Genomic DNA, 71,861 nt, shown 5'->3' on the forward strand with positions numbered 1-71,861 from the left:
GTGAATGAAGAGGAAGCTGGTAGTGACGCGGGGAGCACTACGCAAGTGACTGGTGGTGAGACAGAGGACGGAAGAATGGGTCGAGGAGCAAGGCAAAAGTTCGAACCATCTTGGAAAAAAGATTATTACTGTAAGTCGACAAGAATAGACACACCAATGTCAAATGCTCATCGCGAAAAATCAGCTTCTTCGTCGTCAGGTACGCGCTATCCTTTATCCAATTACGTTAGTACTAATTGTTTTTCCACTTACCATAAAGCTTTCCTAGCCAAGATTGATGCAAAAAAAGAACCCACAAATTATCACGATGTTGCGCGAAGTGAACAATGGCGGGAGGCAATGCGAAAAGAAATAGAAGCCTTGGAAAACAACAATACTTGGAGAATTGTTGATTTACCAGAAGGAAAGAAAGCGATTGGGTGCCGATGGGTGTATAAGATCAAGTACTTAGCTAATGGTGAGGTTGAAAGATACAAAGCGAGACTTGTAGCCCAAGGTTTCACTCAAGTGGAAGGAGTCGATTTTCACGAGACATATGCGCCTGTAGCCAAAATGACAAGTGTGCGTTGCATGCTCGCTATAGCCGTAATGAAGGGTTGGACAATTGAATAGCTCGACGTCAATAATGCCTTCTTACATGGTGAGCTTGATGAAGATGTATACATGAAAATACCGCAAGGATTTGAAAGAGAAAAGAAGAATAAGGTTTGCAAATTAATGAAATCTATTTATGGTTTGAAGCAAGCTTCCCGGAATTGGTTTGCAGAACTGACTGAGTCGATGAAGAGGTATGGTTTCATTCAATCCTTAGCGGACTATTCTTTGTTTACCTTTAATCAAGATGGAGTCTTTATTGGGGTACTCGTCTATGTAGACGATATGATTGTGGTTAGTAACAATAATCGAGCTTGTATGCAATTTAAAACGTTCCTTGATACGAAATTTGGTGTTAAAGACTTGGGACGTTTGAAGTTTTTCTTGGGAATCGAGGTTGCTCATGGGGCAAATGGTTTGTTTCTGAATCAACGAAAGTACGCAGTAAATATTATAGAAGAAAGTGGACAGGCCGGAGCTAGGACCGTGTACACACCCATTCAACCTCGTCATAACTTGGCACTTGCGAAAGGGAATGTTTTGAAGGACATAATGAAATATCGTAGGCTCGTGGGCAGGCTTGTGTATCTCACCATCACGAGACCGGACCTAGTTTATGCGGTACACATTTTATCTCAATTTGTTAATGAACCGAAACAGGAGCATTGGGAAGCGGCTCTTCGTGTGGTTCGTTACATCAAGAGGAATCCGAGCAAAGGTATTTTTATTCGGAAAGATGGTGACTTTTGGTTGAGAGGCTATTGTGACTCGGATTATGCAAGTTGTCCTATCACGAGGAGGTCCTTAAGTGGCTATTTTGTTTCATTGGGAAAATCACCTATCTCGTGGAGGACAAAGAAGCAGGTGACGGTGGCAAAATCCACTGCAGAGGCCGAGTATAGGGCCATGGGAGCAGCCACGAGTGAGCTGATTTGGCTCAAGTCCTTCTTAGCTTCATTCGGTATTTTCCATACAACACCTATGTCTTTATATTGCGACAATCAAGCTGCTCTTCACATTGCCAAAAACCCGGTCATTCATGATCGGACGAAGCATATAGAAATTGATTGTCATTTTGTTCGTCAACATTTAGTCACCAACACGATCAATATTTCTCATGTCAGGAGCAAAGAACAGATAGTGGATTTATTTACGAAAGCCCTTGAAGGGGAGTCTTTTGATCATTTGCAGTTCAAGTTGGGACTCGGTTTACCTCGCCTTCTAACTTGAGGGGAGTGTTAGAATGTAAATATCTTATGCCCTTATTTTAGGAGATATGATTGTATATTTTGTTATACATATCTTGTAGGTTTAGTTAAGTTGTTATTTGTTACCTAATATTTAGGATAGCAAAATATATGATTAGGGCAAGTTATGAGTATATATGTAAACCTATGTACGTTGCTTTTTTCATCAATGAGAATTCTGTTCTTCTCAATTCCAAACTTTCACAGTTTATGTGGGTCCAGAGATGATGCCATCTTCGCGATAAAGCGCTGGTTATAATGGCAGATTTGAAAGGAAGGAGGGAGATGATTTCGAGAAGAAGAGCGTCGGGGAGGGAACTCAGTCTGTCTTCTCTTGGTTCTCTGTTGTTTCTCATTGTGATCATCGAATTTTGTTTCCTCTTTCTCATAATTCGTATTGGATTCACACCTTAATTTGATATACTGCCTCCGCCAAATTATGATTGAGACAATGAGACCAAGGAAGTAACATACAAAGTAATACGGTAACTTTCATTAGTTGGGTTATTTATAATGATCTAAGGTAGGCTCCTACGTAGGATCAATATTAATTTAAGTTTCCTAATATCATATATAAATATATTTTATTATTACTTTCCTAAAATAATAATCACATAATTATATTTTTTTTTGAGTAAAAGATCAATTTCATTAATAATAATAATAATAATAATAATAATAATATGTCATACAAGAATTGCAACAAAAATTAAAATTAACTGAATACAAATTTGTAAAATACAAGAAAGACAAACTCTTCGTAAAACTAAGATCGTTATTAGATAAAAGCGCTTCTGCACACCACCCTCTAAAATACCGATGTTTCCTCATACAGCCAACTGTGGGGGATCCATAGATCTGATAATAAAGTTTTGAAAGAGAAGAATCTTGTCCGATCTCACAAATCGTAAGCAATAATCTAATATCCATTGCGGCACCATATGAGTACAGATAAGACCATTGATCTTCCACATAATTCTTGAACCTCTCAAATAGAGGGATGAATCTCACCCAGGATGAGGACAAAACTCACACAAAAGTGAGGACAAATCTACAATAAAGGAGAGGCAAGAGTTATTTGCATATAATTAATAACTATTTAGTAAGAAAAATCGAAAAAATTGGGCTTACCTCCACCAAAATTGGTAGACGGTAGCCCCTAATTGATGAACTTGAAGGTTAGGATTAGGATTTTTAAAGGATTTTAGAGAGAGATTTTTTTAGAATAGAAAACCTCACAAAATACGTATCACATAATTATATTATTATTACTACTATATGAGTATATGGTATTATTACTACTAAAACCCTTACTAATATATAGTGATACAATCTCCAACAACAGTTAGTCTTGCTGAAGACGGGTCGGAGCAAGTGACGGATAATGCCACTCACAAAACGGATAGGGGGGACAAGGTGGGGGCACCCCCATGTGCTTCCCTCTCTCCTCTATTTGGGTCATTTGTGAGAGGAAATGGTATCCGTTACTCCAAAGTGACGGATACGTGCCGTCTTCAATGAGATTTTGTGCTCCAACAATCATGTCTCCCACAATCCCATCAGTATTTTAATGTTTGGTTTGACCAATCAAAACTTGATCCGACCGAACTTGGCCCAATTTATTCAGGTGAAAACTCACTAATCTTAGACCAATCAAAACTTAAGGCAAATACATACATGTATACATCCTCTCTCTAGTTTTCTCTCCCCCTTCTCTCTAAAAAAACAAAATCCTAAATCCTCCTCCTTTGCTGCCGCCGTTCTCCTCCTTCCTCCCACCACCACCCATCAACCCCCTACCTTGTCGCCGGGGATGGGGTCTCTCAAGACCTTTCTCCGGCGACCCGTCTCCTCTCTTCCGATTAACTCTCCTCCCCTTTCTTACCCACACCCGGTTCTGGATCGTACGGGTCTGCCTGTTCCTTCGGTTTGCGTGGTGTATGTGGGTTGTTCGGGTCTTATCGGACGAGTTTGTTGAGGTGGTGTGGCAGGGTGGTGCTTGGATCTGGCGGTGTTGTGGGTTGGTAGGGAGGCGGTGGCTTCCGTTTTTTTTCCTGTGTTCCGCTTTGTTTCCTTTATGTTTTTGTTTAATTTCCGCTTTCGTTTTTGTTTCGTCTCTCTTTCTGAGGGTTCTGTCCTCGTCTATCGGTGGTGTCCTTCTCTCAGTTTGAGAGCTTTCGTTTTCTGGTTCGTTTGCAGTTTTCTAATAAGTCAGCAGAAGATCAGCGTTGTTATAGATCGTTATATGGTTTTACATATTATGTCCGATTCATGGCTACAATCAATCACGTCAGAAGAAATGGATACTCGTCAAGGAAGATTCGGAGACCCTCTTATAGATGAAAGCCTTTTGCAGCGAATCGATGATAGAGACTTTGTTGCAGTGTTTCATTCTTTGAACAAGAATTTATTTCCTATGGTTGTAATCGATTTGTCTCCGATTGAGCTTGGCATATATTGTAGATGTCGTATGGCTTTTTATTAATGATAATGATCTTTTCTCAAAAAACTTAAGGCAAATACTTAATGGACTGTTCAAAACTGAACAAGTCAATACTATATATTAAATCCAGAAACCAAGGGACTTCAATGTAATTAAAGAAAGTTATACAAATTAATTATACTATATAGTTTTAAATCACTAGCATCGTGTGATGGACCCGATTAAGGGATCTCAATGCAAATATTATATAATTTGGGTTAAAATTAAATTATATAGAAACTTGATAATTTTCCTAAACATTTGTAAGAGACTAAAACATGGCTAATTTCCTTAAAATAAATTAATTAATTAAGATGGTCAATTTCCTTAAAATAAAATAATTAATTAAGATGGTCAATTTCAAGGAGACTGGAAGAAAGAAAATGATTGGTAATTTTCCTAAATATTTATAGAAGACTGAGAGATGGTCAATTTCCTCCAAATAAAATAATTAATTATTAGTATAAACATGCACACTTATGATATTAATTATTATCATCATAAAATTATATATTAAATTTCAAATCTATGCAATTTTATTAAACTTTATAGTTTATTAGATGTATAGAGATGTTAATTATTTAACATACAAAAATATAATATAAGTAGGTTATAAATAATTCAAGTTAGATTCCATAATATATAATATTGCATAATTCTTTCGATTTGATTTAATGCATATATGTAATATATTTATATAAATATATAATCCTCTTAAAATTGCATGCCTAAGTAGTAAAATTAATTTCGTCTGTAAAGAAAAGAATTGTAGTAACATTGGATATAGTTATATGATAGTAATCACTCATTTGAATAGTAAATGTAACAATATTATTAGCGAGATTAGTGGAAGTGGTAGAAACAACAACGGGAGTAGTGAAATAATCAATATTAATGCGGCAATAGTGAAAGTAACAATAATTACGGTGGGAGTAGTGAAATTATCAATATTAATGCGGCAGTAGTGACAGTAACAATAATTACGGGGGGAGGAGTGAAAGTAACAATAATTACGGGCAAGTAGTGAAATGTTATTACTATTGTTTCATTAATAAAAGTAAAATATTAACAACGAGAGTATTGAATTTGTCTCAAAATTTATTTCATCGTAATTTTAGGATATGTCATTAAAAAATATATTAATGATAAATTTATGGGTTATGCAACTTTAACTAATTTTATTTAATGAAAAAAAAAATTAATGGTAAGTAGAGGTAGCCCCGAAAGACAGGCACCAATACTAGTAATTTGTTAATTTATGAACATAAAAAAATTAATGATTTATTTAGTCTTAGTAACTATCTGAACTAATTTTATATCTAAAATAATTAAAAAATTTATAAATTTTATTAGTACTATAAATTACAAACATGAGTTAAAATTTATTTAGTACTAAAAATTACAAACATAACTTACGCCTTTTTACCAACAACTTTCTTAGAAGTATATATTACTCGTAATACTTGGTTTACAAGGTATTCCGGACCCTTAAGTTTTACTTCGGTTTTCAAAATCGTTTTAAACTTATTCTCGATTTAAAGTCTAAGTTTTAATAAAAGAAATCCGGACTCCGATGTATAACACCCGCAAGAGTCAAGACCTTTTACGTTGTTATATGACCCAGTAGACTATTACTCCCTCCGTTCCGGTCAATTGTTGTCCTTTGTTTTTGGCACAAAGACCAAGAAAATGGGAGATGACCGATAAATAAATGACAAGTAGAATAAATTGAATGGGAATAATCAAATTACTCATCAAATTCATTCTTAAAATAGAAAGGACAACAAATAAATGAGACACCCAAAACTGAAAAAAGACAACAAATAACTGGGACACAGGAATTAGTTATTACTACCCTGAATACCAAAGAAGGCCGGCTAACCATGACGTATAAAGGCACGCCTGGCACCGGCCTTTCGAGACTTTGCGAGATATTTCCCTGTAAATAGAACCTCGCACTTTTTTGAAGCCATCCGACATTTATAGATCAAATCACATAGCATATATTCCATTTTAGCAACTCCGCTATTGAATTCCTTTCTTTGCTCCCTTCCACCATTTATAGTAAAATGTAAATGCTCCAAACTCGAGGCGGCTCCTAACATGTACTCTACCAGTTCTGAAAAATACTTGTAGTTTTGATAATCATCTTTAATATGAATTAGGGAGCAGCTTGTGTCTATCTCGATCCTCTTGACTCGTCCCAACGTGGTGTCGGAAACACGCATTCGAAGGACCCGCCTCTCATCATTTATAATATCCATATCCCCAAAGTTTAAAATCAGAACATCTAAAACAGGACAGAATGCCAAGAATTTCAAAAGGCTATTACAATTGTCATACGGTTTCATCTTTAATGTAAGATGAGTCAAATATGGAAAGGCGATGTATGTGTTGAGCACATTAAAATCTCGGGTGAGCTCCGTGAGAATCCTAACATTGGATATTTCTTCGTACCATTTTGAGCCTAACTCGTCTTCGTCACCCTGAAATTCAATATTCGCTTCTTGTAAACTAACCGGTTTACCACAAAAGGAAAATGTGGATGACTCTTGAGCGCGAGCAAACACGTACTCTAATTTCGGGGCATTAATAACCACTTCACTAGAATTATATGAAGTTAAATCCATCGACAATCGTTTTAAATTAGGGCCCGAACAATTAACAAAAACGGTCTTATAATCCGTAGTAAACTTAACCATGAAAGACAAGCCATGGAGCAACGGACAACCCTCGATAATTCTACTCAACCATGCGCATTGCCAAGGAACGATATATATGTCCAACTTCTTCAAACGAGGTAACGTAATGGAAGAACAAAACGCCGACCCCAACAATTTTAGGGGTTTGGTACAAAACTCGGGCCTCAATTTGATCGACACCAACGAAGTCGTTTGAAAAATACAAGCCACCGCCCGGTATGAGTGGGGACTAAAACTATTGGGAAATGCTAAATTAAGGTGATGAACCTTTCGTTGACAAATTTGGCTAATCCAGCTATCGATCAGGTAAACAGTGCTATAATTATCATTTGAGGAATCAGGATCGTCTTCCGGAAGTTGGAGAGTGAAAGTATTAATGAATGGTGAGTCAAGTTTGTCCATAATTTCATCAAAACTAGTTAACGAACCAATGCTAAGATTGTCGGCGCAGATGGAGTTTAACTGTGTCCAGAGATAACGCCATCTTTGCGATAAAGTGTCGGTTATAATGGCGGATTTGAGAGGAAGGAGGGAGAGGATTTCGAGAAGAAGGGCGTCCGAGAGGGAACTCAGTCTGTCTTCTCTTCGTAATCTAGTGTTTCTCATTGTGATCATCGAACTTTGTTTCCTCTTTCTCATAATTCGTATTGGATTCATAATTTGATATACTACCTCCGCGAAATTATCATTGAGACAAAGGAAGTAGTGTACAAATTAATACCGTAACTTTCATTAGTTGCGTTATTTATAATGATCTAAGGTAGACTCCAAAAATGCACAGTATAAACTAGGCCATGTAGAGATAGAAAGAGAAAAAGAGAGAAAACAAAAAAAAAAAGGAAAAGTACGAAGATTTAGGGTTTATCATCTGCAGAAATTATGGTAACTGCACACAATTCTCGTTCAAATTCATCCTCAAAACATAATCAAAAAACAAATAGCAATAAGTTTGATCTTCTGTCGTCTACATCTCAGGAAGAATTTCCCGTTCTCTCCCGGAATGAAGGTCCGTCGAGTGCGGATGTGCGTAAAGAGAAAACTATGGGTTCAATTGTTGGAATTCCCCCATTGCAATTAGAACCTCTAGTTGAAGATGTATCTGAGGAGGAGTTGGAAGTTGATGGTCATCTTCAACCCCCTATTCTGGAAGTTATCGAAGAGGAACCTGATTTGTTACAATTTACTGAAGCTGAAGTCCAGGCGGAATTGAATTACTGGCGCAATTCAGTTTATTGTTTCATATTGGGTGCGAATCCACCCTGGGAGATTGTGGAAGGCTTCATTCGTCGTCTATGGGTTAATCATCAGGTAGACAAGTTGTCGTTTCTTCCTAATGGTGTTTTTATTGTTCGGTTTAAATCTAAAGCTGCTATGGATGCTGTTCTGAAACAAGGGCATTTCTTATTTGATAACAAGCCATTAATTGTTAAACCATGGTCAGCTGATGTCGATTTAGTTAAGCACGATGTTTCATCTGTTCCTGTCTGGGTCAGATTTCATAGGCTCCCTTTGAAATTCTGGGGAAAAGGGATTCCTCGTATTTCTGGAATTCTAGGTGAGTTTGTTAAATGTGACCAAGCTACTGAGGAAAAGACCAGAATTGGGTATGCTCGTGTCATGATTGAGCTGTTGTTTGGGAAAACCTTGCCTGATAAAGTTAAATTTTTAGATGAACATGGTGATGTGGTTGAGATTGATGTTGAGTATGAGTGGAAACCTGTGGCCTGTAATGTCTGTAAGGGGGTTGGCCATAGTGATGCAGATTGTAGGAAGCAGAAAAAGAAGCCTGCTCCCAAGCCTGCACCTAAGCCTGTCACCCAAATTTGGAGGCCTAAGCCTAGTGTGCAAGGTCCAATACTGCAGAGTAAAGGGAAAGGGAAGTCCCCTTCTACTCCAGTAATTGTGACTCATGCTGGGACTCAGATGGAAGTTCAGTTGAAAACCCCGGTTGTGTGGCAAAGGAATGGACAGTATACCTCAGGTCCCACACCCATCAGGCCTATTGTCAGGATGAGTAGGCAGGAGGTAACTGAGGGAGCTTGCAGTGTTCATACTTTTGGTCAACAATCCTTTTTGGAAGCTCTAAACAAATCCAAAGCACCCAAGGTAGGAGTTGGGACAAGTGGTAGTGAAATCCCCTCCCTGGTGGGGGATGTATAACCTGGGGTTTTGGAATGTAAGGGGGCTGAATAATCCTACTAAGCAAAGGCACGTGAAATGGTTTATGTATACTAATAAAGTAGGTTTGTTTGGTCTCCTGGAGACTAAGGTTAAATCTTTGTCTCTAAAGTGTCTTAATAGTATTCTCATGGATGGTTGGAGTGTTTCAACAAACAATGGATGGCATAAAGGAGGGAGGATTTGGGTTTTGTGGAATCCTTCTATTTATCAGGTTGATTTTTTGGATTATTCTGCACAATGTATAAACATGAGGGTACTGGAAATTGCTACTGGTAAGAAGTTTAACCTGTCTATGGTTTATGGTTTTAATGATATTCAAGGCAGGAATGAGTTATGGGAGCAGTTAATGAGTTTTGCATCTAATAATCAAGGACCTTGGCTGGTTTGTGGGGACTTCAATACAGTCTTGGCACATTCTGAGAGGCTAGGTGGCAATAGTACAGATGCTGAAATTGAGGAGTTTCATGCTTGTGTGACAAAGTGTGAGTTGTTTGATAGCCCTGCCATAGGGTCTCTTTTCACTTGGAACAACAAGCAAGATGCTGCTACTAGGGTGTATAGTAGGCTGGATAGAGCTCTTATTAATAGAGAATGGAGTATGGCTATGGATGAGATGTATGCCCACTTTTTGCCTGAAGGAGACTTTGATCATACTCCCTGCATTATCAAGAATAAAAATCAGCTTACTCATCATAAGAAGCCTTTCAAGTACTATAATATGTGGGGGAAGGCTTCTATTTACCTTACTTCCCTTAGCAGTTGGTGGAATATGGAATATCATGGTACAAAAATGTTTTGTTTGGTTTCCAAGCTTAAAGCTCTGAAGTCCAAGTTCAGAATTTATAACAAGGAGCATTTTTGTGATATTGAGAATAGCTCCCTGATGGCCTTGCAGAATCTGGAATATATCCAAACTCAGGTTGCCCTTCATCCTGGGGACATGGGTTGGATTGATAAAGAACAGGCTGCCACTAAGGAGTATAAAGAGTTGAAGGATGCCTGTACTCAGTTTCTCAGACAGAAAGCTAAGGTGAATTGGCTCAAGGATGGTGATTGCAACTCCAAGTATTTCCATGGTGTTATTAAGAGTCAGTTTCTGAGGAATCAAGTATTGGCTATTAAAGATAAAGATGGTGTGGAGCATGATGACCCTCAGCATGTTCAGGAGGCTTTTCTACTTTATTATAAAAGTCTTTTAGGGGAATCAGTGCCTACTGCTAAGGTAAATTCAAAAATTATCAGGAAGGGTGTTATCTGCAATGCTGCTCATTGTGATATTCTTTGCAAGCCTGTTACTGATGAAGAAATAAAGGCAGCTATCTTCTCTATCCCTGATCATAAGTCACCTGGTCCTGATGGTTTCTCAAGTGCCTTTTACAAGGATTCTTGGAGTATTATAGGTGAGGAGGTATGTCTTGCTATTAAGGATGTGTTCAGGTCTGGAAAGCTTCTCAGGCAATTGAACTCGACAGTTCTTACACTTATCCCAAAGTGTAAGAGTCCTACTCATGTCACTCAGTTTCGTCCTATTGCTTGTTGCAATGTTCTCTACAAGTGCGTTTCTAAGTTAATTTGTAACAGGCTCGCTGAGGTCTTACCTGAGATTATTAGTCTTAATCAAGGGGGTTTCATCAAGGGTAGGAGTATCATTGAAAACATCTTGGTGTGTCAAGACCTGGTTAGGCTCTATAATAGACAATCTTGCTCCCCTCGTTGTATGTTTAAGATGGACTTGATGAAGGCCTATGATTCTGTGAGTTGGGAATTTTTAAGGGATCTGTTGACTGCATTTAAATTCCCTCCTCAGTTTAGAGATTTGGTTATGGAATGTGTGACAAGTGCTTCATTCACTATCTCCTTAAATGGAGAAAACTTTGGTTTTTTTCCTGGTAAGAGGGGCCTTAGACAGGGAGACCCAATGTCACCTCTTCTTTTTACTTTGAGTATGGAGTATCTTAGTAGGATTTTGAAGTGTGCCACTGAGAAACTGCCTTTTCAATATCATCCCCTCTGCAAATCCCTTAAGCTGACTCACTTAATGTTTGCTGATGACTTGCTGTTATTTTGCAAAGGGAATGCACACTCTATAATGCTATTGTTGAGGGCCTATTCTGCTTTCTCTGAGGCTTCTGGTCTTAGGATGAATGCTCAGAAGTCTAGTGTTTATTTTAATGGTGTTAAGACTCAGCTCAAGCATGATATCTTGTCCATTTCTGGGTTTATAGAAGGCACCCTACCTTTTAAATACCTGGGAGTGCCTATTACTGCTGGACGACTTCTGAAGAAGGATTGTGTTTTGTTGATTGAGAAGATAGTGGCCAGGATTAGACAAATTGGAGCTAAGCATCTTTCATATGCTGGTAGGCTTGTTTTAGTCTCCTCTGTTCTTTCTACTATGCATAGCTATTGGGCTGCTATGTTTGTCCTTCCCAAGAGTGTTTTAAAAAGAGTGGATGATATTTGTAGAAACTTTCTTTGGGAAGGTAATTCTGAATATGGTAAGCCTCCCTCTGTTGCTTGGCATAAAGTCTGTGTTCCAAAACAGGAAGGGGGTCTAGGGCTCAAACAAGCTCAGATTTGGAATGTTGCTTTGGTTGGAAAGTTGGTTTGGTGGATTGCAGTGAAGCCTGATAGGCTTTGGGTTCAATGGGTGAACCATGTCTATTTAAAAGATTCATCCTGGCTTCAGTATAAACCTCCTTGTTCTTTGTTGGTCTTTGGAGGAAAATTTGTGGTGTCAAAGATCTCATAAGTAGTGGATTTGTTGATGGTCAGTGGTGTCAGAATGCTGGTTTGTATACTGTTAAAAGTTGTTATCAGTGGTTAAGAGTAAGGAGGGCCCAGGTTGACTGGCATAGGGTTGTATGGTGTCCTGTGGGTCGCCCCAAAGCACAATTTCATTGCACTGGATAATTCTCCATCGTGGCTTTGAAACGAAGGATAAATTGGTACGTATGGTGTTTGTGATGATGACCTTTGCTTTGCATCATCAAATGCACACAAACTCATCGACATTTATTCTCGTGTTGCCAATACGATCATGAAATTCTTACCATTGTTGGGAGTCAGGTGGTGCGACATTACAATCGATGGATGTCTGCTCAACTTTGTTCGCGAGAAGATGGAGTAAAATGGAGGAAGAATCTCACTCTCTGCTGCTTTTTAGCTTTAGCTTTGGTATCTTATCGGATGCGGAGGAATGATGCAAGGCTAAAGCTTTGTGTCACTAGACCGTGTATAGTTGCTGCTCAGGTTAAGGAGGTCATTAGAGGAAGATTTAGTCAGTGTAAACCAGCTAGTATCAATCATAAAGATGCTAAATGGTTGTCTAAGGTGCAATTAGTGTAATATTTGTACTCAAATCTGTGTGTTTGTATTCAAAAAACTGATGTGATGTAATTTGCGTTATTAATGAGAAGCTTACCTTTTAGCAAAAAAATAAGGTAGACTCCTATGTAGGATCAATATTAATTTAAGTTTCCTAATATCATATATAAATATATTTTATTATTACTTTCCTAAAATATTAATCACATAATTATATTAAGGGTTTTTCTAACCTATGCCCACTAGGCATAGGATAAGAAAATTAAAAAGGAAAGAATTAATTGGTGTTTTTATGGAAAATTGAAATATCCTATTAATTTTACTTTTTTTTATTTCTTCCTTTTTTTGTTTTCTTATCCTATGCCTAGTGGGCATAGGTTAGAAAAACCGTTATAATTATTATTACTACTATATGGTAATTACTACGGAGTAATTATATAGTGATACACTAAAATCTGCAACAATTAACGTATCATATCTCCCACACTCCCATCAGTATTTTAATGTTTGTTTGACCAATCAAAACTTGATCCGACCTGTGAACTCGGCCCAATTTATTCAGGTGAAAACTCACTAATCTTGGACCAATCAAGACTTAAGGCAAATACTTAACTGGACCTGTTCAAAACTGAACAAGTAATTTATTAATTTATGTTAATAAAAAAAATAATGATTTATTTAGTCTTAGTGATTATCTGAACTAAATTTTATATCATGAAATAATTAAAAAATTTATAAATTTAGTACTATAAATTACAAACATGAGTTAAAATTTATAAATTTAGTATTAAAAATTACAAACATGAGTTATACTTTTTACCAACAACTTTCTTAAAAGTATATATTACTCGTAATACTTGGTTTACTTTTAAGGTATTCCAAACCCTTAAGTTTTACTTCGATTTTCAAAATCGTTTTAATCTTTATTCTCAATTTAAAGTTAAGTTTTAATAAAAGAAATCCGGACTCCGATTTTAAAATCTATGAGTCTACCTGACTTTTGTATTATGTTTCACTCCCCTCTTGTTTTTCACTTTTTCTTTTCTATATTTTCGCATTTTGAGGTGTGCGTTCACTCATGGACGATTTTAAAGGATGATTCATGTCAGCCGACCCAAATCATTTTTGATTAAGGCTCTGATATAATTGTTGTTGAAATCTATAATGCGTTAATCCTAATTGTATTCAACATTTCGATAATTTCACAATTATTCGATTAACCATATTTTGACCCGATCAGAACCTAATACGTTTAACAAGTTCGAATCCATTATTATTGTTGGAAAATCATCCTAGGTGGCACAAATGTGGGACCAAAATGATCTCACATATCCAATAGAAATGAAGTAAAAGATATATGGATATGGCATTAGATAAGGATATGATACTAGCCTATTGATTTCCAAAAATCTAGCACACACTAAAGTTTTAAGTGACCCTCATTAAACAACCACCACATGTACAGAATTGAAATCAAACATAGTAGTATACGTACAAAGTTGTGAATAACGTAACATAATAATTTCATCAAACTTGCTACATTTTATATAGCTTTGCCGGAAAAGTAATGGCAGCAGTCACAACACAAGCTTCAATTGCCGGGTTCCGGCCATGCGCAACGAAAACGAGGTTCTTGACCGGTGCTCCCGGTAAACTTAACAAGGAATGCCCTTTTAGGTTGCCATCAACTTCATCATCTTGCTCATTTAAGGTTGAAGCCAAGAAGGGAGAGTGGTTGCCTGGTCTAGCTTCTCCTAATTACCTTAATGGAAGGTAAACTAATCATTAATCTTCTTGATTATGTCAAAAACATTTAAATTATTAGTGTTACCATCTAGCCAAGAATTTTGGAATTTTTTACCTTATACTATTACAGTATTACCTGTTCGCCCTTGCTGACTTCAAATTCTGGCTCCGCCACTGCTTATATGTACCATGTTTCAGTCTACCAGGAGACAATGGGTTTGATCCCCTGGGACTAGCCGAGGACCCGGAAAACCTAAAGTGGTTCGTGCAAGCAGAGTTAGTCAACGGACGATGGGCAATGCTCGGAGTAGCCGGAATGCTACTACCGGAAGTGTTCACAAAGATAGGAATCATAAATGTGCCAGAATGGTATGATGCAGGAAAGTCAGAGTACTTCGCCTCATCATCAACACTCTTTGTGATAGAGTTCATATTGTTCCACTATGTTGAGATTAGAAGATGGCAAGACATCAAAAACCCTGGAAGTGTTAACCAAGACCCAATCTTCAAGCAATATAGCTTGCCTCCTAACGAAGTCGGTTACCCTGGTGGTATCTTCAATCCTCTTAATTTCGCGCCTACCGTTGAAGCCAAGGAGAAGGAGCTTGCTAATGGTAAGTCTTATAACGCAATTTTCAAACCAGTTTGTTTTTTCAATGCTAGGTAGGAATCGATTAGGAGCCTTTGGCGCTGTTTGGTAAACAACATATTGGCTGAAATTAGTAGATTCCAACCTGAATAGTATGTTGACCAATCAATCTACTAATTTGATGTGTTTGGTAAATGGCATAGCATATTGGCTGGAACCTGGAATCTACTGTTTTTGAATATGTTGCTAGCATATTCAATCTATACATGAAAATGGTATAATTGTCCTATAATCTGCTAATTACCAAACAACTTTTCTTAAATCTGCTAAATTAATCTACATTCAAACCTGAGAAAATCCTTCTGTGTTCTAGCATCCGCTATTATAAATCTGACCCATTTGCCAAACAAGACACTGATTGTTGCCATTTGTGACTTGACAGGGAGATTGGCAATGTTGGCATTCTTGGGATTCTTAATACAACACAATGTGACAGGAAAAGGGCCATTTGAGAACCTTCTGCAGCACATTTCAGACCCATGGCACAACACTATTGTCCAGACTTTCAGTGGAGTTTAGATAGACCATCATATAATCAACGCAAATTCTCATTTACCGCCTTAAATGAAATGCTATGGTATTGAATTTCTGTGATAATTAATGGACTTTCAATGTAACATTACCTCTGTATTTATAATTCATAGCTATGAATCTATGATCATGTAACATTACTATTTGTTCTTACAGATGTACCTATTACACTAAACATCCTGCAAGACAATCTAACAATAACTATAAACGATAAACTTCGTGTAAAGATATGAAAAAATAACATAAATCCAAATTGATTTTCTGTGTAGAGATTTCAAAGTTCAACTGAAACTCTGTGATTCTTATTTACAAGATCAGTCACTCGAAACCTTAACAAAGAATGAGCCTATTCACAGTCAATATGTGTAAAGAATGCACTATAATGTAAGACCTAAACTTTTCCTTTTTATACAATCTTATACTCCGTACTATACAGCTACTACTTCGGGTGAGCCAAAATTATCTGGCATTTCCAGATTTCAGGAATGACTACTTAAGCCTTGATCAGGTTCCATCATGCGCGAATTTGTAAGCATGAAGGAGTTTATGCCTATAATATCCAGTGCAGCTACCATTCTTGATTCTCGGCCGTTGTAATATAATAAAACACATACCGGTTTGATTAGTTAGGCTGCAACAGGAACAAAGAAACTTGTTTAAAGCAGAAGCCTTAAAGATTAGAATGAGGTTAAGGATTTTCCGGGATAAGCAACTGACCTGTGGGTAAGAATTCTCGTGAAAGATAGGAGCGGGACATGGCAAAGCTGTCGGAACCCAAGGTTGAGGTCGTGTATCATAAATAGACCTTGGCAATTCAAAATGACCAAGAATTTGGTAATCCATTGGATTGGCTTGAAAGTTCATCGTGTTATCTGGCATCGTTTTCTTTTCCTCCGGCAAGCTTATATTTCCATAGGGAGAGTATGGATATTGTTCGCCAATTTGAACTCCCATGCACACATTTGCAGCCAGTTCACCTATTGTACCACAATCCTGTCTTGCATTATTGTCGCATTGTCTGGCATGATCCATGTCCGTTTTAACATTATTGGTATAGTACCCAGGATAGCCAGAGAGTGAAGCATCGGAACCACACTTGATATCTCTAGAAGCAGTGAAGCAGTGACTCAAGTCAGATATGAAAGCAGAACAAATAATTAAGCAATCAGTAACATCATCAAAGGAATAGTTTAGGGACTTCACTTGTTCTAACCTTTGCGGCAAAAAATTTGTCTCGTCAGGCAACATCATCTGCTGATTGTCATTACTCGGAAGCCATGATAGCTGCTGGGGTTCTTGCATACTTGTCATCATTAAAGGAAAATGCATTCCATTTTGGAACTGAACAAAACATGAAAAATGTTACAAAACCCCAAGAATGCATATAATCAAATACGGAGTATAAATAGAGAGTCTGTCATTTGGTTGAGATAGTTCTTTACCTGGTTAGTACAGTCTAAGGACGACATAAACTGGTGTTTACCAACATTTTCCTGCAAAATGAAATGGCAAGGACTCGTTATTGCAGCAAAATTTTCAATGACTAAATGATAAACTAAAATAGTAAAACTGATCCATACCTTTTGCAAACGAATTTGGTTAAGTGATTCTCTTATTGACTCTTCCATCCGTTGCAGATGTTCCACATTGTCGATCTTATCAGGATTACTCCAACAGCTTCAAAATACAAATAATATCAATAAAGTCATAAAATTGTTGCATACGCTTTACTTTTATGTATGCACAATGTCTTTTTCTCGACAATACAGCCTATGTCGCTCAAACTCTTCATTACCTTGTGTCCTTTGTCTGACACTACACACCCGGGAATGGGTATCACACTTGCACAGTTCATTTAAGCAAAAAAAAAAATGTTGATTTTCCAAAAGATAGCGGAGCCCTAAATTTGGACCCATATCAATACGTCTATAATGAGTTTGAGCAACGTAGAGTACAACTACATATCTAAATAGAGTTGAAACTTGTCAAGATGTACCTCAGTCGCTTATGTGTGTCAGTAATTTGTGTTTGCAATAATCTTGCTTGGTCAATCAAGTCCTGCATTTCAGAACCCACGGAGAAAATAAACAAAAAGAAAATTGGCTGCTTCAAGTATATTCATTCCCACAGAATGCTGAAAGCAACCATAAATCATACCTCTGCTGTTTGGCTACTGCAAGAGAAAATCAACAGGGGAAAACACAATCAGATGTTTGCAAGTTCTCATTTTTAAGAGATGCGACAGATGAGAAATGCGTACCTTGTACCTACAAAGTCGTCTATATTTACATCATGGTCGAGCTTCTTGAACGTTTTCTTTAGTGCCTGTGATCAGAAGAATTACATGAAGTGTTAGTAAGTTAGATTTATGTCATTCAATCCAGCAGCACAAGAGAAAAAAAAAGAGTGTAATTGGAAGAAGATTTTTGACATGATTCTTACTTCAAGACTCTCCAACTTCCTGTTTCAAAGAAACGCAAAATGTTCAGAAACCACACGTCCGACAATAAATACCTCAAAAATGGAGCTAATCACAGGTAATTAGATAAATCACATACCTTTTTGCCCTTTCTTGAGGAGTAAGCTGAGCAAACATGGTAATGACCTGTTCTAGATTGCTGCAAAAGCAAAGATGACATCATTCCAGAAACATGTAAAACCCGCAATCATAGAACACGACTTTAAACTATATGTTGACGCTGTTGTTAGCGACTGCTTAATATAATGATAAACTGATATGTAACCTGACATGAATGAGAGTTCCATATATATGCTCATAACAAGTTCAGAGGCAGTCATAGTTTCATAATTTGTGATGAATGTCCCTAATAACACCTTACACCATAATTGTGGCAAAAGACTCTGACTCTTATTACGTAACGCTAACATACACACTATCCAGTTAAATTTCTCTTTACCCTTTGTTTTTCCTCCTAACCATTTTACTGTCCAAACAACGGAAACTGCATTCCTGTCTTTTTCTTCCGAATCCCTCCTAAACAACAGACTATGGTGACTTTGGGCTAACACAAGTACACAAAAATCTACGGAAGCTTAATGTTTTATCCTTTAACGTCACTTTATCATCTTCTCATAATTATAATGCAAATGGCAGCTAAGCTAGCCCTTAAAGACGTAAAGTCATCAAATGTTTGTACAGTTGTACTCATGACTTGGGTTCAAAATCGTTCATAATCATTCTTGCACCTAAAATATGATTGAAGATGAACTATGATCATTCTAAATCTTCCAAGACAAACCAATACCTCCTACACTTATAACTTCCTACAGGATACAAGGATTGATCCAGCAAACATAAATGTGAAAACAACAAAGAATTCACAAGTTGACAAATGACGAAATGTACCTACGGTCTCCAAGGTACAATGTAGGCTTCCCTGTAGGAGAGAACATGAGCAAAATAATGTGTATATCACACAAAATGGCCAATTCCTTGGCCTTCTTTATAATGCCGGTGCGCCTTTTCGAATATGTTACTTGCCGATTACTACTACTTTCCAATCTTTTAATCTTCAATTTAACCCTTCCCATTATATAAACCAAAAACCTTTACCTTAGGCCAAGTTATCCCAGGCCAATTAACTTCACAAATTGCTTCCTTTTTGTTATAACTCCTGAAAATAAAACATTATGCAAATCAAAAATTGTATCTTTTGATTTTTTTTACCACAATATAACACCTATATTAAACAACCCATAAACCAAAAATGTTATAACACCTAGATCATCATCAAATAACAACATTACCCCAGTGCCTCAAGGTTCCTGTAAATTGTGGGGTAGGGGTCGGATACATGCAGCCTTATTACCCCTGGTTAAGACTCATAATGATAATTATGTCCAAAATTGCATCAAATGACAGTTACTCCCCAACAACAACAACAACAACAACAAAAGAATGCGAGTCATTTTGTTTTACGACAAAATAAGAGACATACGAGGGAAATTCATCATGGAGTAGAAAAATGAAAATGCATAATCTTTGTTTGATGAACAAATATAAAAAATGAAATTCAAATAAATCATGATTGTTGTTGAGATTCATAATGATTTAACAATGATTGAAGAAGACACCCAAGAAAGAAAAAAATAAATGAAGGGAAAGTTGCAAAAAGTTTGAAGAAATAAAGGGTAACATGCAAAATGCAAAAAACAGAATTTAGGGAACATACCAAAGAAAGGCAAAATTATACCCAAAAAGGGAAAATCCCAGAAAAGGGGAATTGTAAAAATATAAAAACCCAAAAATGGGATGATTAAAAAAACAAGATTAAAAAATAGTTAGAACAAATTAGATGAAGAAATGCATCAAAAAATAAAAAATAAAAAAAAGGGAGAAATGAATGAGGAAAAGGTGACAGGCAGAGCTATGAATCCGGGTTAGGCAGGAGAATGGGAGGTGTTAGAATGCTTATGCGTTGTACGGATTTTCACTTTTTCTTCTCCTTCTTGTCTCTACTGATATGTTACTCCGGCTCTTTTAATTCCCTCGCATACCCGTGTCTAGCACTTAACACTCGAACATGAGTATAACACTTAAACATCTCATTTTAAATCAAAATATACATAATTTTTATTAAAATAATCGTGTTCAACACTTAAATATGTACCCTTGTCGAATACTTTGTCTCCTGTTTTATGGAGGGTAACAAATATAAATTGGAAATAAAAAGGCGTCACCGACCGTTAGACATCAAGTGATATTAAGTTTCAATATTATTTTGTCACATTTAAAAATATACTAAGAACTAATAAGATGACGAACCTTACATAATACGTGTAAAAAAAAAGAGATTTATAGGATAAGCCGGCATTCCCACCTCGATAGATGTGACAAAAGCGAGAGTTAATGCTTTTTGTTTCGACGGAGTAGCTTATTGTATCACCGCCTAAAATCACTAACGGGATGAACATGAAGAGGGATTAGGCAATACTTGAATATACCATCAATTATGCGGGGGTTTCTTAGGAACTGATTCACTTTGCGTAGATTGACAGACGTAGAAAGCATTCCAGTGGTAAATGATTGTTTTTTTAAAAGGATTTCTCGTGACTCACGTGAACAAAGTACATATGAAAGAAGGTGAATGATATCAAGTCTTAGCACCCCCGATGAATTAAATCTGCAAATAAGTCGAACAATAACGATCTAAGTTAATATAGCTCACTCGATGAGTAGGCCAACGAAGAGGTTTATTGATAGAACACAAATTACATGGTTGCCATCAGTCTTTTAAGAGTATGTGATTCGATATAACTTGTCACCAACTATTAAATTGAGGGCGAAGATTGATAAATAAATACTAGAGGTGCTCAAATACAAGATCAGTTGGATACAAACTCGACTCATGTTAAACTTTTTGGCCAAGGACAATCGAGTTACTCGAGAGGACTCGTGAACAATTCTAATTAATACCTACAATTAATTAAAAGAGGTACCAAACTCAACAAAATAATTATCTTATCCATAAAAAAAATGCAATCAAAAAAAGAACCCAGAAGAACTCAAACATCTCCCTCAAGAGGAAGAAGAAGCTCCAAATTAACACCTCCATCAGCTACTAATCTAATTGAACAACAACCAGTAACTGAGCTAATCCCAGAATTTGAAGACCTAAAAATCTCTGAAAACAATCCAAGAAGTTTCCCTTACAATGTGAAGCAACAATGTTGGGAAAAAGCTGATAAAATCAAAGGTAGAGACCCAGATCGTTGGAGAAGGGACCCACTTGGGAATACTATCTTTCGTAAGCTTGTTGGTTGTCCTGGTTGTTTGTGCCATGATTATGATCACATTCTTCCTTACTCTAAGGTGATTGTTTTCCCCCCCTTTTATTTTGAATTTTAGTTGTTGTTGTTGTTATTGATTGTTGGTGTGGCTGCGAGCAGTGACGGAACCAGGATTTGTAGTTAGGGGCGAACCCTTAGTACAATAGGCTAAACTAGAAAAAAGATTGATTCCTTTCCCCTATATATTTGTATACTTGGGTTTTCACTGTTTTGAATTTTAGTTGTTATTGATTGTGACCTTGTGGGTGTGGCTACGAGTTGTGGCAGAACCAGGATTTGTAGTTAGGGGTGGGTGCATTATTAATTAATAGAATTGGGTAAATTTGAAAAGGGTTGAAAATTTTAATTAAAAATCTAATAATCTTGATAACTTAGAGAGACGATCACTGCTAGCCCTTCTTCGTTCCGCCACTGGTGATTGATTAGTATGGTTGGGTGATATCAAATCCTAAGCTTTGATGCCATGATATCATTTTGAATTTTAATTGTTGTTATTGATTGTGGTGGTGGTGATTAACTGTATATGGTACGATGATATAAAGTTTGAACCTTTGATCCTATGAATTACTCCAAGGTCTTCCTTTTTCCCTCTTTTTCTTTGTTTATATGGGTTTCCATTGTTTTTGAAATATAATTGTTTATATTCAGTGTGGTGCTGAATTGGTGATGGTGGCAATGGGGTATGGTTGGATACTTGGATGATATAGAATTTGTTGTTTAAATGATATGAAATTCGATATCGTTTAATGGTCAAATTTGATATCGGTTACCACCAAAGATGAATGGGATATTGTAGATGGGATGGAGGAAGTATTTCATTTTCCCATGTCCTAATCTATTTGGGTTTCCAATTTTTGTAACTTTAGTTATTGATTGTGGGTGTGGTGGGTATGCTGGAATAATATCAAGTTTTATTCTTTGATGCTAGATATAAATTTGATAGATGCGTGTTTGGTCTTGTCGGGTATCCAGTGCTATTTGTGAGGCAGGGATTTCAGAACATTTAGTGTTTGATGTCATTGATGTTTCTGGTATTATTCTAGGCTTTTCACTCTTGCTTGTATAATTGCTCTTTTGATACTACTGGCAACGTTGATGGTTGACGTGGTTCAGTGATAGTTAAGGTTTATGTTGATTACAGGTTCCGATTTTGATGATTAGATTAGGTTCTATTGCTATGATATTGATCATTTTGGATTTCATGATTGACGACCATTGCATATCTACAAGATATACACAAACTGATGTAAAAGCTTGTCATCATTTTTTTACCTTCTTTATTCTGTTTCAATGATTAATTGGTTATTTACTCCTCATATAATTAGTACTCGTATGTTATAGGGCTAAGCTAGATAAACCTATCTGAAAAATACCTAAAAGCGAAAATCTTGCTAAAAACCTATTCAAGTAATGGAAAATGAGAGTTTATAAGGTAGCTGAAATTTAAAGTCCAGGTAACTCCAAGGTATTCGCCAGCCCTTTTTTCGTGTGGTTTTTGGGTTTGATAATAATATGTCAGATTATCACTCTACAAGCTTAGTTTTTGTTATTGTAAGGATTTTGTGTGACTTTAGTCTTTAGATTCATGATTGATAAGTTTATCTCCATTTGTCTTCCTTATTGCAAAGTCCCGTCTCTGTTATTACTTCTTAAGACCCGATTAGGTTTTCTTCAGTTTTATGTCTCGTGTGAAGAAGTCATTTTAACTCAGGTTGATCATCTGCAGTATATGATGCCATTCTTATATGACAATTCCTGCTTGCTGAGCAAATATTGTCTTTTAGATGCCTGATTTTATCGTTACTTCATGAACTGTTGGATGGCTCTTGCCTTTCTTATATGACAATCATGCTTGCTGAGCCAATTATTGTCTTCAGAAGCCTGATTGTGTCATTACCTGCACGAACTCAGTTTCTAATCTCATAAAAGTCACCTGAGTCCAATTGCTGTTGCTTTCAGGGCGGAAAGAGTACTCTGGACAATTGTCAAGTTCTGCAGGTACAAATCCTTTAACACTTTGCACAACATTAAATATAGATTACAGTTTGATCTGCCTTGTTCCACACCTGTGTTTGATAGAGTGTACGCACTAGCAGATTGGCTTTAGCTGTTTGTTCATTTATTGATGGCTGATTGGGTATCTTCTAGACATGACAAAACTGAAGCGGATTGACTTTTACCCATACTGAGCCGAATGATTTGTTAGGTCTAGCGTCTTCGATGATCTTTAACAGATTCTTTTCCTGGATTCAATAATGAATGATTCATCATGTTTTTATTCTTTCAGGCTACTGTAAATCGCTCAAAAGGAAATCGGACTGATATATCTAGAGCTGATCTGATACGAAGGAGCTCTTATTGCCGAGTTTCGGGTACGCTTCTATCTGCTTATGGTAAATTAATTTTTCTCTTATGCAGGGAAAAAGTATGCCTGTAGTGATCTATACTTCCCTAATCATTGTCATTCACTCATCTATGCATCACTACTCTATGATCGAAGTCCTTATTATAGTCTTCAAAGTTATAGTTCGATGTTGAATCTGGTGAATTGACGTAGAAACGCAAAGTCATGACTGTATATTTGCAGGTCGTGACATGGACCTTCTTGAATTATCGGCCTATGGTAATGTTCGTCGAGGAGAAGATTCTGGTGGATGTCGAATCCAATAACAATCATCAATCAATTTATCAAATTTATCAATAGGGTTGTATCCATAGCATTGCCTCGATTTTATGTTGTAAAAGTTTACCTGATTGTATGTTATATTGCACAAATTCCTGTACGAAACGGTCCTATTGAGAGACCAGCCTTGTAGTCAGCATTCCCTTGTTTTTTTTTAGGAGAAAACCCGAAGACTTGCTATAATAAAGATAAGTCAAATAATATAGCATCATTCGCGATCGGCAGAAGATCTCTACCAGTAATCCTAGGATTAATATGAACTAAGGCGTGCGCAACACACTTGTGTTATTGACACGGTTTGTAAAAGACCAAATAGGTTGAAGGGTTCAAATATCTGAACCGACACCCCTATTCTTGAATATTTGGAATGTGTAATGTACTAACGTAGAAGTTCAATCCTTAGGACACCTTTATTTTTGCATAGACTTAGTTTATTTTGTTGTTTTATTGGAAACGAGGGATACACTTAAATAGGGGAGGAACGTTAGTGCTTTTGATCACCAGATTCACAGGTCATTTAGCTGTATCCAGGTTTTCAAGCCGAAATCGTTATGAGCTCAGAATCGTACAATGTGAGTTAAGGGGTGCAGAGTGCGCGTTCACGTATGTGAGAAATAATCAATTCTTACATGAAAAAATCAGATTTTGGGAGACAAAGAAAATCAATAAATTTCCATTAAATAGTCTCTTTATCTTTACCAAGATGAAGAAGGTCTCAACTCTCAACCGTCCTATCTTACGAGGGATTTCGTGTAGCCTATGGTAAGAAAATGGTCAAAATACTCTTAAGGAAAATGTGTTCTACTCCTCCTTGTGATTCGGTTGATAACCAATTGTATATGATCATTATAACTCCTAAGTCCTACCTTATACAATTCATCCAACATTATTTACATTTAATTTAATACGAGTATATCCGTTTTAACCTTACAACGAGTCAAGTTTCATTCTTTTTTTTTTTTTTTTTTTTTTTTGAAATCCCTCCGTAGAGGTTAAACCTTCACTAATAAATCATCAGAAGCAAAAGCGATAATGTTCACCGGGAATCCACTCGACTATTCCCTCTTACCTACGACCCAAGGTGCCAACCGAGCAGTCTCATGAGCAACCTTGTTCGACTCCCTACCGACAAACGACCATTTTACTGAACTAAAAGAATTACAAACAAAAAAAATATCGTCCAAAATGAGATGGAAATCGCTTCGACCGTACTCCCTTGTCTTCAAAGCCTTGATCAAGACTTGGCAGTCGCTCTCCATTATCACATCCCGAAGACCTCGTCTAGCAGCTTCCTTCACACCCATCAGCATCGCCTCCGCTTCCGCTTCCTTAGGCTCTCTGTCCCCTCTTCGTTGCCCCACCACTAGCCATTTTACCTCCCCTATATCGTCCCTACACACGATCCCGAGCCCAACCCCAACACCCTCTTTGACAAAAGCATCGACATTGATCTTAGCCACACCTCCACCCGGTTTTGTCCACCCATCACCCCTTCCTTCTTTACTCCCCTATGTTGCTTGCCCTTTCCCCCCGCCGCTCTCGCCGTCCTCCATCTCCTTACACATATCCACAGTCCTCCTCACCACCTCCCTAATACCCCTATGCTCTTCCTCGAATACCCATTTATTGCGCCTCTCCCACACCGCCCAACAACCAACCATGAACGTGACTCTCTCTCCCTCCTATCTAGCTCTTGCATAACCTTCCATACCCACTCCCCCACCCACTCAATTCCCCCTTCCTTCACACTGCCAAGCGCCAGCCCTTCCCATAACCCTCCCAATCCCCCCACAATCCCGTATCATGTGAATATGGGTCTCAACTTCCACAAGACATACCGGGCATCTGTCCTCCGAGCTCGAAACCCGCCTAGCAATGTTACTCTTAGTCGCCAAAGCCTCGTTGCATAGCTGCCACATAAAAGATTTAATACGCGGCAACACCGGGGTGCTCCAGATCATGTTCCAAAACCTTCGCTCCTCGTCACTAGAGGACACAGATGGCAGCTCCTACTCCTCCCTTGTAAGCAATCGGTATGCATCCATCCTTTTCCGGGTCCCAACACCAGCTATCAACCGGCCTATTCTCGCTTATTCTAATCTTCATTATTCGCTCCTACTCAAAGGGGAGGAATAGACTTCTTAGCGGATGCAGGTTATATCTCCTACCACTACCATCCATCAGTTCCGCCACCACCATATCAACATCAGCTTGTCCTCTTGGCGAAAGAACTCGTCGTGTTTGGGTCCTTGGCATCCAAGGGTCCTTCCACACTCTAGTGCTAAGCCCATCACCCACCCTTCTTCGCACTCCCTTAAGAACCACCTCCCTAGCCTCCTATATACCCCGCCATGTGTAACTCGGATTGCTCCCCAAATCCGCGTTCATAAAAGACCCACTCGCACAGTACTTACCAAGTAATACCCGAGCCATCAAGCACTCCCTATTAGTAAGCAATCGCCACGCCTGTTTCCCGAGCAGCGCCATATTGAACTTGTGTAAATCCCGAAAGCCCAACCCTCCACGACACTTAGGAGCACATAACTTCCTCCACGCTATCCAAGGGATCTTCCGTTTTCCATCTTTCGAGCCCCACCAGAAACCCGATATAAGAGACCTCAAACTATCACAAAAGTTCATAGGTAGCTTGAACACACTCATAGCATATGTAGGGATAGATTGGGCAACCGCCTTAATCAATACCTCCCTCCCCGCTTTCGAGAGCAATAATCCCCGCCATCCTTGAAGTTTTTTCGATAGTTTATCCCGGATAGTATTGGTGATGTTTCTCTTCGAGTGCCCTACCGAAGTGGGCAAGCCCAGATACTTCTCTTGTTCCATAACCTCTCGAACCCCAAGTCGATTAGCAATCTTCGTCCTCCTCCCCCCATTAACACACTTGCTGAACGATATAGTGGTATTTTCGAGGCTTACCAACTGCCCTGGCCCCTGCTCATATCGATGGAGAATCTCACGAACCTTCTCGCCCTCACTCACATTTGCTCGCGTAAAAATGATACTATCGTCTGCAAAAAATAAGTGAGATACCATAGGAGCTCTAACAGCCACCCTCACTCCATGAATAGCCCCGTTTTCCATCGCCCTCCTCAATTCACCCGACAACACCTCCGCACAAAGAATAAAAAGGTAAGGTGATAGAGGGTCACCTTGTCTAAGTCCTCGCCGTGGATGGAAGATTTCTGACGGTATCCCATTTATCATAACTGAGAAAGAAACCGTCCTCACACACTGCATCACCCGACCGACCCATAGCTCATCGAGACCCATCCGTAGCATCACCCTTTCAAGGAAGTTCCACTCGACCCGATCATAGGCCTTGGACATATCTAATTTCAAGGCCATATGCCCCTCTCCTCGTCTCGTATTCTTCATGTAATGAAATAATTCAAAGGCCACAAGCACGTTGTCGGTGATCAATCTTCCAGGAATAAAGGCACTCTGATTTTCCGACACAATATCCCCTAAGAAGCGCTTCAACCTATTAGCAAGAACCTTAGATACTAATTTGTAAATCACATTGCAAAGGCTTATAGGGCGAAAATCAACCATCTTATCGGGTGCTTTCTTCTTCGGGATTAAAACAATGAAGGTTCTATTGATCTCCTCCGAAACCGGTCCACCCTTTAAAATATTAAGAACTGTGTGGAGAACCAAATGACCCACAATATGCCAATATGTTTGATAGAAAAGCGCATTCATACCGTCCGGTCCTGACGCCTTTAGAGGGTGCATTTGAGCCAGAGCATCAACAACCTCAGCTTCACTATACTCGTTGCTTAGAATAGCATTCATATCCGGGGTCACCCTTCCCGCCACACAGTCAAAAAGCTCATTATCCATCGGTGGGTTAGAAGACGTAAACAGCGCCTGAAAGTAGTCGTTAGCCACCCCTGCAATAGCCTGATCACCAACCCGCACCTGCCCCGATTCATCAACGAGCTTAGCAATGAAATTCTTCTTCCGTCTTTCACCTGCTTTCCGATGGAAAAATTTCGTGTTTTTGTCTCCATCTTTTAGCCACAAAGCCCTGGACCGCTGTCTCCAAAAAATCTCCTCTTGACGTAGCAGCATACTAATCTCCTTCATCACCCATTTCCTTTCCGACACAGCTTCACTCGTTCTCGGCCCCTCATTAAGGCTAACCAGCCTCTTCCTCTTCTTATTAATGTCCTTTACAATCTTACCAATACTCACCTCCTTCCACTTGTGTAATTCCTTGGCACAGTTGCTCAAGCTCGAGAAAATATCGCCCTGCCCATCGTTCCATGCTCCACTGATCATGTCCTCACACCCTTCCTCTCCCACCCAAATTTCCTCAAACCGGAACAAATGTTACCACCCCTCAGTCCTCTCTTCACGGCAATTAAGAACAAGTTTGATCGGGCAGTGGTCCGACCACTCTCGGCACAAATGCTTAAGTCTAGCAAAAGGAAACAATTCTCTCCATGGCTCGTTAGCCAGTGCCCTATCGATTCTACTCAGTCGATTATCCGCGCCCGCTTGTCCATTATCAAATGTATAATCATAGCCTTCATATGGAATATCACAAAGCCCACATTCGTCTATCACATCCCGGAAATTGTTCATTTTCCATTGAGCTCGCTCCCCACTTTTCATTTCTGTCGAAAAAAAGGACCTCATTAAAGTCCCCTAAACATACCCATGCACCTTGGTTTTGCGACGCAAGAATCCTAAGTTGTTGCCAGGATAAATGTCTCTCCGCGACCGTCGGCCACCCATAGAACCCGGTAACTCGCACTTGTTTCCCTTCCATTTCCACATCAAAATCCATATAATGGATGGTAGCAGAACTCATCACGCAGCCCACCTCCTTCCGCCATAGAAACGCCAAGCCACCCGACCTTCCCACACTATCTACAGCCAAGCACTCATAACCCACAAATTGTCTAGCCCGTTTTCGCATATCACGACTACTCAATTTAGTTTCACATAAAAATATAGTAGCCGGGGCCTCCCGTCGGATAAGGTTCCGAAGACCGCCTACTGCATCGGGGTTGCCCAGCCCCCTGCAGTTAAGGCTCAAGCAACTCATTGGGCCCGGCGGGGCTGACTCGAATCAGCCTCCGCCTCAGATATATGCACATCCCTATGATCAATAGCCCTCTTCTTATTCACTGCTTGACTCAATCCCACCTCCTCTCGATCCCGCTTGTTATATTCATTCAAATCTGTACTCACCCTATCCATACTCCCCCCCTGTCCCTCTCAAAACGTCTCCAAGTTTGATAGGCTTATCGCGTACCTATGCAAAGATAAATTCCCTAAACACAAATAAATGTAGTAATAGGGGTCGAACCACAAGGAAACGGGAATTACGTTGTGAATTGCTATGGGTAGATTTTTATCAGGGTCGATTTCGTTTTTGGTTTGACTTGGTTGTTTGATTGACTAATAAAACTATGATGTGAATTATATGATTAAAAGGGAGCCTAAGGGGTTCGGGTCACACATGCAAAGGTAAACATATGATCATGATAAACTTGGTACTAATAACATTGTCAATTGCTTAGGTTTAGAGACACCCACCTTACGATATTAGTGTCAACCATAGACCGGATCCTAGAGAAACTCTCGTCCATGACTAGGTCGTCCTACTATACATGCTTAGTCTAATTCAATTCCGTGCCTCTTGACTTATAGAACGAATGAACAAACTTAAGCAATTGAATAAGGCCTTAAACAAAGATTAAACGTTATGGCACAAGCATGTGATAGAAGCAATTTGAAAAATATTATTATTAACCTATTTTATCATGTTATATACTTGATTTGCATGGCTCCCCTGGCCTTAGACTAAGAGATTTAGCTACTCATGTTAAGGTGCGAATTGTAAACTATAAAAAGAGAGATGATAAACATGGTTGAGTGATTTATATGAACTAAATGTTTTAACATACATGTAAAAGAAATTAATACTAAAGTAATCTAAATGGAGTGCTTAATTATAAACTAAATATAAACTAAATAGAAATGTAGACTATAAGTAGGAATACCTTAAAGAGATGAACTTTTATGGAAGAAATGAATAATAACCAAATGCTTGAATAACAAAATGCTTGAACAATAACTTGAGTACAAAATGTTGAAAGATTAAACTAAAGGAAGACTTAACAATTTGTAAACTAAAATGAAAAAACTAATGAGAGAGATTATAATGCTTAAGGCTATTGTATAATAAAATGAGACGTAATAAATTGGATGCCTAAGCCTTGGAATACCTATCCTATTTATAGGAGAGGAGAAGGAAAACGTAAACAATCAATGAGCATGCGGCCCCGATCGGGGTCGTGGTTATCTGGGTACTTTGGCTTAAATTCTTGTTTAATGCTTGAAGGAATCCAATGTTTGCGATAAATGATCCTTAATGCACCCGGTTAATGCTTCATAAATCCTTCTAAGAGCATCCAAATGAGCATCCTAAGCTTTGATATTTTCCACATGATTTTTGGACTTTTTATTGGGCTCTTTGTGGGATCATTTTGCATTTCTCACACACACTTGCTTGGGCTTGGAAACACCTTTCATTGTCATGCTTGGTCCATCTTGTTTCCACTTAGCTTAGTGAACTAGGTGTATGCTAATGTGATAGGAAAAAGCCTCTAAATGCTTAGATTCCTACAAAAGGTAAAAAATGCAAACAATACACCTAGAACACAATATTAACTCACAATATACTAATTAAAGTACGATAAACAATAGAAACCGAGCTAAAATGAGGGATACAAGTACATATAAAATGAACATATAAAACTCCCCCAAGCTAAACCCTTGCTTGTCCCCAAGCAAGAAACCAAATCCCATCAATTGCAATATCCCAAACAAGCTAAGCATAATGATTTAAAAACCCGAAACAACATGGGCAAGGAATAAAGCAAAACATGGATGAGATACACGACGGCGTAGCATAGAAAACTTTGAAATGAACCTTTAAGCTCTTGCATGATATTTTGACTTATGGACTCTCACGGGGCACTCAAACTTTTTTATATGTGAAGGGACAATTTTGTGAATGAACACTCAACTATCCTCAACTTATAACAATGTGCCCGCAATCTAATATGGTAAACATGTCAAAACTAGCAAGGAAATACAATCAAATGTAAGCATGATAAAGAAGCCAAATGGGTGGGAAGAAGACAAATAAACATGGGTAAGAAAGGGAAACAAAAGAGTTATGGTAATGTGGAGCTAAGTCAAGCTAGCAACTACCAAAATGCAAGGATGTTCAATCCAAACTCTAACCCAATTTTGCAATTCAAACCATAAGAAAAATCTCCAAAATATATGAATAATGCTTGAGAATTTCTCACATCTTTTCTTCTTCTCTTTTTTTCTTTTCAATGTATACTTCTTTTTTCATGCTCTTTCTTTTCTTTTTCTTTCTTCATTTTCATTCTCATTTTTTCAACTTTTTCCATTTTTTTCTTCTTTTTTTGCTTTTTTTTTTAGCATTAAGACCAAGCTCACATGATTTCCAACAATAAACCATATCCCAATGAGCACCCAAAACATTATCCAACTAAGGTACTAGCTCAACAAGGGTAGACAATTTCAATGATGTAGCTAGGGATAAATTTTGTGAGGGGGGGGGGGGGGTCAAAAAGGCTAATATATCATGTGAATGGCTCCAAAATGCTATAACAAATGAATGCATGCTTACCAAGAGATGACATGAGAACCATACTTGTGCGTTTTGATGAAACACACATTATAAGGAGACACCTACACTCACCTAAGAGAGACCGGATATGGATGCATTGGTCAAAAGAGGCTCTACCTTACCATTTTGTAGCTTGCCACAAGTCAAGATCAAGCCTATTCGGTTCATTCTCCATCTCCCACCTACTATGTCAAGACATCCCCATGTAGCTAATATCCCATCATTAAAGAATAAATCATTAGCAACAAGCCATTATTAGGATAAACAAAGAGGAAAGTAGGCTACAAGAAAGCACAAAGCAAAAATTTCTCTCAAAAATTTTCAAATTTTCTACACTACATGCAAACTACGCTATATACAAATGCAATATCTCCCCCCAAGCTAAACATCACATTGTCCTCAATGTGCCAAATATTCAAATCACCCAATCAAACCATAAAAATGGCTCAAAGCACAAAACAAGAAGGACTAGAGGTTATGTTTAATGGGATGCAAGATCTAAACTAAAATGCAAAGCAATTAAAAACTTACTCGATTTGCTAATCTCCCCCAAGCTAGCATGAATTCGGGGGATGTAGATGTTTCCTTGTGACTAAGGTGAAAAATAGTGAAGAAAAATGGTAGAGAAAGAGAATGGAGGTACCATCGGGTTTCTATAAGAATGATAGAATGATTTACTCTTCACCCGCATAAGAAAGAAATGCCAAAAATTCACGGAACCACGACCCCGATCGGGGTTGACTACTCCTTCGGGTTTTGACTTGTTTCCGCGTTGGTTAGATTTCCTTCTCGTTTCTCGAAAACCACGTCCCCGAACGGGGTTCTTGCATGGGGAAACGTGCCAGATTCACTTTTCTCCATTTTCACCTATAAAAGACAAAAAGGAACATTATCAAGTCGAGTATTTTATTACTAATCTACGAAAAACAATAAACTGCAGAAAAATAAAAACAAAAATAAACAAAAACAAAATAAAAAGCTTGGGTTGCCTCCCAAGAAGCGCTGGTTTAACGTCCCGCACGACGTAAGAAGCTATTTGATTCAAGTTTTGTTCTTGAGCTTGCCACCAACCAAGCTCCATGTCATAGCTCCTTTAGCATTCCGCAACCATTTGAAATTCTTCAAATAAAATTTCCCTTTCTTCTTGGCACTCCTAGCATTAGTGCCCTTAGCATCGTCACCTACAAAGCAAACAACACCCATATCGTCCTCCAACGGACCCATTAGTGAGAGTCCAAGTTGAGTAGAGGCATTAGAAGAGTCCACAGTGCTAAATAAATAACAAGACTCTTGTAACATTGGGCTTCTAATGGTGTTGTTTTTGCTAAAGGAAACCCGGTCATTACCCACTTCCAACATCAACCTTCCATTTTTCACATCAATTAACGCACCCGCGGTGCGCAAAAATTGTAATACTCCGTATTTATAAGTCTTGGGGTACTCTATCGAGTAGGCCTTACTCTGTCGAGTAAGGGTAAGTTGCGTTTTGGAAAAGTTTCTGACCTGTTGGGTACTCGATCGAGTAGCTGGGGTACTCGATCGAGTAGGGGGGTACTCGATCGAGTATCCTTGGGTACTCGATCGAGTAGCCCATTTTCTGGGAATTTTCTCGGGTTTTGTTAAATATGCGATTACGGTATATAAGCTTTGTCGTCATTATTCTAAATCACTTTTGCAAAACCTAAATTACTGTTTAAGAGAGAAAGCAAACAAGTTCTTCATCCTAATCGCATAATTAGCAATCCCCGGAGTTTGGAAGGTCAGTTCTTAGCGTTGATTATACCGTTGAGTTCCTTGCGTCGAGGGTAAGATCTATGTACCCTTTTTATTGTCTTTCCTTTGAATTGGTTAAACCCTAATTTAGAGATTTGGGGGTTTATGTGTAGTAAGTGATTTGGTAGCCTTTATGTGTTGTATGATAGAAGGAGGGTTCATAGAGGAGGCTTTTTGATTCAAAGAAGAGAGACCGTCGATTGTGTGCTTACCGGGTAGGATTTCTACTCGGTATTAGTCCCATAATGGTATATTGGTTGATGTATTGTATTTGGTTGTTTGATATAATAATTGTATTGTGATTGTGGTTGTGATCGTTGTTGATGGTTAGCGAGGCGTGGCCTCGGGCCGAGTGGGGTCACTTGCGGGAGTGGCTTCACGCCTAGTTTCGCCTTCTGTGGAACCCGCCACAGAAGGGATGTGCACATTAATGGACGGGGTTATCGCTCACTATGTGGAGCGGGGATTTGGTGGGTACGGCTGCGGTCCCCCATCGCGGTGGTCCAAAGTGGACGATCGATGATTGAGATGATTGGATTTGGCGTGATTGCGTGTGTGTGGCGATTAAGTCTGTTTGCCTTATTGTTATTATATATTGAATTGTGTGATTAGTACGACCCGGTGTTGTTTTGTAAACTGCGGTGATCCATTCGGGGATGGTGAGCGGATATTGAGCGAGTATTGAGATGAGTCTTTGGGATAGGCGGGATGGCCACGACATGATGATAGGAGTCTTCCGTTGTAGCTTATTAGTTATTTACATTTCGATTAGGACAAATCGGTTTGAGAACATGTATTGTACTTTCAGTTTGGTTTTGAGGATTGTACTTCTTCGCTAAGTATTTATAATTAAACGTTGTTTCTTCATTGTTTATTTGATTATCATACCTCGGGAAACCGAGATGGTAATGTCTTCATACCTGAGTGGTCCTGGTAAGGCACTTGGAGTATGGGGGTGTTACAAATGGTATCAGAGCGACGATCCTGAAACCTGTAACCAATGAACCTAATGAACATAGGGAGTCAACTAAAATGAACCCGGGGTAAAAGTTGTAGGAGCTAATGCAAAGGCTTGGGAGACGTCCTAAAGTCGCGAAGTCGCCCTACAATTTTGAACCGGTCACATGGGGGGGAATGTTTGTCGAGTCGTATGTGTGTTTGGTTAATTTGTGTAAGAATGTGATGAAATGTGTTAATTTTTGGATGTTTGAAGTGGAAGGTTGAGAATGTGAAAGGAAGGTTAATGAAATATATAGATTTGTTGTTGGAATGATAACATGTTGGATGTTCTACAATGTGGCGTTTAATAGCATGATGAAATGATCTCGTAAATCGTATGAAAAGATGCGTAGCATGTTAGTTATGATGTAATGTGGTTTTATAAAGTTTAGCATGTTAGCATATGATATAGCATGCGGGTAGCGTTTCTGAATTAGCATGACTCGATCGAGTGGGACTGACTTGATCGGGTGGGTTTTTGATAATTTTGAGTTCAGAATCGAGTTTTGGGGCACTCGATCGAGTAACTAGGGGTACTCGATCGAGTAGGGAGTCACTCGCTCGGTCGAGTATGTTAGAGGTCAGAAGGTCTGTTTAGGGTCTGATGTTTGGGTACTCGATCGAGTATGTTGGGTACTTGATCGAGTAGCCTGTTACTCGATCGAGTATGTTTGGGCACTCGATCGAGTAGGTTCTGGGTGGCGTGTTTTCGTGTTTTGAAGTTTAGTACGTGTGTTCATATCTACCCTTTCTTATATATGTATAGTTTCGAGATGCCGCCCAAGAAGACTGCTTTGTATGCGAGAGCTGAGCTTATGACCATGGATGACATCGTTAAGATGTTAGAGCACCAGGATGCTCTTACTGAGACCCTAAAGAAAGTGAATGAGGATAAGAATAAGGATAAGGAGAAGGAGGTTGATCACTCTAAAATCAGCCTCTATATAGCGAGGTTTAACCCGAAAGAATATAAGGGAGTTGGGGATCCTAATCTTCTTGATAGTTGGCTGAGAGAGATGGAGAACATATTAGACTTGGTTCACTGTCCTGATGAGATGAGAGTGGAACAGGCTGCGTTCTATCTGAGGGAGGCAGCTGGCAAGTGGTGGGATACAGTGAAAGTGAGTGCCAAGGAGATATATACAAACCAAGGGTTATCTGCTATACCTTGGGAGGAGTTTCGTAGGGCTGTGAGGAAGGAGTTTGTACCGGAACATGTGAGGAGTAAGTTGAGGGAAGAGTTTGACAGTTTTAAGATGATCCCGAGATGTCTCGTAGCCGAGTACTACGAGCATACCAATGAGAAGTCTAGGTATGCTAAGGATATGGGTTTGAGTGAGGAGAACCTGGCGCTGAGGTTTGAGAGAAGGTTGACCCCTAAGATTATGGACAAGTTACCCGTGGGAGTCCTTACTGATGTTAAGGAAGCTTATGAGAGGGGGGGGAGAGCCGAGAGGTTGGTGGAGATGGCTCGGGAGAGGTCAGGTGGTGAGAAGAGGAAGTCCGAGAGCGAGGGTGGTGGCCAATTTAATCACAAGAAAGGCAACCACAATCGATCTAAGGGATTTTCTTAAGGTGCAGGTTCGATCTTTGGGGCTTCCTTTGGGCGTGGCCGTGGAAGTGTGAGTAATAGTTGGGGAGTGACTGCTATAGGCTGTGGTGGTGTAGGCCACAAGAGACATGAGTGCACAAGTGCACCGGATCTTTCCGAGAGACTTGCACAGAGCTTCGCGAGCAACGCACCGGCCGGATCATGGCCAAACCAGGGAGGTCGAGTTACAGTGGAGGCAACCGCAACGGCGGTAATTCTTATCAGAAACCACCAACGAACAACAACAACAATCAAGGGTCGGGTGCTAAGCCGACCACATCAGCCAGTACTGTCCAGGGAGGTGGGCAGAAGACCAGTGGCAAGTTATTCATGATGGAGAAGAAAGCAGCTGAGGAAGATGCGCACGTTATCACCGGTACATTCCTTGTTAATGGTATTCCTACCTTTGTTTTGTTTGATTCGGGGGCTTCTCAGTCATTTGTGTCTTCGAGTCATGTTAAACAGTTGGGTTTGAGAGTATATGAGTCTGTTAGTGAGCAAGTTTTCATACCTTCGGGTGAGTCTGTATATTGTGGGAGATTGTTTAGAGATGTATCTATGATAGTGGGGCAAGTTGATCTACCTGTAGACTTGCTAGAGTTTCCTTTTGACGGTTTTTAGATGATAGTCGGGATGGATTGGTTAGGAAAGTATAAAGCTAAGATAGACTGTCATCAAAAGAAAGTGTCTTTAAGAGGTCCTAAGGGTGTTAGTGTGTCTTATCGTGGGTTTCTAGTCAAACCCAAAGTTAAGTTGATTGCAGCTGTCACCTTGAAGTCTTATCTGAGGAAGGGATGTCCTTTGATCTTGTGCCATGTGAGAGATGACCGAGTAGAGAGTCCGACGATTGATGAGATACCAGTGGTGGGAGAGTTTGCGAGATGTTTTTCCGAGAGGAGATTCCGGGTTGCCACCGAAGAGGGAGATAGATTTCACCGTTGAGTTGAAGCCGGGGACGGGGCCAATCTCTAAGGCACCGTGCCGTATGGGTCCTAAGGAGATGGAGGAGATTAGGAAGCGATTGGATGATTTGATAGAGAAGGGATACATTAGACCAAGTGTATCGCCATGGGGAGCACACCGTTCTTTTCGTGAAGAAGAAAGATGAGAGTTTGAGGTTATGCATAGATTACAGGGAGCTGAACCGAGTGACGATAAAGAACAAGTATCCTTTGCCAAGGATAGATGACCTGTTTGATCAGTTGAGTGGTGCATCAGTCTTTTCTAAGATTGATTTAAGGTCGGGGTACCATCAAGTGAAGATTAGAGAGGTGGACATACCAAAGACAGCTTTCACGTCGAGGTATGGCCATTATGAGTATGTGGTGATGCCGTTTGGGTTGTCTAATGCGCCAGCAGTGTTTATGGATTTGATGAATAGAATCTTCAGACAGTTCTTGGACCAGTTTGTAGTGGTATTTATCGATGACATCTTAGTCTACTCTAAGACTAAGGAGGAGCATGGGGAGCATCTGAGGATCGTGTTGCAAACTTTGAGGGATCATGAGTTGTATGCTAAGCTATCCAAGTGTGAGTTCTGGTTAGAGAAAGTTGTTTTTCTGGGGCATGTAATCTCTAAAGATGGGGTAGCTGTGGATCCGGCGAAGATAGAGGCAGTGACAAAGTGGGAAGCACCAAAGAATGTTGCTGAGGTTAGGAGTTTCTTGGGTTTAGCTGGATACTACAGATGGTTCGTGAAGGATTTCTCCAAGATAGCTAGACCTATGACAGCGTTGATGAGGAAAGAGAACAGGTTTCGTTGGGATGAGAGTTGTGAGACGGCATTCCAAACATTAAAGGAGCGTTTGACCACGGCTCTGTCTTAGCATTACTGAAGGAACCGAGAACTTTGAGGTTTATACAGATGCCTCAAAGAATGGGCTGGGATGTGTGTTGATGCAGAATGGTAAAGTGATTGCCTATGCTTCTAGGCAATTGAAGCCTTATGAGGAGAACTACCCTACTCATGATCTGGAGTTGGGTGCAGTGGTGTTTGCTCTCAAGATTTGGAGACATTACCTTTATGGAGCAATATTTAAGGTATTTTCTTATCACAAGAGTCTCAAGTACATCTTCACACAGAAGGAGTTGAACATGAGACAGAGGAGGTGGATGGAGCTGATTGGCGATTACGACATGGAAATCATCTACCATGAAGGGAAGGCCAATGTTGTTGCTGATGCTTTGAGTAGGAAGAGTGTACATTCTCTGTGTACAGCTCTATCCTTGATGAGGCTGAGGGATGAGGTAGCGAGCTTTGGGATACATATGATGCAGAAAGGAGATGCCATGGGTGATATGACAAAGATCGACTTGAGTTTTATGATGATATTCGAGGTAAGCAGGCTTTGGATCCTAAGATAGTTGAGTGGAGAGCTGGAGTAGAGAAAGGGACAGTGTCCCGCTTTTCTATTCATACAGATGGTAGTTTGCGGTTTGATGGTAGGTGGTGTGTTCCTAATGATGAGGAGTTGAAAAATACTATCATGACAGAGGCGCATTGCACACCATATTCAGTTCATCCAGGTGGAGACAAGCTATACAAGGATTTGAAGAGAATGTTTTGGTGGCCTGGGATAAAGAAAGAGACAATTTGAGTTTGTGTCCGTTGTTTGACATGCCAGAGAGTTAAAGGGGAACAGCGACGACCACAAGGTAAGATTCAGTCTTTAGAGGTACCTGAGTGGAAGTGGGAATCCATTTCCATGGACTTCATTGTGGGTTTACCAAAGAGTCAACAAGGTAACAACATGATTTGGGTAATAGTGGATCGACTGACCAAGTCAGCTCACTTTGTTCCAATGAAAGATACATGGACTAAGGCACAATTGGCTATGGCCTATCGAAAGAACGTGCTTAAGTTACATGGAGTCCCTAAGGACATAGTGTCTGACAGAGATGCGAGGTTTATATCGAGGTTTTGGAAGGAGTTGCAGGAATCGTTGGGAAAAACTTTGAAGATGAGTACAGCATTTCATCCTGCGACAGACGGGCGGACGAGAGAACAATCAAGACTCTTGAGGATATGTTGCGAGCTTGTGTGATGGATTTTGGTGGTAGGCGGGAGCAGAGGGTTGGACTTGATAGAATTTTCTTACAATAACAGCTATCACACGAGTATTGGTATGGCACCGTTTGAGGCTTTGTATGGGAGAAGATGTAGGAGTCCAATCTGTTGGGACGATAGTCTTTGAAGCAAAGTGGTTTTGGGACCGAGAGATGGTGCATGAGATGGTGGAATGTAGTTAAAATGATCGGGGAAAGGATGAGAGCAGCTCAGGATCGACAAAAGAGTTATGCAGATCTACATCGCCGGGATATAGAGTTTCAGGTTGGGGATAAGGTTCTTCTGAAAGTGTCTCCTATGCGTGGGGTTATGAGATTTGGGAAGAAAGGTAAGCTGGGTCAGAAGTTCATCGGTCCTTATGAGATCTTAGAGCGAGTGGGAGAGGTTGCTTATCGTCTGGCTTTACCTGCTGCGTTAGAGAGAGTACACAATGTGTTTCACGTATCGCAGCTGCGGAAGTATGTGAGCGACCCGTCGCATATGTTAGAGGCAGAGAGCTTAGAGCTAGATGAGTCCTTATCATATCTTGAGGTGCCTAAGCAGATTCTAGACCGAAAGGTTAGAAAGACTAGGAGTGGTGAGACAGTTTTGCTTAAGATCCTTTGGTCTAACCACGAGACCGAGGAAGCTACATGGGAGCCAGAGGAGGCTATGAAAGAGCGTTACCCTTTCGTTTTTGATCAGGTATGTATGGTTACGGGGACGTAACCTTGTTTCTTTTAGGGGGGTAGGAGATGATCGCGAACAGTTTTTAAGAGTTTTATACCCCTTTTATATGTTGTGTCGGTATGTTTGTCGGGATGAGTTGGGTTAGTATCATGTTTTATGTTGAATTTTGTTTGATTGTTGAGTCGGGAATGTTGTGGGAGTACCTTTGTTTAGTAGTGGTTTGAACTTCGGGGACGAAGTTCCTTTTAAGGAGGGAAGACTGTAATACTCCGTATTTATAAGTCTTGGGGTACTCTATCGAGTAGGCCTTACTCTGTCGAGTAAGGGTAAGTTGCGTTTTGGAAAAGTTTCGACTGTTGGGTACTCGATCGAGTAGGCGGGGTAGTCGATCGAGTAGGGGGTACTCGATCGAGTATCCTTGGGTACTCGATCGAGTAAATAGCCGTTTTACTGAGGGAATTTTCTCGGGTTTTGTTAAATATGCGATTAAGGTATATAAGCTTTGTCGTCATTATTCTAAATCACTTTTGCAAAACCTAAATTACTGTTTAAGAGAGAAAGCAAACTAGTTCTTCATCCTAATCGCATAATTAGCAATCCCCGGAGTTTGGAAGGTCAGTTCTTAGCGTTGATTATACCGTTGAGTTCCTTGCGTCGAGGGTAAGATCTATGTACCCTTTTTATTGTCTTTCCTTTGAATTGGTTAAACCCTAATTTAGAGATTTGGGGGTTTATGTGTAGTAAGTGATTTGGTAGCCTTTATGTGTTGTATGATAGGAGGAGGGTTCATAGAGGAGGCTTTTTGATTCAAAGAGAGAGACCGTCGATTGTGTGCTTACCAGGTAGGATTTCCTACTCAGTATTAGTCCCATAATGGGATATTGGTTGATGTATTGTATTTGGTTGTTTGATATAATAATTGTATTGTGATTGTGGTTGTGATCGTTGTTGATGGTTCGCGGGCGTGGCCTCGGGCGAGTGGGGTCACTTGCGGGAGTGGCTTCACGCCCTAGTTTTGCCTTCATGGAACCCGCCACAGAAAGGATGTGCACATTAATGGACAGGGTTATCGCTCACTATGTGGAACGGGGATTTGGTGGGTACGGCTGCGGTCCCCCACTCGGCGGGCGGGTCCAAAGTGGACGATCGATGATTGAGATGATTGGATTTGGCGTGATTGCGTGTGTGTGGCGATTAAGTCATCTGTTTGCCTTATTGTTATTATATATTGAATTGTGTGATTAGTCTCGACCCGGTGTTGTTTTGTAAACCTGCGGTGATCCATTCGGGGATGGTGAGTAGATATTGAGCGAGTATTGAGATGAGTCTTGGATAGCTGGGATGGCCACGACATGATGATAGGAGTCTTCCGCTGTAGCTTATTAGTTATTTACATTTCACTTAGGACAGTCAGTTTGAGAACATGTATTGTACTTTCAGTTTGGTTTTGAGGATTGTACTTCTTCGCTAAGTATTTATAATTAAACGTTGTTTCTTCATTGTTTATTTGATTATCATACCTCGGGCAACCGAGATGGTAATGTCTTCATACCTGAGTGGTCCTGGTAAGGCACTTGGAGTATGGGGGTGTTACAAAAATGGCCTACCCAATATAATTGGGGTTTGTGAGTCCTCGGCCATATCAAGTATGAGGAAGTCAACGGGTATGAAAAACTTGCCAACTTTGACGGGTACATCTTCTAAGACACCTAAGGGTCGCTTTAAAGAGCGGGCCGTCATTTGCAATGTTGTACTTTTGCATTTTAAAGCACCCATGTTAAGTTTATCACAAAGGAAGTAGGGCATGACACTTACACTAGCACCTAGGTCGCAAAGGGCCTTATCAATGGTATATGTGCCTATAGTGCAAGGAATAGAATAGCTACCGGGGTCCTTATGTTTCGGGGGAGACTTATTTTGTAAGAGTGTACTACACTCTTCAGTGAAAGCAATGGTCTCAACCTCATTGAAGGATCGCTTCTTTGAGAGAATTTTCTTCATAAACTTTGCGTAAGAAGAGACTTGGGTAAGCAATTCCATAAATGGGACGGTGACTTGTAAATTCTTACACATTTCCATAAACTTACCGAACTTACCTTCTTCCTTGTGCTTTGCTAGACGATGGGGAAATGGTATTTGATCGACTTCTTTTGGAGGAGCATCCTCCACATCTTTCACTTTCTCATTGTAGTTGGGAGCATCCACCTTTTTTGAAACAACATCACCCTCCTTAGCATTGGGAGACACTTCTTCAACAATTACCTCATCACTTTTGTCGGGCATAGGGTGCTCAACAACTTTGGCATCAAGCTCGCTCTTCCTTTTTAGTATTAACAATCGATGGGGAAATGGTACACGGTCCCTAACAAGAGGCTCTTCACTAGCCTTCTTTTTGTCATCTCCCCCAAGCTTGGCCTTTTTAACAACCATTTCTTCATCCAAAGTCATGGATGGCCCGTCATAGCTTGTACCACTTCTTAAGGAAATAGAATTGACGGTTTCATGTGGTGGGTTACCTTGGGAAGGTAGTTGACCGTTCTTCCTTTGAGAGTTAGAAGCGGCTAGTTGAGCCACTTGTTGCTCCAACATCTTGACCGCAACACTATGAGCTTGATCATTCTTTTGAATTTGAGCCAATAATTCCCTTTGCATTTGGACTATCATGCCCTCGAGCTTACCAACTCCTTGATTGTGTTGTTGGCCATTTTGTGGTGGATTTTGTTGGTAATGGTTTTGTGGGGGCCTTTGTTGATTTTGATAACCCGGTGGAGGGATATACTTTTGTTGTTGAGGAACATAGGCATTTTGTTGTGGTGGGGGTTGAGGGTTAAACACATTGTTGCTAGTGTAAGACAAGTTCGGATGGAATTTTGTATTTGGGTTGGAAAATGTACCCGGTGGATATGAACTTTGTCTAAAAGCTTGAAAAGCATTTACCTCTTCGATAGGAGCTCGGCAATGAGCGGCATAATGACCCGCACCTCTACAACCATTACAAACAACTATTTAACTTGTTGAAGACACGGCATTGAGTTGTTGAATGGAATCTTTAGCATCTCTCTCCGCCAATTGTTGTTGGAGCAAGGCAATTTGATCTAGCAAAACGGAGTTGTTGGAGGAATATTCTTTACCTTTGGATGGCACAACTCGGGAATTGACATATTGTGCATCATGGACCGCCATAGATTCGATCGTGGCATGAGCAAGGTCGGTGTCAATTTGATCAAACCGCCCATTGTTAGCGGAATCAAGAATCCTTCGGGACTCGTCACAACATCCATTGTAGAATGTTATTGCTAGAAACCAATAATCTAGCCCATGATGTGGGCATTGTCTTTGAAGCTCCTTGTACCTTTCCCAAGCCTCATATAAGCTCTCAAGAGCTTGTTGACGGAATCCGGTGATTTGGCTTCTCAAGGTTTGAGTTTTCTCCGGTGGAAAAAACTTTTGATAGAAGGCTAGAGCCAAAGTCTCCCAATTGGTGATTCCCATGGCGGTGCGGTCAAGGCTATTGATCCAAAGTTTGACCTTGTCCTTCAAAGAGAAAGGGAAAAGTATTTCCCTTATTTGGGCTTGAGTGACGCCCGTTTAACGGATCATGGAGCAATAGTCGCAAAAGTTTTGCACATGCAAATTGGGATCCTCCAAAGGACTTCCCCCAAATTGCTTCCTCTCCACAAGGCTAATGAAAGCCGGCTTGATCTCGAATTCCGGCGCGGTGATTTGAGTGGTTGTGATACCAGCCGGAAGCATGGCCGTGGTGGGCTTTGAGTGATCGGAAAGTTTCACCATCTTTTTGGGAGTAGATGGTGGTGGTGGTGGAGATGATGAACTTGAAACCTCCTCCTCTTCAAGGGCTTCTAGATCGTCTAAGTAAGACTTTCTAGCACTTTCAATTTGAATGGGAGAAGTGGCTTCTTTCACTTCCTTCCAAAAACGTCGTCTTCTCCTAAAGGTTTTCTCGGGTTCGGAATCCGGTGAAAGCAATTCTCCACTACGAGAGGACCTGGGCATAAGACAACAATTTCTAGAGAAGTGATCAGTAACGGTCTCAAGGAACAAGTGTTCCCCAAGACAAAGAAAAACAAGATAAAAATCGACAATTCAAAATGCAATAAAACCGTTTCCCCGGCAACGGCGCCAAAATTTGATAGGCTTATCGCGTACCTATGCAAAAATAAATTCCCTAAACACAAATAAATGTACTAATAGGGGTCGAACCACAAGGAAATGGGAATTACGTTGTGAATTGCTATGGGTAGATTTTTATCAGGGTCGATTTCGTTTTTGGTTTGACTTGGTTGTTTGATTGACTAATAAAACTATGATGTGAATTATATGATTAAAATGAAGTCGAAGGGGTTCGGGTCACACATGCAAAGGTAAACATATGATCATGATAAACTTGGTACTAATAACATTGTCAATTGCTTAGGTTTAGAGACACCCACCTTACGATATTAGTGTCAACCATAGACCGGATCCTAGAGAAACTCTCGTCCATGACTAGGTCATCCTACTATACATGCTTAGTCTAACTCAATTCCGTGCCTCTCGACTTATAGAACGAATGAACAAACTTAATCAATTGAATAGGGCCTTAAACAAAGATTAAACGTTATGGCAGAAGCATGTGATAGAAGCAATTTGAACAATATTATTATTAACCTATTTTATCATGTTATATACTTGATTTGCATGGCTCCCCTGGCCCTTAGACTAAGAGATTTAGCTACTCATGTTAAGGTGCGAATTGTAAACTATAAAAAGAGAGATTATAAACATGGTTGAGTGATTTATATGAACTAAATGTTTTAACATGTAAAAGAAATTAATACTAAAGTAATCTAAATGGAGTGCTTAATTATAAACTAAATATAAACTAAATAGAAATGTAGACTATAAGTAGGAATACCTTAAAGAGATGAAATTTTGTGGAAGAAATGAATAATAACCAAATGCTTGAATAACAAAATGCTTGAACAATAACTTGAGTACAAAATGTTGAAAGATTAAACTAAAGGAAGACTTAACAATTTGTAAACTAAAATGAGAAAACTAATGAGAGAGATTGTAATGCTCAAGGCTATTGATACCTGTCGATGTGAGTATCAAAAATAATATTTATAAAACCAAACTACTACTAGCAAGCGGTAGTAAGGGTCGATCCGCAGGAAGGTAGGGAGATGATAGTTGTTATTAATTCTAGTCTAAGGGTAACAGTTGTGGGGGTTTTGGATTGGATTATAACTAAACCTAAATGCGAAAACAAAATAAAAACTATAACTAAAGCAATTAAATAAAAAGGTGTAGAAAATAATAAAAGGGAAGCTAAGATGATTGGTTCACTGCAGCTGCGACGACGGTATCTAAGTAAGTCTGATAAATCACGATAGGTGGGCAAATAAGAAGTCCTCTCGGTCCATTCTTAACTAGTGGCGCCTCTCAGCCTATGCTACTGGTCCGTAGGTCTCACTAATACTAGCTCTCGCCCTGAAAAGTGATTCCTAATACCTAAATTACTTATCTTTCGATCTTAGCAATTTAGTCGTCTCAATTTATTAATCTATTTTCCCTCCCCTATTTCTCGATCTTATGGGTCGGTCAAATACTAAGCATTTAACAAGTCTCCTCTCGGTCTCGTTGTCAAATATTGCAATTAAAACATTGAAACGGTGCTAATCTATCATGCGTCAGTCGATCGACCACTATAGGCAGTCGATCGACCAACAGGTCCAGTCGATCGACTGACTAATCCAGTCGATCGACCAAAAGCCGACATCAGGTTTACTAATATACGTCGTCTTAGCTACAGATCCCCTCGCATCTTAGCACGGGGTATTTAGCTACTCATAATAATTCTAACTACAACTACGAAAGCAATTAAAACAGTAAACGGAAGCATGATTAAAACGATTTAACAGTAAATTCACAATAAAGAAAATTACGGCTTTAGGGAATTAATCTAGCAATTCTAACTACGAAGATAATAAACTTAAAGACTGAAATTATGATTGAGAAATACCGAAACTGAAAGCCGAGAGGAAATCCAGATGCAAAATAGCGAACTTTATTGAGAAACTAAAGTATTTGAATGTAAACTATGCTAAACTCGAGACCTCATGTCTCTCCTCCAAAAACTGATAATTATTCTGAAAACATAGGTTAGTTATATAGGAATATCACGCACTCTTATTCCTAAACCTAAGAATACATTGGGCTTTCTAATTCTCGGTCTTTTAATTTGCGCATCAGCTCGCGTGGTGGTCGATCGATCGACCACGAGGGCGATCGATCGACCAAAGGTGCTTTGTCTGAGTGCATTCGACGATTCTCGCAGCGCGCACCGATATTAAAACAGCTGCCATTTCTTCGTTACTCGGTCAAATCAGGCATTCTATGCGGAGTTGGAAAGCTAACAGGATAAGCTTTCACCTCCAATTGGAATCACTCGATTATCTGCTCTAAAACTCGAGATATAGCCATCTGAACGAGGCTGCAATATCGTGAAATGCTTCTTTGCTTGTTAAACTCGTACGCACCCTTGCTTTTGCTATCTTTAGGCCTTGAAACGCGCACCAAGCTCATTCCTCGAGTCAATACTCCATGTCAAATGCAATGCTAAGTACTTAGGGACGGATTCGGCTTATTTTCCACTGAAATCTTCATATTCCTACAAAATCACAAGAAAAGGAAGAAATACACGAAACAAGGGAAATAGTAGCATAAACTACTCAATTGAGCTCTGAAATGTGTGTAAAATAGGGTGTAAAACATCATATAAATGACACGCATCAGCTATTGTATAATAAAATGAGACGTAACAAATTGGATGCCTAAGCCTTGGAATACCTCTCTTATTTATTGGAGAGGAGAAGGAAAACGTAAACAATCAATGAGCATGCGGCCCCGATCGGGGTTGGGTGGCCCCGATCGGGGTCGTGGTTATCCGGGTACTTTGGCTTAAATTCTTGTTTAATGCTTGAAGGAATCCAATGTTTGCGATAAATGATCCTTAATGCACCCGGTTAATGCTTCGTAAATCCTTCTAAGAGCATTCAAATGAGCATTCTAAGCTTTGATATTTTCCACATGATTTTTGGACTTCTTATTGGGCTCTTTGTGGGATCATTTTGCATTTCTCACACACACTTGCTTGGGCTTGAAAACACCTTTCATTGTCATGCTTGATCCATCTTGTTTTCACTTAGCTTAGTGAACTTGGTGTATGCTAATGTGATAGGAAAAAGCCTTTAAATGCTTAGATTCTTACAAAAGGTAACAAATGCAAACAATACACCTAGAACACAAGATAGCTCACAATATACTAATTGAAGTACGATAAACAATAGAAACCGAGCTAAAATGAGGGATAAAAGTATATATAAAATGAACATATCAAAGTTCATGTCTCCCCACCCTTCTCCACCACCATGCCACTCTCCCCATCCTCCTCAGTACCCTCCCTTTGCCCTGGACCCATTATTTCTTCCTGCCCATGCTCCTTTCTCATAGTGATCATCTGGTCATCCTCCTGCTCTTCGCTGCCCCTGCTCAAACCCCTTCCCCTCTCCCTATTCTCTCCCTCAACGCCCCTTATCCTTTTGTATCTTCTTGATCCGTGTGGATAAGGCAATTTGCTGCAACTTAGCTACCATTTTCTCAATATCAGCCTGCTCCCCCAACCTATGTTCTGCCTCAAATTCCCCTCTTAAATCCCTAGCTTGCTTGCTCGTCCGGTCATTATTGGTTTTCACCACTTTCCATGGTGAAGCGCGCAAATCATCCCCAAATATTAACTCCTCTACTTCATAGGGGCCGTCATCACAGTCCTTCTCGCCATGACCGAGAATACCACAACCATAGCAATACGTAGGCAACCTCTGATATGACACTCTAAACGACAAGACTCGATCATCTGGCATTCTAATATCCACCGTTTTCTTCAAAGGTTTTCGAACATCCAGCAAAACCCTTACCCTCACAGCTCGTTCTACCTCAGGAGTTGTTGCCTCATCAACTCCAAAAAAAGAACCTATCTGTGCTCCTAGATTCCGCAAATTCACATTGTTGGAACGCCCTTTAATGGGTAAGTCGTATATCCTCGCCCAGACAGGCAAGTTATGTAAAGGCACATCAGTCATCTTCCCTACCTTATTGTGCTCGTTGAAACACCAGACGAACTTATCGAAGTGCCAAGGTTGCCCTTCCAAAACCTTCGTCTTGTCACGTTCATCATCAAATTGGAAAATAAACAGCTTCTTCTTCGCTTCCAGTATGTTACCCACAATTGTGCCTTTAGGGTTCCACAATTTCACCATCGAATCGATTGCTACCCTCATATTTATCGCTTTTGTAGACCAGATCTTTCCTATAAGCAAGAATTTAGGTTTCTCCCCCGCATCACCATCATCTCCCACGTCCCAAGCGAACACCTGACCCCTCTACGCCCCCATAACCTCCTTCCCAAGCCATCTAGAACTGCCCGCCATAACCCCTATTACACGATAGAACTAACTAGGAACCCGATAGTTGCTTATAACACCAAACTGTAATTCACAAACGAAACAAACCAACAAAAAGAAAATAAAGAAGGAGATTCCCACGTACCGAAGCCGAGGAATCATCCTTGAGCGAGAAGGAAAGATCAAAGACGTAGCAGAGACGGAACTTCCACAGAAAACCCTAGGAGAGACGAGTCAAGTTTCATTCTTGGTAGCTACAATTTGTTGTAATGTAAACAGGTCATTGTGGTTTGGGCTTTAGCTAGTTAGCCCATCTCATGTACACTTACTTTGAAAATTACCATCTTGTCCATCTAGAGATGGTAAATTGGTCAACTTGGTCGCGTTAATTTTAATTTGAAACTCTCTTCTAAATTATTATTATGTTCGTTTTTTCCTCTCTAATTTGAGAGTCTCTCTAAAATAGAGTTCTCTTTGTTTTAAGTCTTCTTAGCTGCCACCCTCTTCCTTGCCTAACCTTATCCCAAACACCACCACTTCATCTATCTTTCCGCTTTTTTCCACCACCTTTGATGAGTTGGCTTTCATGCAAGGCCTCTCTATGACACCTCACCCTAATTTTTGTCCCCTCACCGCCTTTATAACCACCGTAAGCCACCATCAAAAACCCTAATCCATCAAAATCCCTTATCACCTTCATCTCTTACCCTATTTTTTAGTCCCTGTTTTTCTCTTTTCCTGCTCTGTATCCAAATAATGGCTTCTTCTTCTTCATCCACTCTTTGTCGAGCGGGTGTGAGTCTTAAACTACCATTATACCTTTGTGCGGACCTTACTGGGGTTGATTACAATAAAGCTCTAATAGCCAAAATTCTTGATCAGCGCTATCTTGACATTCCTAGGCTTTATGATCTTATTTCAAAACACTGGAAACTTAATGGTACCATTTCTATTCGGAGTATGGAGCCTTACTATATCTTCGAGTTTTCTTCGAACGCTGATCTCTCTTATTTCCGCCAAAGACAAACTGTCAACATTGAGGGTAGCTTGTTTGTTTTCCGAACTGTTTCGCCTTCTACTATACCTGACAATTTACTCTTCCATATTGTCCCTCTTTGGATTAGAGTAAAACACCTACTTATACCTTTAATGAACACTTCTGTAGCGGCGTTTCTCCTTTCTCATGTAGGGGATATATGTGAGGAGGAGTCGTACCCTTCTCTTATTCCACCTCGTAATTTTGTGCGGGTTAAAGTATGGGTTGATATCTCAAAGCCCCTTATTCCAGGATGTTATTTGGCCTTTAATGACCGAGAACAGCAATGGATTAGCTTTTCTTACGAAGGCGTGTTCCGCTTTTGTAAGACGTGTGGACAAGTGGGTCATCGAGTGTCCTTTTGCCCCTCTGGTAAGGTCAAAGGAACTCGAGGTATTCAAGCTATGTTGGAACAACTCTCTGCTCGGGGACTTATGGTCTTACATGGTCCTCCGGGATCGCCCTTTTACAGTCTGGATATTTTTGGTCTCCCTCCTCGCCTCAAATATTTAAATTCTGAGATAAACACTCTTTCTAATGAGTTATCTTGGACTCCAGTGGTGCCTCACCGGTTTTTTCTTTCTCATGGTCCACCTCGGATGATGATCTTGATGGAAATGGTTTTGACCCTCCACCAGGATGCATGGTACAGGAAGACCAATCCCGTGAAGTTTTACTTGAAAATTTTCCTCTCGTCAGGGGTCCTGTTGTTCCAGGTCCATCGACCTTTGATGTTGGTGAACCGTCTCGTGCTAGAGACCCTTCACCGGCGTTTCGTATGGTAGTGCCTAATAATGAGGATGATGAGTTTACTGCATCACTTGAACATGAACTTGCTGAACCTTCGACACCACCCAATATAGTGGATGTTGGATGTCTTTTTCGCTCCCCTGCTACTTCTCCTAATCATAATTTACCTGTTATGGACTCTCTTGGGCGGACGGTGAAGTTTGTTTTTAAGCGCAAGGTAGGAGTTGGTTTTAATTACTACAGTCGCACTCGTTTTAAGCGCACTAATAGAACGAGTTTCTCGGATTTGGCTGTAGACTCTGTTTCTGAACCAACTCCAGTGGAATTACTGCTTGGTGCTTCATCTTTTGCGCCTTTTCAATATAGGTAATCTGATTCTATGCTTTCTTCCTATGCTCCTGGCCTGAGCAACAAACACACACTTTTACCTTTTGAGTTCTCTCTTTTGGACTTTCCTGTTTCTAAACGTCCTCGGCTGCAACAAGCTGGTCCAATAAATTTGATGGACGGACCATTTCTAACGCTTGTTTCATCTTCTTGTTCCAGAGATGAAGCTGTTGTTCCTGACTTAGGTCTGGTGGCGGACCTTAATTCGCCACCCGTTTACCAATGAAGATCTTTTGCTGGAATTGTAGGGGGCTAGGTTCGACGGATGATCCTACAATTCCTTTTCTGCATCGGAGTGTCCAACAATATCATCCGTCCATTTTGTTTTTGCAAGAAACAATGACTACCTCAGTCTCGGCTTCAAATAAAACTTCCCATCTGGGTTTGCCACATTGCTGCGGTGTTGATTCAACGGGACATAGTGGCGGCCTTCTTTTGCGTTGGGATTCTTCTATAGACTTATCTACCTTAAACCTAGATCCTCACTTCATTTTGTGTAAAATATCTATCCCTAAGGATCCTTGTACAAATCATGTATCATATGTTTTATTTATATATGGTGAAGCCCGGTTTGAATATCGACAAGCTTTATGGAATCAGCTTACTTTGAAGCTTTTGGGGCTCTCTCCTTTGTTGATAATTGGTGATATAAATCAGGTTGAATTGTTTTCAGACAAGTTTGGAGGAACAAGTTTTATTCGTGGTCAGGATGAATTTACGGTATGGAAAATTCAGAATGGTCTTATGGACGTCAGTTTTTCTGGTCCCCGTTTTACTTGGATGAACAATCAATACAACGGTAAAATTATTTTGGAACGGCTCGACCGTGCTTATGCCAATCAAGAATGGTTTAATCTCTTCCCTGCCACTTCAATTACTAATTTTCCTATTCTTGTCTCTGATCATGCGCCCATTTTACTTTCTCTGTTGCCAAGTTCAAAACCTCGCAAATGACCTTACTGCATTGACAATTGGTGTTTAGATTATCCAGAAGTTCGAAAACTCGTTTCCAATGTATGGGACACGCCTTTTTGTGGATCAACCATGTATATTTTGTCTCGGAAATTGGCCTCTGTTCGTCATGCTATCATACAATGGGTTATTCATCATCGTATCTCTCATGGAATTAATTGGTCGGAAATTGAAGCTGATTTGGACCTCACTGCTGCTCAGATTGTGGATGAACCTTTGGCTTTTTCGTTCCAGCAACTTCGCTCTTCTCGATTACACGTACTGCGTAATCAACGATAATACTGGGTTCAACGATCAAAAATCAGGTCCGAAGTCTTGGATGGCTTTCCTACACGGTTTCTCTATATTAGGGTAAAGCAACGCGCCACAAAGCATCGCATTCTGGCCCTTCGCTCTTCTGATGGTGTTTGGTTGGAATCTCCGGACTCTATTACGTCTGAAATAATCAATTTTTTCAAAAAGTTGTTGTCTCCTGAAACGGTCTTTGCTCCAGCCACTCCTGCGCCATTTGATCATCCATGTTTCGCTGGACTGGAGTTACCCACGCTTGGCCCTATTGAATGTTCCCTTTTACAAGTCCCATTCTCGGAACAAGACATTTTGAAAGCTCTACGTGGAATGGATGACTCAAAATCGCCTGGTCCAGATGGTATTACTCCTAAATTTTTCCGTACTTTTTGGCCACAAATTGGACATCTTGTCTCTTTGGTGGTCCTTAGGTTTCTTAACACAGGCGTCATGCTCAAGGAATGGAATAACACCATCATTGTCCTCATTCCAAAAACTGATAATCCGGAATTGGTTTCACAGTATCGTCCAATTAGTCTCTGCAATGTCATATACCGTCTGGCTTCCAAATGTATGGCTAATCGGCTCAAATTGGTTCTTCCAGCTATTATTTCTGAATCCCAGCAAGCATTTGTGCCTGATCGTCTCATGTCTGATGGTTGCCTTATTGCTCATGAAATAATGCACTACATTAACAAGACTAAGAAAGGCACGAATTGCTACTCTGTCATTAAGCTGGACATGCATAAGGCTTTTGATCGAATTTCATGGCACTTCCTCTTGTCCGTTTTGGAACGTTTTGGCTTTCCGATAACTTGCCGTAATCTCATATGGAAATGTATCTCCACAGTCACTTATCGGATCATGATAAATGGTGAACCATCACCTCCTTTTCATCCGTCTTGTGGATTACGCCAAGGTGATCCGATCTCCCCTTATCTGTTTATTATGTGTATGGAGATTCTGTCTCGTCAACTTCAGCAGGCTGAGTCCCAACACCGCATATTTGGCCTAAAAATATCGCGGTATGCTCCGCCTATCTCACATCTTTTTTATGCTGATGATGCTTTCATCTGCTGCAAGGCAACACCTGCTTTCTTTGAGACTATCCGTGATATTTTCCAGGGTTTTGAGGAAGTTTCTGGTCAAATGATTAATCTGCAAAAATCTTTTATTAAATTTAGCCTCAATTCTCCGGAGGACTTCAAGACCCATATGACCTCCATTTTGCGGATGAAAGCAAGTGATTCCTTTGGTACTTACTTGGGGGTTCCGGTTGATTTACCAAAGTGTAAGAAAACAGATTTTAATGATATACTTGACAAGATTACTCTGCGGATCTCGGATTTGTCTTCACTACACCTATCTCAAGCAAGCAAATTTGTTATCATCACCTCCATATTGCTCGGTTCTTTGGTGCATATTTTGGCGGCTGTCCCTTTACCGGTTTCCATTTCAAAAAAATTGGATTCTTTAATTGCGGCTTTCTGGTGGAGTAAGCATTCTTCACACCGTTCTATTCACTGGCTGTCCCAACAACATTTACACAATCCTAGAGATAAGGGAGGGCTTAGTATTAAATCTGTCACGATACTTGGACAAGCTTATCTTATGAAGAATTGCTGGCGTATCCATCACAAGCCGGAAGGTTTACTGGCTAAGTACCTCAAACCAAAGTATAAGCGTGATCTTCCTGTTCCTAAGAAGCAGTCCAAAGTTTCACAGCCTTCGTTTGTATGGCAAGGTATTTGTCGGGTTGCTTCTTCTTGCACTGACGCTATGGCTTGGAAAGTTGGCAATGGTAACTCAGTTAATCTTCTTTCTAGTCATTGGATACATGGTCATCCCCCAAGATTGCGTCACGACCAGGGCCATACCATACCTATGCTCTCTGATTTTGTTAATGACAATTGCTCCTGGAAACTGCAAATTTTTTTCCGAGTTTTTGACACACCCACTGCTAAAGCTATTTGCGCAATGGAACCGCCTGTTATTGCAAATGATGACTTTCTCTATTGGAAGTATACTGAGGATGGCTGTTATGCTCTTCAATATGGATACGCATACCTTTTAGCTAAAGGTATGGCACGGAACCCGACACTATGCTCGTTTCCTTGGAAGTTAGTTTGGCGTTTCCCTTTTTCTAGCAAATTCCCTCTTTTTATATGGAAGCTTGCCCATCACATCCTCCCGACGAAGACGGTTCTAGCACACAGGGGACTTCAGATTGACGCTTTATGCTCCTTATGTCGATCTGATTTGGAATCTCCAGAACATTTATTCCGACCCTGTGACATCATTCAACATGTCTAGAGCTCTTCTTTGCTTGGTATACATTCTATGGCCAACCCAAATGTTTCATTCACCCGATGTTTATCTGATCATATTACATACCTTCATCGGTCCTCTTCAAAAGGTTTTGTGGACAGCGTGGGGCCCACGGGGGCACTTGGGAGGAAGAGAACAAGCGTTTGCATTTTTGTTGGAGTCGCCACCAATTTTTATGGGAAATTGGAATTGTTCGAATACCTCGTGTCATGTCAAGACACAAAGTAAAGACATGAACACTAAGCAATCGTTACCCTTAGCATTCTATGTCTAGAATGACTCTCGTGGATGCCAATGAACACGGATGTTCATAGAGATCTAGAGTAAGGGGTGAGGGTACGTATTAGGAAGCTCTTTTGATCGAACACCTAATCCCGCCCGCCTCGATAGCGGCCTCTACTAATGATTAGGGAAGTTATTCGTACTCGACATATTGTCGATTATATGCATGCAATGCAACATCCATTAGATTTATCCTAGCATGTGAGAATTAGACTAAGTCGGTTGACACATAATTTAGCATACAATTGGGTCAAAGTAGGATTTAATGTTCGATTACATGTGAAAACATACAAATGATACAAGAAATAATAATAAATACAATAAAGAAAATTACAATAATAAAAATTACAATAATTACAATGGATTAAGCGATTTATGTCGAAAATACCTTTAAAACGGATAATTTGAGAAAATGAATAAAAGAAGAATAAAAAAGAATTAACGAACAAGTCAGCAGGCGATAATACGATTATTAGTTAATTATACGTAAACTAAATAACTAAGTCAAGGAAAAAACGGAGTTCAGGGACAGAATTCAACCCGGAAAAAGCGCAGCAGTGCTGCGTCTCTTGGAATAGGCGCAGCAGTTGTTGCGTCTGTTCCTGACCTGAATTCTGGCTGTGAAGCCGAAATTGCGTGTTGTTAATACTCGTTGGTAAATTTAATGATTGATTAAATTATTTACTCGGATGAAAGTGGTTAGTGGGTCAATTACATGTGAGTAAGGGTCATGAAACAATAAAACACGGATAAGACGGAATTAAGACGGATTATTACATGAACGAATGAGATTAATTTGTTACATGGGTGAATGAAATTGGCTAAACAAGATGAACTGATGACGAATTAATGACGAATATGACAATAGACAGATGAAAATATATCAAAGATCGAATTCCAGAAACTCAATATGAACAAATTGAATTCCTACAACCCGGATTGAATTTAATGACGAAAACTCGCAAATATGAGATTACTAGGGATTTAAGTCGGATTTATGATGAATAAAACGTGTTAAAGATGATAATTAATATACATGTGAAATTATTATGTTATTATGTCAAAGAATTAACAAGAAACAAACAAAAACAAATAAAACAAACAACGAATTACAGAGGACGAATGAAGAAGAAAGGAAGCAGGAACTGCGGCAGCCTCACGAAGAGGCGCAGCAGGTACTGCGCTCCTTCAAAGAGGCGCAGCAGTTGCTGCGTCCTTTCTTGACGGTTGGTCTTCTGAAAATCCGTAAAAAGGGTTTTAAACAAGGCTTTAGAAATCGGTTTTAATTGGTATTTTCGACGTAAACCTTACATTAGTGATACAAAAAGTAAAGAACAATAATAAAAGAGAGATTTACACCCTCAGACTTACATGTTTGACGAAACGAGAAGGACTAAGATATCGATTAGTGATGCTCGACGCGAATGTAACGAAAGTGCCCTCGTAAGAGGAAAACGATTAGATTAAGTTGATTGATGTGGATTGGTCAAATTGGTCGGTCATGCAAACGAGGCTGGTACACAGAAAGATCCGAGCTTACGTGGTCGAAAGTTCAAGCACGTAGACGCCAAAAAGTAAGAACAAAGGTCTAGAATGCAAAGGGAGAAGAGAAGGGCGGACACTCGCGTGAGAAATATGAGGAGCGAAGGTTCCTATTTATACTAATCACGTGAAGGAATTAGGGTTTCGGAAGTCTTTGGAAGTGAATCTCGGAAAGATATGAAAAAGATACGAACATTACGCAGAAAAGGACCTGGGAAGAGGCGCAACACCTGCTGCGTCTATTCCCAAGTGATTTCCTCCTACGGAAGAAAGATTTCCGTGTTTAAGTTATGGTAGGACGGAATAATTTGGTTTTCCTTAATATTTTATGTGAATATTACGGGAAATTGTTTACCAAAGGATAAAGATTGTGAAATATTTGTAAAATATGGAATAGAAATATCCGGAACATTCTGGAACATTCTGACTCGGGTTTTATCGGTTATCAGAAAATGAAAACGGCTTTAGGCCTGGACTCCAAATGTACTCTAATTACTGTCAAAACGACTGTATCGGCACGTAGATGACAACTAAGAGGTAGACATTAATATTTGAGCAATCACTTGACGATAAACTTACGAACTGTCACAAATCGTTCCGCGTAGCAAACATGTGGCCCAATCATCACCGGGTGGTTTGAGAGAGGTGCAGAAATGAGGTATCTACAGAGCCCCCACTTTGACTGAGGCTTGGACAAGGCAAAAGTCAAAGTATAGCCATCAGGTAAATCGAAGATTACAACCTGACGACTATGGCGACGCGAGGCGGCTCAAGGGGTCTGAGCCAAGGACCTGTCGTCGGGAACATTTTAGAGTCTGTCGACTATCGGGGAGGGTCGTTTAAAGTCCATTAGACTACGTAAGGAGGCTCGCCAGCCATAAGAAGAAACCATACCTGAAACTTCTTCTCGAGATGCTTCCGGAGGTGCATGGGAGCTATTGAGCTAAGGTCAAGCGTGGGAGCTAAATAAGGTGAGTAGCAGGACACAGGCGGGAACTGCCGAGAGAAGACTGCTTGGGTAGTCTTCGAGAAATAATTGCGAGTAGCAGGACACAGGCGGGAACTGCTGAGAGGAAACAATGTTGATCTCCATGTCTTGAGAGGGAAAGTGTATCCTCTTACTCTCGTTGGGGAACATGATCGGGAATTAATCTCCATGTCGTGAGAGGGAAAGTATATCCGCTTACTCTCGTTATAACGAAGGCGTGTCGAAACACCTGTGAAGGAACAAATGCTCGTTGCGACAAGCAAAGGTCTTGGAAGAGATAAATAATATGCAACAGCCTGCCACTGGCTTGGAAAATGCGGGCCGGAACGCAAGAAAATCGTCAAACGGACCAAAAGGATAAAATAGCATCGGGGAAGAGGCGCACCAAAGATGGGCCCACAAATAACGAACTCATAACGAATTTTTGAAAATTCGTATGGAGGGAACACAAGGAAGAGGCGCAGCAAGAGCTGCGTCTCTTGGAAGAGGCGCAGCGCCTGCTGCGTCTATTCCCCAAAGTGTATTTCCTGCGTAAAAACGCGATAATCAGAAGGGGTTGTGTTCATTATTTCGAAACATAATTCACACATTTCTCTCTCAAATATTCACCATTTCCGCCAAGGTTTGATCCAAAGCTTGCTTTAATTATGACTAATCGAGGTATGTGTCTCATTCTTGCATTAATCTTCGGTATTTGTCCAATTTTGGATCGAAAAAATTAGGGTCTATGACCCAATTGATCGAAAATTTGGGGCTTTTCCCCCAAATGCATTTGCCTTGTCAAATTGACATTATAAATGGATAATTGGTAATATAAGGAACATAACCATGTATTTGTCTCGAATTTTCGTTGAGTTTTGAGCCTTTGAGTGAAATTTGAGACGGTTTCACAGCTAAACCGTAAATTGCTTCGAAAATAGCCTTAGGATTGCCCATTTGCGATGAAACTTGATATTTTGGATCCTTGGATGATGGGTAAACTTCCTACCATCTCGGAATTTTGGTTTGTGACAGCTTTTTCAGGACACTTTTCTTAGGGCATAATCGCCGTTATAACGAAATGCTGCCGAAATTTCGACTTGAACCCAAAACTAGGCTTCAAATTAGGCTTGAATTGATCCAAATTACCACATGAGTGATCGGGTTTGTGAGAATACGGCCAAAGATGGCGAGAAAAGAGCGATTTCAGGGCTTCCGAAGGCTCGAAAATCCCTTAACTAAGGCTTGTCGTCACGTGACGCGGCCTAAATTTGCTTTAATGTTGCAGGTGACGAGGCTTCTACTTCTGGGAGGACTCCCATGGAGATAGACGTTGCTGCTGTCGAGGAGGCTTTAGAGCAGGCCTTCACCGCCGCGGTGATGGCTGCTGGGGACGAGATCCATGAGGAGGAGGCTGTCAAGGAGGAGGAGGCCCCGAGACGGGCCAACGTTGGACGAGGAGGTCGTCAGCTGAGAGGATCTCCTGCGTGGGCTGAGACCTGGGAGAGTAGGCACTTGTTGTGGGCTGCAGAGGGTCACCTGTCCTACAGGACGGTGAAGAGTTTGGTAAATAGGAATTCACTACTCATCACCCATCTTCTTTAATTCATTTGTTCATATCTCTCCCCATTTTTATTCAAAACTAAAGATAACTTTTGTTTCAAATCATAATAGGAGGCCGGGAACATCAGGTCGTTCTCGGGCTACACGACAGCGATGGAGTACTACGAGCGGCTGTCGGCGGAGGAGCGCGCCATGATCGAGCGCGGAGCGTTCGGTTCTTTGGTGTAGGCCTGGAGGGGTACCGCGAAGAGGAAGCTGCGGGCTAACCTTAGCCTGGTCCGCGCTTTCTTGGACCGATTCTGGGATACGACTTCCATGTTTCACATGCCTTTTGGTGAGGTGGGAGTCACTCTGGAGGACTACGGCATGATTTCAGTCCGTGTGTGGGATCGAGAGGCGTGGAGTGGCCGGAGACGCCATGAGGGTGGACTCGGCCGAGGCTAGGGGTTGATCGGTGGAACTTATCGCCGAGGGCATCACAAAGATCTGCCGTGTTTGGTGCCCGCTCCTACGTTCGAGACTACTTTGCGGGAAAGATCCGGCGGTGACACCGAGGGAGGGAGATGGCTTCTCCTCCCTGTCTGGTGAGCGAGAGGGCTCGTTTGTGGCTCTGGTGGTTTCTAGCTTCGATTTACCTCGGAGACAAGGGCGAGAGGTCACGACGAAGCTTCTTCCCTTCCTTTCGACTGAGCTCCCTAGGGTGTTGGGGCCGGTCATCACTTGGTTTTGCGGTCCTCATCCGCTTTATGAGGGCCATGGTTCGTCCGGAGTTGATGGAGAAGGGGACTTCTCCCGGCGCCGGACTGGACTCTTGTTGGAGGTATGAACCTTCATTTAGATCAAAATAAATTCTTTTCCTTACCAAATTACGAAAGATCGTCATTGACCATCTTGCCTCGCAGGCGTGGGTGTACTCCTACTTCCCGGGACTCGCGCCCAAGAGGACGGAGCCGCTGGAGAAGGCCTATCCCGTGGTGAGGGATTGGGTGATGTGTAGGACGAAGAGCAAACGTTCTTCTCACGGTGTCTACCGGCGGGACGTGAACGCTCTTCAGCTAGACAGCGTAAGCATCTCACTTATATTCATTTGCTTCTATATTGCTTTTAAATTGATCATAAGAATGATTCCTTTGTTTATCTTGTCCCAGTGGATGCCTAGGCCTTGGGCGGAGTACGCTGGAGCGCCTCCTTTTGTGGCTGAGGTCCTTCGACCTAGGAGCTCGAGCCGGCTGCTGTTCTAGGACGTCGATGGGTCCTGTATGGTACTTGGGCGAGCGCTTGGCTCGTCAGTACTCTCGGGACGTGTTGACGGTTCCCATCGATCCTCCTAGGACGATGTTCAGGGAGCCTTCTGAGGTAGAGAGGGAGGCGGACTTGGCTGGCGCTAGTGATGACGCCCTCCTTCTTCCTGGCGAGGACTACTCGGCGTTCCTCTACGGGAGGTTGGCGTACTGGCCGGTAGTGGTGAGCATTTTTTGCCCTTTCTCTTTACTTGATTTTTCGAGAACTATGATGAAAGATCATCGGTTAATGAGAAACATTTGGCTTTGCAGGAGGTTGAGGCGGTGGGCATCGAGCCCCCAGAGTACCCCGAGACCCTCGAGTACACTGACGCGACCGGGAGGACGACGATCTCCGAGCTGCGTGACTTTGACGTGGGCCGTGACGGATCTTTGGCCTGGGACGATCGGCGAGATCGATTCGGAGGGTGAGCCTCTAATTTTGTGTGATTTTTGTGTAAGAACACATTTGATTGAGTTTGTTCAATTATTGAGAACTTCTTTTTTAAAATGCAGGTCGCGCCGTCTCGGTTCGTGGCGTTATAGAGGGTAGTCAACCGGTTGCGAGCTACTGTCGTCGAGGCACTTATCGGCGGTCGAGGCCGTCAGGTATGAACCTTGTGACTGTTCTATTTTTGAATTTTGATTTTCCGATTTTTCTTGAAACGATTGTCATGAGCCAATTTTGTTGTTTACAGGGTGACCGCGAGCTGGAGCGAGAGTTGACCCAGTCTCGGGAGGAGACAGCTCGCTTGTTGAGGGAGCTCGAGGTTCGAGACGCCGAGATTGCTGCTCTTGCGGCAAGGGTTGCAGAGCTGGAGGGCGACCAGCGATAGTTTTGTGCGATTTTGTTTGTTTGTTGGCCGTATTTTGCACATTTGTACATTTGGACCTTTATTTTGAACATGTTGGACTTTGTTCGGGGCTCGAGCCCCCAGTTTGTTGTACATTTCCCTTTTTGGTTGTATATACGATGGCCTGAGTGGGTTGCGTTGCTTGTGCCTGCAGGTTAGCTTTGAACAGGTTTGGTAGATGACGGTTTATGCCGTCATGCCGCCGAAATTTACATAGAAATCACGTAAAACATACATTTGTATATACATATGGCTTTAATTAGCGCAAAACGAAAGACTCAAAAAAATGCAAAAATTTGCAAAAATTTGCCGGAAATGACCGGACGGTAGGGAGGGTTACCCCCTAAAAAAAGAAAAAACAGAAATCTATAAGTTAGAAGAAATGAAATAAATGAAATAAATGTAAATCGAAATGAGAATTATTTCCTAAAATGAATTAAGAAAATGAAAATTATTTCCTAAAATGAAAATGAAAGTTATTTCCTAAAATGAAAATGTGCAAGTGTGGTAAAATGACAAAAAATGTCGGTGTTGCCTCGAAATGCGTGCCCGCGAGATTAGGAAACTTGAAACATGGTAATTTTCGCGTATTGACCAAAACAATAACCCGTAGGAATAGGAAATTATTCGTCATGGAATTAGGAAAGATCCAACGCGGAAAATCACAGAAGTTAAGCTGAGGAAGAGGCGCAGCATGTGCTGCGCCTGTTCCCAGGTGGTTCTGTTCTGGCAGATTTTTGGAAACAGAAATTAGTATAAATAAAAACGTCGATGGAGCTTTTATTCATACAATTCTTCCGTCTCTTCTTCGTCTTATTACATAAAATTCTCAAAATAAACTCTTCATCATGAATACTTTGGAGACTCGCTTGAAGGAATGGACCAACGAATTTTCGAACATGGAGAAATATGATATGGGTGCCTATAATCTTGGGTCGTTGTTGAGTTTAAATCTCATCAAGGTTGTCAAACCGTTCTTGGATGCTTGTCTTGACTATTGGGACCCGAATTACCATGTTTTTGCGTTTCCTGGAGGCGATATTTGCCCATTTCCTGAAGAAATTGCCGCTATTGGTGGGTGGGATCCTGAACACTTGTCTGCCATTCCTTCTACTTCGCAAGGGTACAAGAGCAAATTTAGAGACTTGCTTGGGTTGACTATACTTGAGGTGGACCGTCTAGTGACTTCGAAGGGAGTGAGAATGTTGGACTTCATAGATCGATTCATCAACAGGGCCGACCCCACCGTTTCTTATGTTGCTAGGCGGAGGGCATTTGGTTTTTGCTTGTTGCATGTGTATGTCTTCCAAGGGCATGTTGATGAAGACTTGAGAGGTGATCCCCGTCTTCTGGGCCTTGTTGAGCAAATGGAGCTACGCAGGAGCCCAGCTTGTTTATGCTTAGGAGAGATCCTGTTGGGCTTGGATAATAGGAAAGTCAACCGTGACCTACCGTATTTGGGAAGTCCCGTCATTCTGCAGGTAAAAGACATTTCTTTCTTCTTCTTTTTTTTTTTTTTTTTTTTTTTTTTTTTTTTTTTTTTTTTTTTTTTTTTTTTGATGTCTAATACCCGCTTTTGGTAGGTTTGGCTTATGGAACGGCTCCGATTGATCGAGCCTCCAGTTCATGTTCCTTCTATCATGCTCGTTCCATTGCAATGAGGATTAGGCTTTACATGGTGGATTTCACCCGAGTCTGCAATTATTGGGAGAACAAACTGAAGAGCGATGATGGTCCCTTGATTAGGTGGATTGTGCCGTGGTGGCATCTCAAATCTGTCACTGGAGTGTCTTCTTTGGATCCTACTCGGTCCGTGCGCATTCCTGGCTTGGAGTTTATGGTGTGCATCTTCCCGGAGAGGCTGATGAGACAGGTGGGACTGAAACAGACAATCCCTAAACTTGATACTGTCCCGCAGACTGTTGTGGCGCTTACTACGGAAAGCCGAAGAGAGTGGGCCATTAAATGGGCTCAAAGAAATGTATGGTTCTTGAACTCTTCTGCAAATGCCTTGTGGGTGTCGGATTCTTATCTGCGATGGAGGAAAGCTACTACTCCGGAAGAGTGCGAGAGATTGAGGAAGCGCGAGCCCGTTGACTACAAGGTGCGCGAGGTAGAGAAAGAAAAAGAGAAGCATTTGACTGAGGGAGAGGAAGAAGCCGGGTTTCGAGTCGTTCATCCTTCGAAGAAACCGAAGACCTCTCCTATCGTAGAGATGGTGATTGGCAAGAATGGAAAGTCTAGGCCTCGAGAAATACCTTTGGTGATTAGGTCCGAAGTGGCGTAAGAGCGTCCGGCTCGAGGTCGTGACAAGAAATATGACAAGAATGACAAGGGCAAAGGGAAGATGGAGGAATAGCCCGAGTCTTTATTTATTATTTGTTATTATTATTATTTTATTGTTGTAATAAAAAAGGTGGGGTTTTTAGAATCCTAGCCTATTCTATTTTTATTATGTAGCATACTATTATTATTAGAAAATGAAATAAAAAAGGTTAAATGGTTATGAAACCGTTGTGATTTTCTATTTATTATCCTTGTCGAATTCCAAATGCAATGCAAATGTCCTTCTATTTACATTTTAAATATAATGGGTTGTATCCTGTGAAGGATTGCTTACGTATTCACTTAAAAAAATGAAATCAAACCCTTGTGCGTAGTTCGAGTAAATGTAAAAGAATAATTGTTCTAAGCAAGAGGTTGTAATGAACTTAGAAAATAAGCATGAGCTTTTTGCTTACTCTAAAGGTGCAAATTTAGTTTATTTGATGACATGAGGATGACAAATTTGTCAAAATGCAAGAGCACAATGACATTAGCTTATTTCAGCTTGGCCAGGGGCCGTTTATTTAGTGCCACAAGAGCGACACGTGGGGTTACGCGAGGCGCGTTTTTGTTCCTATTCTAGGCATAGTACCGCTTTAGTTGGTCAAGGTTTGTTGGGTTTGAAAACTCATTCCCGTCTAGGTCTGTGATTCTAACCGCACCCCCCTGGAAGTATGGATTGGACTAGAAATGGTCCGGCCCAATTAGGTTTGAATTTTCCCCGTGGGTCGACAGGTAGAAGAGCTCTAACCGACTTAAGTACTAAGTCTCCTTCCTTGATGTTCCTTGGCCTAACCCTTTTGTTGAAAGCTCGTTTGATATGTGCTTGATATGTTTGGACATTATGCAAGGCGCGTAGCCTACGTTCATCCAGGAGGATGAGTTCCTCATATCTATCCCTCTTCCAATCGGCTTCTGGGATTTGACTTTCGAGTAGGATACGCAAGGATGGTATCTCTAGCTCGGCTGGTTGTACGGCTTCCATGCCGTAAGTCAAATAGAAAGGAGTAGCCCCAGTGGGCGTCCTAACAGATGTACGATACCCCCATAAAGCAAAGGGTATCTTACTTGGCCAATCTCGATAGTTGTCAATCATTTTCTTGAGAATCGTGACAACATTCTTGTTTGCCGCCTCTACCGCGCCGTTAGTCTGTGGTCTATAGGGCGAAGAGTGGTGATGCCTAATTTTATATTTGGCTAGCAATTGCTCAGTCTCAGCATGGAAATGTGATCCATTATCACTAATGATCTCATGTGGGCAACCGTATCGACAGATGATGTTGTTTTGTATGAACTTTAGTACATTTTTAGCCGTGAGACTGGTGTAGGAAGCTGCTTCTACCCATTTGGTGAAATAGTCGATTGCCACTAGGATGAAGCAGTGACCTCCTGTTCCGGTTGGGGTTATCTTCCCGATTACGTCAATTCCCCAAGCAGAAAATGGCCAAGGAGATGTCATCGTATAGAGTAATGAAGGAGGGACATGTTGTACATTCCCGAAGATTTGGCAATTGTGGCAATGTCTTACGTATTTGATGCAATCGGATTCCATTGTGGTCCAATAATACCCCAAACGTGTGATTTTCTTTGCCATCATGGGCCCACTCATGTGAGGACCGCATTCTCCATCATGGACCTCTTCCATCACTTTCCGCGCCTGTGAATGATCAAGGCAACGTAGGATTACACCAAGAGGTGTTCTTTTGTATAATTCTCCTTGCATGAGAACGTATTGGGAAGCTAGTAGGCGTATAGCACGTTGTCCCCTCTTATCCATATCGGGTGGATAGGTACCATTGAGCTTAAAATTCAGGATTGCTTGGAACCAGGGTTCCTGTGTGATTTCCTCTTCGTCGGTGATTTGGTGCACATAAGCCGGCTCTGACCGTCGTTCGATGCACAAAGGCATTTCCACCATGTGATCTGGCATATTAATCAATGACGCAAGTTTCGCGAGAGCGTCTGCGAATTGATTTTCTTCCCGAGGTAGGTGTAGATACGTCACGTGATCAAAGAATTGGGCAACTTGATCTATTCTGGCTTGATAAGGTGCTAGGCTTTCGCTTCGAATTTTCCAAGATCTCGTAACTTGGTTGATGATCAGGGATGAATCTCCATGTACTCGGAGATTTTTAATGCCTAAGCTCACTGCCGCTTGTAGTCCAATGAGACAAGCTTCGTATCTGCAGCGTTATTTGTCACCTCGAAGTCGAGTTTGACAGCAATTGGTGTATGCTCGCCTTCAGGAGAAATGAGCAACACTCATATTCCAAATCCTCTTAAGTTTGATGCTCCATCAAAATAAAGGTCCCAGGAGTCTACGTCAGTTTGGAGTATATCCTCGTCTGGAAATGACCAAGTGTCTATCGTTTGTGCGTCATTGATGGGATTTTCTGCGAAGAATTCGGCAACGGCGCGCCCTTTTGTTACTTTCAGAGGCACGTATTTGAGGTCAAATTCTGAGAGCATCAAAGTCCATCTTGCTAGGCATCCATTGAGGACGGGCTTCTCGAAGAGGTATTTGACTGGATCCATTTTGGAGTATATTTTGACGGAGTAGTTAAGCATGTAATGGCGTAGCTTCTTCGTTGCCCACACAAGAGCGAGGCATGTCTTTTCGAGCTGTGAGTATTTGCACTCATACTCCAAGAACTTCTTACTAAGGTAGTAGATAGCTCTTTCTTCACTTCCTACGGTTTGAGCTAGCATGGCACCCATGGCTGTTTCGGTTACTGTGAGATATAAACCAAGAGGTTGATCTCGTTGTGGTGGCATGAGCACTGGTGTTTTAGCCAATATCTCTTTGATTCGATCAAATGCCTTCTGACAATCATCGTCCCACATGGTGTGATTCGTTTTCTTGAGTTTCTTTAAGATAGGCTCGCAAATCATGGTGAGTTTCGATATGAATCGACTTATATATTGCACTTTTCCCAGGAATCCTCTGACTTCTTTTTCTGTTTGAGGTTGTGGCATTTCGATCAGAGCCTTGATCTTGGAAGGGTCTATTTCTATACCTCGTTAGCTAACGACGTATCCCAAGAGTTTGCCAGATGTTACTCCGAATGTGCATTTCTGAGGATTGAGCCTCATGTTGTACTTTCGTAGCCTTATGAAAAATTTGCGAAGGTTCGCAATATGCCCTTCTCTATCTTTGGATTTGACAATCATGTCGTCTACGTATACCTCAACTTTTTTGTGCATCATGTCATGTAAGAGTGTAGTTGCGGTGCGTTGATATGTAGCTCCGGCGTTGATCAATCCGAATGGCATGACCGTATAGCAATAGGTTCCCCATTGAGTGACAAAGGCGGTCTTATGCATGTCTTCTATGGCCATCTTAATTTGATTATAACATGCATACCCATCCATAAAGGATAGTAATGCGTGGTCTGCAGTATTGTCCACCAATATGTCAATGTGCGGTAGAGGGAAGTCATCTTTAGGACTTGCTTTGTTTAAGTCCCTGAAATCAACACAAACACGGATTCTCCCATCCTTTTTGGGTACGGGTACTATGTTGGCTACCCAGTCAGAATACTCGGAAACTTTGATGAACCCGGCTTTGAATTGCTTGTCAACTTCTTCCTTAATCTTGAGAACCCATTCTGTTCTCATTCGTCGAAGCTTCTGTTTTACAGGTTTGAAACCTGGCTTAATCGGGATTCTATGTTCGGCGATATCCCTGTCGATCCCTGGCATGTCTTTGTAGGACCAAGCGAAAACATCTTTGAATTCGTTTAGGAGGTCTATGAAATCGGCCCTTTCGGTAGAGCTCAAGGTAGTCCCTATCCTAAGTTCTTGAGGTTCTAGTTCGGTTCCTACATTGATGGGTTCGGTGTCCTCTATTACTGGTCCCTTCTTCCCGTTCCTGTAGTATTTCTTTGGCTACGTAGGGAGGTATTTAGATCGAGTCCGGGTCTTGGTCATCCTCAGTATCATCGTAAACAGAATTGCACTCAAGATAACACAAAGAGTAAGCAGAACCTGATTTATTCATATTAAAGTTTGAGTAAAGTTGAAACAAAGAAGCCAACTGATCCATGGTTAGTGGCGGCAAAGGGACAGTGGCTGGGACATTTCCCAAACTACTGTGACTACTCGAGGCTAAGCTAGGAGAAACAAAGGGAGTGGGGATGACGACAGGAGGAGACTCTCTAATGACTTCTCTAGACTCCAACTCTGACTCCGACTCGAACTCATCGTCTTCCGGTTCTCCTTTGAACATCTCTCCTTCTCCAGTGGTGAGCTTGAAGAGTCTTCCTTGATTGTTGGTCCATTTGATTGATTTTCTCCATCCTTTCTGCTGACTTGCGTTGGTTTCTGTGATTAATGCGGTGGGGTTGAAACGATCGTCTTGAAGTATCATGGTAATGATCTCATCCTGCGCGGCCCTAACAAATTGATCTTCTCCAAACAATAGGCTAACAGCTTGTTCGTCTAAGCAAGGTGCTTGACGGGTTTTGACGGTACGAACCGTTTCTGGAGGAATGAAGTAGCAATCGTGAAAGATCTCGATTCTGGCTAGCTTCCTCTCGAGATAATGCCAAGGCTCAGGAAATCCGTGAAAGAGTTCTAGACTTCCTTCCTTAACAAAGTACCCATTTAGGGTAGAGAGATAGGGTCGCATTTGGACTCCTACATACTTACGGTTTTGGATTTGAGCGAGCATTTCGAGAACCTCTTCTTTGGTGGGTTTGTACCCTAGTCCAAGTGGTATCCTTTTTTAGTTGCCTTCCTTGTATGGTGCGAAGGTGTTTCTTCGGGTAGGGTTCAAAGGCATTCCAGGGAAGTATCCCTGGGTTTTGAGCATGTGGTTGACCACCAAGTTGGAGTACGGATCATAGTATAAGGGTGCCAATTCTCTTTCTATGACACTTATGCTTTTGAAGCCCCCAAGTTCATATACGGGATCTGCAAGGACTTGATTGTTCGACTGCTTTTCGATTATTGCCTTGATGGGTGACGAAGTGATCGTCACCACTTTGCCATTTAGTGGGATCTTGATCTTTTGATGAAGGGTGGATGTTACCGCTTTGGAAGCGTGAATCCAAGGTCTTCCTAGAAGTATGTTGAAGGAAGCTTCGATGTCCACTATTTGGAAATTAACCTTTCGCTCAATTGGCCATATGGCTATGGTTAGGTTAACAAGTCCTACCACCTTTCGTCGTGTACCATCATATGCACGCACACCTTAATTGGTAGGGGTCCAATCCGACTCTTTCATGCCTAATTTGTATGCCGTTTTGAGGGATATGACGTTGACCGCGTAGCCATCATCTACCAAGGTCATTGGCACGTTCTTCTTTAGACAAATTACAGTGATGTAAAGAGCTAAATTGTGACTAGCGCCAAAAGGTGGCAAATCTTCGTCTGAGAAAGTAATAGGATTACTTAGCTTTGGTGATTCTTGGAAGACCAAGTTGACTACATTTTCGGGTGTCGAGTTATGTGCTACATTTAGTTTGGCCAAAGCTTGCAGTAAAGCTTGGCGATGTGGGAATAAGCTCGCTATTAATTGCCAGACTGAAAGATCAGCCTTTGTCTTCTGTAATTGCTTGAGCAAATGGTCAGTGGAGTCCTCTTCGTTATCATTTGGTGTGACAACGTTGGTTGATCCATTTTGAATAGTGCTTTGATATGGACGACCCGAGCGAGTTAGGTGGTCCACATCTTGGTCTTCACCGTTTTGGACTATTTCCTTGACTAGGGAGTTCTCAATGAGGTACTCGTCTTCATCGTCGTCGGCCCAAACCCCATTGATTGTAGCTAGTTTCCTCATTCTCATGATTTCATCCTCCAGTCGTATGATTTGGTCGACTAGTTTATCTACCACGGCGACTATTTCTTGCATAGTAGCGTTTTGAGAGAAGATCAGTGGCATATGCTCTTTGGGTGTTGCGTTGGGATTGCGTAAAGTTGTCACCATATTTCCTAATTCCCAAACTTGTCTATCCACACTTCTTGCCCATGTGATGAAATTGAAAATGGTAGGAGAGATAGTAGAGTAGAACCCTTCATTCTCGATTGCATGGATTTCATCTTCGATTGGAGAAATGAGGTGTGAGCAATCTAAGGTAGATTCGTCACTTGTAATCACTAGAACTCCAAGAGGATTCTGAGTGTTGTTGGGTTTACCTCCCGGCGGTATTGGCAATCGATCATCTTCACTCATGTCTTGAAACACATTTTTCAACTTGTAGCATTTTTCTGTGTCGTGCCCCTTGCCCCTATGGTATTCACAGTACGAGTTCTCGTCCCAGAATTTGGATTTCCTTTCGGGTTCGGGAGTAGGCCCAATGGGTTGGAGTTCGCCTTGTTTCATTAACCTTTTTAGAGCGTTGGAGTAAGTGTCCCCAAGATTTGTGAATTTCCTTGGTGGAGTAGTTTTCTTGGATGGCTCGAGAAGGTTAACTTCATCTGTCTTGCTAGTGGAGCCGTATGAACGACTTGTTGAGCCTTGATATCCTCGACCTACTGTTTTGGACAAGAGTCCTTTACGGATGTCATCTTCAATCCTTGTCCCTAGTACGGTTAAGTCCTTGAAATTTTTGATATTTTGGTATCTCAAATGATTGGCATAGATGGGCTTGAGATTGTCCACAAACTTCTCCACAAGGGTAGCCTCATCCGGGCGTTCAACTAGTTGGGTACTAGTCTTCCTCCACCTACTCAGGAAGTCGGTGAATCCTTCTTTGTCATTTTGGGTATGAACCTCTAGAGTGCGCATGTTAACTTGGATCTCGGCATTATCCGAATATTGTTTAGAAAACTCGATTGCGGCATCTTCCCAAATAGCGACCTTCTTGTGTTCTAAGGAGTAGAACCATTGTTTCGGGATGGTGTCAAGAGATGAAGGAAAGATCCTTAAGAACATCTCGGGTTTGATGCCTTTGATAGACATGTAATCCTTGAAGGCACGGTTGTGGTTCAAAGGGTTCTCGTGCCCCTTGAATTTAGGGATATCCGTCATATTGAAGTTGGTTGGCAATTTGGAATTGACGGCTTCATACTTACGATTGTTCTCCCTATAAATGTCATCCCCTTTAAGGTACATCAATTTCTCCTCTAAGTATTGGAGTCTTTTCTCAGCTACAGTTAGTCCTATGGGAGGATTTTCATCCCTGGATTCATCCGCGAGTCACCTATTACTTCACTTTCATGGGGAGGCAACCTTCCCTCTACGGCATAGATCCGTCCCTCGATGGTCTCAAGGCGATCATGGACTTGGTCTTGGGTATCTTGGATACGGGCTAGCGCGGCTAGGATTCGATCATTACCATCTTGAAGTTGGTGGAGGTTTGTTTCGCTGGATCCAGGCATCTTGAAAACTGGATAAGAGATCGATGACGAATCAAAACACGATCGACCATTCTAACACACTTGCTAAAAGAAGAAATGTTTGGACTCATGAAGTGGGTGTGTGCCACTTGTGTTGAGTGAGCTTTGAAGAAAAGACAAGGTTTTGGAAATGTGTATCCTAGTCAATTATAGTGTAGTTGTAGGAGTGGACTCGAAGTGAGGTTTTGAAATGGGCTTGCGGCCCGAATTTTGACTCGACAAATGGACAGAGTTTTGACTGGGTTTTGCGCTAATCAATGGCCTTTTTTTTTCGAAATTTTGATTTTAAAAAAAGGATTTTGATTTTTACAAAAATCGTCATGGTTTTGTTTAGAAATGAAGATCACATATATGATACAAACATTCATACAAACATTATAACGGGATGTTGAGTGCATTTAAAAGGGTTTTGGTTTAAAGGGTGAGTTGCCATACCGATCCATCAAACCCAAAGTCTGTGGAGAGGCTCGTACCAAACAAGAGTAAGGCCGATTCCTAGTCCATTTCCTCAAGTAGTGAAGGCCCTTGATACAAACAAGAGTAAGCATCATGGTATGGATGACGTCAATCGCTATCCATCCTTAGGCCCAAATAAGAATTAGGACCGTTTAGACGGGACGATTGGTCGAATGGGTTGGGTTGGGCCTAGGAAGGCCGAATAAAACGGTCTAGGAAGACCGTGTTATGAAAACCGACAATTGTCTTGTACAAATTATTCCCTAACCTTGTTCAAGTTTCACCCTTGCTACACGTAAGTGTATTATCCCAGTGAGTCGCCAAACGTGGACAGCGGGGGGGCCCACGGGGGCGCTTGGGAGGAAGAGAACAAGCGTTTGCATTTTTGTTGGAGTCGCCACCAATTTTTATGGGAAATTGGAACCGTTCGAATACCTCGTGTCATGTCAAGACACAAAGTAAAGACATGAACACTAAGCAATCGTTACCCTTATCATTCTATGTCTAGAATGACTCTCGTGGATGCCAATGAACACGGATGTTCACAGAGATCTAGAGTAAGGGGTGAGGGTACGTATTAGGAAGCTCTTTTGATCGAACACCTAATCCCGCCCGCCTCGATAGCGGCCTCTACTAATGATTAGGGAAGTTATTCGTACTCGATATATTGTCGATTATATGCATGCAATGCAACATCTATTAGATTTATCCAAGCATGTGAGAATTAGACTAAGTCGGTTGACACATAATTTAGCATACAATTGGGTCAAAGTAGGATTTAATGTTCGATTACATGTGAAAACATACAAATGATACAAGAAATAATGATAAATACAATAAAGAAAATTACAATAATAAAAATTACAATAATTATAATGGATTAGGCGATTTATGTCGAAAATACCTTAAAACGGATAATTTGAGAAAACGAATAAAAGAAGAATAAAAAAGAATTAACGAACAAGTCAGCATGCGATAATACGATTATTAGTTAATTATACGTAAACTAAATAACTAAGTCAAGGCAAAAACGGAGTTCAGGGACAGAATTCAACCGAATAGCAGCAGCAGAGTGCTGCTCTCTTGGAATAGGCGCGGATTTCTTTGCGTCTTTCTGACTTTGAATTCTGGCTGTGAAGCCGGAATTGCGTGTTGTTAATACTCGTTGGTAAATTTAATGATTGATTAAATTATTTACTTGGATGAAAGTGGTTAGTGGGTCAATTACATGTGATTAAGGGTCATAAAACAATAAAAACACGGATAAGACG

The 71,861-nt window shown here is 40.8% G+C and overlaps 3 protein-coding genes and 1 non-coding gene across 6 annotated transcripts; 3 read left to right on the forward strand and 1 right to left on the reverse strand.

Moving 5' to 3' along the window:
* The first annotated feature begins 13,937 nt into the window (after window positions 1-13,937).
* On the forward strand, window positions 13,938-15,599 carry LOC141653185 (chlorophyll a-b binding protein 4, chloroplastic). Its single transcript, XM_074460866.1, has 3 exons — window positions 13,938-14,306; window positions 14,478-14,893; window positions 15,311-15,599. The coding sequence occupies exons 1-3, from the start codon at window positions 14,101-14,103 to the stop codon at window positions 15,445-15,447; spliced, it is 759 nt and encodes a 252-aa protein (XP_074316967.1). The 5' UTR covers window positions 13,938-14,100; the 3' UTR covers window positions 15,448-15,599.
* Window positions 15,600-15,678: 79 nt separating this feature from the next.
* LOC141653184 (agamous-like MADS-box protein AGL65) lies at window positions 15,679-19,931 on the reverse strand. 2 transcript variants are annotated; one of them, XM_074460864.1, is made up of 12 exons: window positions 19,228-19,931; window positions 18,827-19,094; window positions 18,018-18,077; window positions 17,902-17,920; window positions 17,720-17,784; window positions 17,617-17,632; window positions 17,456-17,517; window positions 17,040-17,136; window positions 16,902-16,952; window positions 16,673-16,800; window positions 16,177-16,564; window positions 15,679-16,090 (listed from the first exon to the last, which is right to left on the reverse strand). In XM_074460864.1, exons 2-12 carry the CDS (start codon window positions 19,009-19,011, stop codon window positions 16,082-16,084), a joined length of 1,080 nt encoding a protein of 359 aa, XP_074316965.1. In that variant the 5' UTR covers window positions 19,012-19,094; window positions 19,228-19,931; the 3' UTR covers window positions 15,679-16,081. The 2 variants fall into 2 exon arrangements, with proteins under 2 accessions (XP_074316965.1, XP_074316966.1); XM_074460865.1 differs by having other exon boundaries at window positions 19,653-19,804.
* Window positions 19,932-20,847: 916 nt separating this feature from the next.
* On the forward strand, window positions 20,848-24,359 carry LOC141653183 (uncharacterized). Of its 2 annotated transcripts, none has more exons than XM_074460862.1 (4): window positions 20,848-21,292; window positions 23,230-23,268; window positions 23,558-23,642; window positions 23,858-24,359. In XM_074460862.1, exons 1-4 carry the CDS (start codon window positions 20,957-20,959, stop codon window positions 23,938-23,940), a joined length of 543 nt encoding a protein of 180 aa, XP_074316963.1. In that variant the 5' UTR covers window positions 20,848-20,956; the 3' UTR covers window positions 23,941-24,359. The 2 variants fall into 2 exon arrangements, with proteins under 2 accessions (XP_074316963.1, XP_074316964.1); XM_074460863.1 differs by lacking the exon at window positions 20,848-21,292 and adding an exon at window positions 22,228-22,516.
* Window positions 24,360-43,067: 18,708 nt separating this feature from the next.
* LOC141654283 (small nucleolar RNA R71) lies at window positions 43,068-43,175 on the forward strand. Its single transcript, XR_012547844.1, has one exon. It is a non-coding gene; the product is annotated as a small nucleolar RNA R71 (small nucleolar RNA).
* Window positions 43,176-71,861: the final 28,686 nt, after the last annotated feature.

This window comes from Silene latifolia, chromosome 4 (assembly GCF_048544455.1).
Source record: "Silene latifolia isolate original U9 population chromosome 4, ASM4854445v1, whole genome shotgun sequence".
Lineage (NCBI taxonomy): Eukaryota > Viridiplantae > Streptophyta > Magnoliopsida > Caryophyllales > Caryophyllaceae > Silene > Silene latifolia.

Excerpts from the sequence above, each read along its gene's own strand:
- LOC141653183 (XM_074460862.1), top strand. The coding sequence starts at position 20,957 with ATGCAATCAAAAAAAGAACCCAGAAGAACTCAAACATCTCCCTCAAGA. Across the intron at positions 21,293-23,229 it reads ACATTCTTCCTTACTCTAAG|GGCGGAAAGAGTACTCTGGA; the intron begins GTGATTGTTTTC and ends TGTTGCTTTCAG. Across the intron at positions 23,643-23,857 it reads CTCTTATTGCCGAGTTTCGG|GTCGTGACATGGACCTTCTT; the intron begins GTACGCTTCTAT and ends GTATATTTGCAG.
- LOC141653184 (XM_074460864.1), bottom strand. The coding sequence starts at position 19,011 with ATGGGAAGGGTTAAATTGAAGATTAAAAGATTGGAAAGTAGTAGTAAT. Across the intron at positions 17,137-17,455 it reads GACACACATAAGCGACTGAG|CTGTTGGAGTAATCCTGATA; the intron begins GTACATCTTGAC and ends TGTATTTTGAAG. Across the intron at positions 16,565-16,672 it reads ACAAATTTTTTGCCGCAAAG|AGATATCAAGTGTGGTTCCG; the intron begins GTTAGAACAAGT and ends CACTGCTTCTAG.
- LOC141653185 (XM_074460866.1), top strand. The coding sequence starts at position 14,101 with ATGGCAGCAGTCACAACACAAGCTTCAATTGCCGGGTTCCGGCCATGC. Across the intron at positions 14,307-14,477 it reads CCTAATTACCTTAATGGAAG|TCTACCAGGAGACAATGGGT; the intron begins GTAAACTAATCA and ends ACCATGTTTCAG. Across the intron at positions 14,894-15,310 it reads GGAGAAGGAGCTTGCTAATG|GGAGATTGGCAATGTTGGCA; the intron begins GTAAGTCTTATA and ends GTGACTTGACAG.